Source organism: Salvelinus namaycush, chromosome 8, assembly GCF_016432855.1.
Source record: "Salvelinus namaycush isolate Seneca chromosome 8, SaNama_1.0, whole genome shotgun sequence".
Classification (NCBI taxonomy): domain Eukaryota; kingdom Metazoa; phylum Chordata; class Actinopteri; order Salmoniformes; family Salmonidae; genus Salvelinus; species Salvelinus namaycush.
In genome coordinates, this window is record NC_052314.1 from 14,263,561 (window position 1) to 14,328,263 (window position 64,703).

A 64,703-nucleotide genomic window follows, 5' to 3' on the forward strand; every position below is an offset into this window, starting at 1 on the left:
GGTGAGCAAAAATCCCAGAACCACACGGGGGGACCTAGTGAATGACCTGCAGAGAGCTGGGACCAAAGTAACAAAGCCTACCATCAGTAACACACTACGCCGCCAGGGACTCAAATCCTGCAGTGCCAGACGTGTCCCCCTGCTTAAGCCAGTACATGTCCAGGCCCGTCTGAAGTTTGCTAGAGAGCATTTGGATGATCCAGAAGAAGATTGGGAGAATGTCATATGGTCAGATGAAACCAAAATAGAACTTTTTGGTAAAAACTCAACTCGTCGTGTTTGGAGGACAAAGAATGCTGAGTTGCATCCAAAGAACACCATACCTACTGTGAAGCATGGGGGTGGAAACATCATGCTTTGGGGCTGTTTTTCTGCAAAGGGACCAGGACGACTGATCCGTGTAAAGGACAGAATGAATGGGGCCATGTATCGTGAGATTTTGAATGAAAACTTCCTTCCATCAGCAAGGGCATTGAAGATGAAACGTGGCTGGGTCTTTCAGCATGACAATGATCCCAAACACACCGCCCGGGCAACGAAGGAGTGGCTTCGTAAGAAGCATTTCAAGGTCCGGGAGTGGCCTAGCCAGTCTCCAGATCTCAACCCCATAGAAAATCTTTGGAGGGAGTTGAAAGTCCGTGTTGCCCAGCAACAGCCCCAAAACATCACTACTCTAGAGGAGATCTGCATGGAGGAATGGGCCAAAATACCAGCAACAGTGTGTGAAAACCTTGTGAAGACTTACAGAAAACGTTTGACCTCTGTCATTGCCAACAAAGGGTATATAACAAAGTATTGAGAAACTTTTGTTATTGACCAAATACTTATTTTCCACCATAATTTGCAAATAAATTCATTACAAATCCTACAATGTGATTTTCTGGATTTTTTTTCTCATTTTGTCTGTCATAGTTGAAGTGTACCTATGATGAAAATTACAGGCCTCTCTCATCTTTTTAAGTGGGAGAACTTGCACAATTGGTGGCTGACTAAATACTTTTTTGCCCCACTGTATGTGTGTGTGTCAGATATCACCTATCCCTAACTGCCATTGGTAATAGAACAGTGACTGTGTGTGTACAGTATGTGTTCACAGAAACATTGAGGCAGCACATGGAGACACACAAGCATTTCGCTACACCCGCAATAACATCTGCTAAACATGTGTATGTGACAAATAAAATGTGATGATGTGTTGAAGTCCAGACTGACACACAGGCTTGATACTGATGTCTCTGAATGGAGAGAGAACTGGCACTCGGAATAACATTTTTAATACGCAACTTTTACTTGTATTGTCTTTTTTAATTATTGAATTAAACGGTATCAGTCGATATGGAGGAAGAAACCCTGTATATTCTGTACCAGGATCAGAGAACTACTGTTGTATTCAGGACACTACACAGGAAGGTATGGTGTGTGGTCAAGCTCATCACTAAGCTCAGTGACGGGCCTACCCCAAGTGATGAAGGTAGGCAACAACATTTGCGCCACACTGATCCTCAACACGTGGGCCCCACAGGGGTGCGTGCTCAGCCCCCTCCTGTACTCCCTATTCACCCATGACTGCGTGGCCACGCACGTCTCCAACTCAATCATCAAGTTTGCTGACGACACAACAGTGGTAGGCCTGATTATCAACAACGACGAGACAGCCTACAGGGAGGAGGTGGGCACACTGGCGGAGTGGTGCCAGGAAAATAACCTCTCTCTCAATGTCAACAAAATGAAGGAGCTGATCGTGGACTACAGGAGACAGCACACCCCCATCCACATCGAGCTTCAATTTCCTGCAGCGCCTCAGGAGGCTGAAGAAATCCAGCTTGGCCCCTAGGACCCTAACAAATGTCTACAGATGCACCCTTGAGAGCATCCTGTCAGGCTGTATCACCGCCTGGTACGGCAATTGCAGGTCGCAACCGCAGGGTTCTCCAGAGTGTGGTGCGTTCAGCCCAATGCATCACCGGAGGCACACTGCCTGCCCTCCAGGACATCTACAGCACCCGATTTCACAGGAAGGCCAAAAAGATCATCAAGGACATCATCCACCCGAGCTACTGCCGGTTCACCCTGCTACCATCCAGAAGGCGGAGACAGTACAGGTGCATCAAAGCTGGAACCAAGAGACTGAGAAACAGCTTCTATCTTCAGGTCATCAGACTGTTAAACAGTCACCACTACGGTTTCACCCACTTGATATGTATATACTGTATTCTAGTCATGGCTCATCCTATATAACCTTTTAATGATTTTTATGGATTTTCACAGGACCAATAAACTTTTGTTTGATTTTATGACCACTCTGACATGTTTGCCAAGGTATCCCCATTACCATCAGAACACTGCTTCTATGTTATCATGTAAAGGGTAATTTATTCTACATTGACATGTTACTACATTTGAAAATGATCAAAACACTTAGTTTAGAATATCTTGTTATTGTTACTCATTGTGTATTTAATTCTCCTGTTATTATTTTTCTATTATTTCTTTCTCTCTGTATTGTTGGGAAGGGTCCATAAGTAAGAATTTCACTGTTAGTCTACACCTGTTGCAAGCTCATACACTCGCTCGCACACTCGCTCGCTCTCACACTCGCTCGCTCTCACACTCGCTCGCTCTCACACTCGCTCGCTCTCACACTCGCTCGCTCTCACAGGTCTAGGATGTCCTTTCTGCATGTTAGCCCATGTCTTTCAGAGGGATTGAAGCTCTAGGTGGAGCTGTGGCGAGAAAAAGGAGGATAGGAAAAAAAGAGGATGAGAGGTCCTGTCTCCTGGCTGTAAGAGAGAGAGAGTAGAGGGTCTCACTAGCAGTGATATTTTGGGAGCCAGTATTTTAGTGGCCTACTTCTCTCAATGTCTGGTGGTACTGAGGAAAGGAGAGAGAGCGACAGAGACAGAGAGACAGTGAGAGACAGTGTGAGACAGAGAGAGAGAAGGCAGATTATGACAGAGAGAGAGCGACAGAGAGAGAGAGCGATAGAGAGAGCTAGGTAGAGACAGAGAGAGAGAAGGCAGATCATGGCAGAGAGAGAGAGACACAGAGAGAGCGACAGAGAGAGAGAGCGATAGAGAGAGCTAGGTAGAGACAGAGAAGGCAGATCATGGCAGAGAAAGAGACACAGAGAGAGACAGAGAGAGCGACAGAGAGAGAGCGATAGAGAGAGCTAGGCAGAGACAGAGAGAGACAGAGAAGGCAGATAAGGACACATAGAGACAGAGGGGGAGAAGGAGGGATGGAGAGGAAAAGGGTCCAAATCCCAAGTAGACACACAACCAAAGCCTGCCTGCTTGCAAGTACACACGCGCACTACACGCACACTACACACTACACGCACTACACACACACGCACTACACACACACACACACTACACACACACACACCTCCAGTGTGTGTCTTTGTGTGTGTGTCCAACAACACACAAGAGGCTTTGTCCAACAACACACAAACAACAACAACTTGTCCTTTTAAAGAGAACTTGAGAAGATCTGGCTCCCTATAATTGACTTCATTCCCTAAGCCCTACAAGCCTATCTGTGATTGACCCTATGTGCCCTACTACTACCTGACGCCTGGTGTGTGTTAGCAGGAGTAGGCAGATTGATTGATAGACTGATGGCCCCAGGTCTGGCCTAGAGCGGGCCGAGTTCAGTCATCCTTACAGAACTCCATATAGACGTGCCTCCTTAGGATCCATGTACTTCTAACATACAATATGACATTATACACACAGGTCAAAACATGCCTTTCACATTTGTGCGCGCACATGCACACACCCACACACTTCCTGGTTGTTGAACACTGTTGAGTGCACCTTGTTTCCCCAGAGATAGGACAAGTAAGCAGCTGGCACTCTATCTGCTTACTGTGACTCATTACACTAGAGAACATACTGCGTACGCACAGCCAGCCAGCCAGCCAGCCAGTGGGACGGGGGCAGTATGCAGCTTCATTAGATAATTAAGTGGTATGTGTTTAATTGATGGATGAAGACTGATGACCTTTGCCCTCTCCCACCCTTCACTCTGACCTCTTGTCAGGCAGCTGCAGCTTCATTAAACCACAGCCATTATATCTGGCACATTATTAGGGGCTCTGCTCAGGATTGTCTCGAACGGAGGGCTCTGCTCAGACACAAAATGGCTGAAACTCAATGCCATTAACACATGCACTTTCAGATATCCACTTCACCTTCACAGTTTCACCCATAGACATGTCACATGTAATGGCTTGATATAAGACACAGCAGCTATGACCTACTAAGATTTCACTAGGTATCATGGTTCTCATGCACACTATGCACAACAACAACAACAACAGCAGCAGCAGCAGCATTCAATTCATATGTTTGTTTTGGTCTACACAAAGCCTCTATTCACCAACAACAGCAGAACTGGATCAAACTGGATGGTGTCATAGAGCCCTCTGGTGTTCACTGAGAGAACTGCACTTTGCCTGCACCTCAAATTGAACACAATATTATTTTGACCAAATATAAACCATTGAAACAGCAAACCAAGGCATTGGGGAGAAATAAAACAGTCATGGGGTAGGGAAACAGACTAATTCTGACAAGACTCTGTTTAATACTTTCATAATGTATTAGTAAAGCATGATTAAACATCACTGCTAAAAGCTGCATGGTGCACAGTACACAACAATGAGAGATATGTGTTACAACTAACAGTAATACCTTGAGCTTAAGGAAGAATGCAAGCTTTCCATTTGTCATATTCATATAACCAGCTGTGACCAATGTACCTTTATTAAATACTAACACAATGAAATGATGCGAAACTGGCTTTCCAGAGGGTGGTGCCCAACGCATCACTGGGGGCACACTGCCTGCCCTCCACCTACAGCACCTGATGTCACAGGCATGGCAAAAAGATCATTAAGGACATCAACCACCTGAGCCACAGCCTTTTCACCTCACTATCATTTCAGAAAGTTAGGTCAGTACAGGTGCATCAAAGCTGGGACCGAGAGACTGAAAAACAGCTTCTATCTCAAGGCCATCAGACTGTTAAACAGCCATCACTAGCCGTCCTCCACCCAGTACCCTGCCCTGAACTTAGTCACTAGCTGGCTACCACAAGGTTACTCAACCATGCACCTTAGAGGCTGCTGCCCTATGTACATAAACATGGAATCACTGGTCACTTTAATAATGGAACACTGGTCATTTGAATAATGTTTACATACTATTTTACTCATTTCATATGTATATACTGAATTCTATTGTGTTCTAGTCAATTCCACTCCGACATTGCTCGTCCTAATACTTATATATTTCTTAATTCCATTATTTTACTTTTAGATTTGTGTGTATTGTTAGACATTACTGCACTGTTGGAGCTTGGAACACAAGCATTTCGCTACACCCGAAAATAACATCTGCTAAATATGTGTAAGGGACCAATAAAAAACGTATTTGATTTGAGGTAAGAAAAGTGTGACAAAGAAATGTTCTGATAATCAATGAAAGCAAATGTATTATTCTTATTTGACTCAGATGTTACACTGGATAGCTAGTAACTGCTGTCTACAGTCTTCCCTGTCTCATCCTGGATGGAAGGGTGTTTGGGACAGCTCATCTCACCATGTGAGGGTGTGTGTGTGTGTGTTCAGGCTCAGCCAGCACCCCTGATTGGATAGAGATTAGTGTGTTTACAATGGTATCTCAGGTGACAGGATAGAGAAAGTGTTTACAGTCTGAACTGTCTGTGTGGTTGTACACACACACACACACACACACACACACACACACACACACACACACACACACACACACACACACACACACACACACACACACACACACACACACAGAGTCCCTTACCGGGGCAATTATGGTTAAGTGCCTTGCTCGAGGGCACACTCAGGGATTCAAACCAGCAACCTTTTGATTACTGGCCCAACACTCTAACCGCTAGGCTACCTGCCACCCCAGGCCACTCACACACCCACACATTTTAGCACATCGGCTGGGGCAGATAGATAACGAGACAAATAAATCTCCTCCCCCCGCCTGGTGAGGGTCCAATCTCACAGTAACGGTTAGAGTTCCTGTCACTACAATTAGCCTAAGTAATATCAATACTAACTACACTGAACCAAAATATAAACGCAACATGTAAAGTGTTGTTCCCATGTTTCATGAGCTGAAATAACAAATTCCAGAAATATTCCATACGCACAAAAAGCGTATTTCTCTCAAATTCTGTGCACAAATGTGTGTATATTCCTGTTAGTGAGCATTTCTCCTTTGCCAAGATAATCCATCCACCTGACAGGTGTGGCATATCAAGAAGCTGATTAAACAGCTTTATCATTACACAGGTGCACCTTGTGCTGGGGACAATAAAAGGCCACTTTTAAAATGTACAGATTGTGACACAACACAATGCCACAGACATCTCAAGTTTAAAGGGAGTGTGGAATTGGCACGCTGACTGCAGAAATATCTGTTGAATTGAATGTTAATTTCTCTACCATAAATTGCCTCCAACGAATGTCGTTTTAGAGAATAAAGCAGTACGTCCAACTGGCCTCACAACCACAAACCACTTGTAACCACGCAAGCCCAGGACCTCCACATCCGGCTTCTTCACATGTGGGGTCGTCTGAGGGGAGGTGGGGGGTGCTGAGGAGTATTTATGTCTGTAATAAAGCCCTTTTGTAGGGAAAAACTAATTCTGATTGGCTGGGCCTGGCTCCTCAGTGGGTTGGCCTGGCTGCCAAGTGGGTGGGCCTATGCCTAGCCAGGCCCACCCACTGAGGAACCAGGCCCACCCATGGCTGCAGCCCTGCCCAGTCAAGTGAAATCCATAGATTAGGGTGTAATGAATTTATTCAATGGACTGATTTCATTATATGAACTATAACTCAGTAAAATCATTTAAATTGTTGCATGTTGCATTTATATTTGTGTACAGTATAATTGCTATATCATTGATAATACATAATGATTGTCTAATGTGATTATTGTGTGTCATTTCCTTATTTTTCTGGATTATATTTGTTTATTATTTACTTTTACTTTTTTATTACTAGGTATACTGCACTGTTGGAGCTAGAAACACAAGCTTTTCGCTGCACCTGCAATAACAACTGCAAATCTGTGTACGCAACCAATAAACTTTGATTTGATTTGACAAATAGAGGAGAGAGAGACACACCCACCAATTGTATTATTGGCAGGTAGGCTTAGAGCTGCTGGATAATCCTGAACCCAACAAGAACAGACACGTGCACGTGAACACACACACACTTTAGTGGATGGGAGAGTTTACACTAACCCATTGACTAGGTCAGATACATACGGTCATATAGGCAAACACATAGCACAACACTGCCATCTCGATGCCTGTGTAACGGATGTGAAATGGCTAGCTAGTTAGCGGGTACGCGCTACTAGCGTTTCAATCAGTTACGTCACTTGCTCTGAAACCTAGAAGTAGTGTTGCCCCTTGCTCTGCAAGGCCCGCGTCTTTTGTGGAGCGATGGGTAACGACGCTTCGTGGGTGACTGTTGTTGATGTGTGCAGAGGGTTCCTGGTTCGCGCCCGTGTCGGGGCGAGGGGACGGTTTAAAGTTATACTGTTACATTGATGCTGTTGACCCGGTTCACTGGTTGCTGCGGAAAAGGAGGAGGTTGAAAGGGGGGTGAGTGTAACGGATGTGAAATGGCTAGCTAGTTAGCGGGTACGCGCTACTAGCGTTTCAATCAGTTACGTCACTTGCTCTGAAACCTAGAAGTAGTGTTGCACCTTGCTCTGCAAGGGCCGTGGCCTTTGTGGAGCGATGGGTAACGATGCTTCGTGGGCGACCGTTGTTGATGTGTGCAGAGGGTCCCTGGTTCGCGCCCGTGTCGGGGCGAGGGGACGGTTTAAAGTTATACTGTTACACCTGGGCAGTTGGCAGACGCCTTGGTTGTGATCACACAATATATGAGGCACAACATCTCTTGTTATTTCTCTCACACACAAGCCTTAGGCTTACTCTATTTGCAGCTCTTCTCAGAATATCAGAAACTCTCATGATCAGATATGGGGCCAGAGAGGAGGATGAATAGAAAAGATGGTCAACTACATGAACACAATAACACCTCTTTTCTCTCTCTCCGCTTCACCTTTAACCACCAGCAGAGGGCAGGAGAGAGCTGTTTCTTTGAGTCTTCACCATCACTGGCATCCTCTGTGAGTGAATGTGAACACAGATTTACATGCCCTAATGCCTCCATCTTCCCTCGATGGCCTGGCTGCCTGGCCCTGGCTGGAACTGGACTGCAGCTCAGATATGTTATGAGAAGCAAACTGATTGAATGTAGGTTAACCCTCCAGTACAACATCTTATTTACCCATGTATGATGAACCTTGCATCTCATCACTCCAGTAGTTTTACAGGACCAGAAGCCTGTCTGATCTTACTAAGCAGCAACTATACTACATCAAAACATTTTTCAAAATCCACCACCAAATCCTGAGGAGAACATGGTGCCAGTGCCAGTCCTAATCATTAGGCCTTAATGTGGATTAAATGGATAGGCTAGCCGCTGGTTCTACCAAATATGGGTCATCCTTGTTTTGTGGATTTGGCAGTAATCTGTGGATCCTTATAATCAGCAGCCAAAATGGGTTAGTCTACTTACCCACAGTTAACCATCATTAATACCAAGTATAAATATATATAAGCTGAAGAACCCCTGTTAAAATGCTCAAAATAATCATGTCTAAATCAACTCAACATCACTTCAAGCCCAGTGTAGACGAAGGGGATCCTCTTCTGGACTCTACCCATAGCCCTACCTAAAACACTCCTGGTGCTTATTCCACTGGTGGTGCACTTCCACAATCCACATTCAATTAGCCTCCATTCAATCAGTACTACTCCTTCACTGTGTCCTACCTGAGGAGAACCTTCAGGTAGAGCATATCACACACTGGGACCTTATCATCAATATGATGTTGCCTTATCAAACACAAATAAACCATTCTCCCTGTGAGAGATATCTTAGCTATTCTGTCCACTGCATATACCAAAACAGAGGATTCCCCCATATTAGTAGATTGCTTTCATATAGCCTACCCAATCGTTATACAGTCATCAGTGTGAGCTAAACGGTAATAACACCTGATCTAGATATCATGACACAGCCTGCATTGGCCTATGGTTTAGCTGGTTTTATATTACAACTGTAATATTTGACAGAGGCACCTCAGAACGTCTTATTGTCTTGAAAGTGTCTGTTGACAACCAGAGTAGGCTGCTTAATATAATCTCATGTTACCATAACAAGCCCAGAAGTGAGTGGGTGTGTGAGGATTATGGGCTTGGCTTGAATTCAACACAAAAAGCCTTTAGATGGCGCTGCAGTGGATAGCTATTTTATTTGTTTTTGGACATCAGAACAGCGATCACTAACCTTGATTTTGATAATACTTTCTATTTCAACGAGTTGGCAGCTCTGGACGTTCTGCTTACTCCGGGCCAGGCCCCAATCCCCAAGACTCAAAATTATAAGCGACGGCTCACAAGAGGCATATGAGCCAGCATCCTGACAAGACTACGTTGGCGAGCCAATAATCCGCCTCTACCCTCCGTTCTATTGACGAACGTACAGTCACTAGAGAACAAACTGGACAAGCTCCGTTCGAGACCATCCTATCAACGGGACCTGAAGAACTGTAATATTCGATGTTTCTCGGAGTCGTGGCTGAACAAGGACATGGATAATACACATCTAGCTGGTTTTTCCATGCATCGTCTAAACCGGACAGCAGGACGGCAGCCTCGGTTAAGACGAAGCGGGGAGGAATGTGTTAAAAACAGCTGGTGCACGATCTCTAATGTTAAGGAAGTCTTGAGTTTTTGCTTGCTTAAATTAGAATACCTCATGATAAGCTGCAGACCATACTATTTACCAAGAGAGTTTTTATATATATTTTTTGTAGCTGTCTATTTACCACCACAAACCGATGCTGGCACTAAGACCACACCCCACGAGCTGTATAGGGCCATAAGCAAACAAGAAAATGCTCATCCTTCTTGTGGCCTGTGATTTTAACACAAGGAAACTGAAATAAGTTTTACCAAATTTTTACCAGCATGTCACCTGTGCAACTATAGCCAACAAAACTCTGAGCTAAAGGCAAGAGCTGCTGCTATCAAGAGAAGGGTCACTAATATGGATGCTTATAAGAAATCCCGCTACAACCTCCAAAAACAGGCAAAGCATCAATACAGGACTAAGATCGAATCCTACTACGCCGGCTCTGATGCTCGTTAGATGTGGCATGGCTTGCAAACTATCACGGATTAAAATGGAAATCCAGAAGCGAGCTGGCAAGTGATGCGAGCCTGCCAGACGAGCTAAATGCTTTATATTCTGGCTTCGAGACAAGCAACACTGAACCATGCATGAGGGCACTAGCTGTTCCGGACGACTGTGTGAGTAAGACCTTTAAATTGGTTAACATTCACAAGGCCGCAGGGATAGACGGATTACCAGGACGCATACTCAGAGCATGCGCTGTCCAGCTGGCAAGTGTCTTCACTGACATTTTCAGCCTCTCTCTGACCCAGTCTGTAATACCTACATGCTTCAAACAGACCACCAAAGTCCCTGTGCCCAAGAACACAGAGAAAACCAAGATCGCCCCGTAGCACTCACATCTGTAGCCATGAAATGCTTTGAAAGGCTGGTCATGGCTCAATCAACAACATCATCCCAGACACCCTGGATCCACTCCAATTCGCATACCACACCAACAGATCCACAGATGACGCAATCTCTATTGCACTCCACACTGCCCTCTCCCACCTATGTGGGAATGCTGTTCATTGACTACAGCTCAGTGTTCAAAACCATAGTGCCCTCCAAGCTCATCACTAAGCTCAGGACCCTGGGACTGAACACTTCCCTCTGCAACTCGGTCCTGGACTTCCTGATAGGCCGCCCCCAGGTGATGTGGGTAGGCAACAAGACATCCTCCATGCTGACCCTCAACACGGGGGCCCCTCAGGGGTGCGTTCACCCATGATCAATAAGTTTGCTGACGATAAGACGGTGGTAGGCCTGATCACTGACGATGATGAGACAGCCTATAAGGAGGAGGTCAGTGACCTCGGAGTGTGGTGCTAGAACAACAACCTCTACCTCACTGTCAGTAAGACAAAGGAGCTGATTGTGGACTACAGGAAACGGAGGGACGAGCATGCCCCCATCCACATCGACGGGGCTGTAGTGGAGTGGGTCGAGAGCTTCAAGTTCCTTGGTGTCCACATCAATAAGGAATTATCATGGTCCACACTAGAGGTCGACAGATTAATTAGGGCCAATTTCAAGTTTTCATAACAATCGGTAATCTGCATTTTTGGATGCCTGCGTGGCAGGCTGACCACCTGTTACGCGAGTGCAGCAAGAAGCCAAGGTAAGTTGCTAGCTAGCATTAAACTTATCTTATAAAAAACAATCAATCTTAACATAATCACTAGTTAACTACACATGGTTGATGATATTACTAGTTTAACTAGTTTGTCCTGCGTTGCATATAATCAATGCGGTGCCTGTTAATTTATCATTGAATCACAGTCTACTTCGCCAAATGGGTGATGATTTAACAAAAGCGCATTTGCGAAAAAAGCACTATCATTGCACCAATGTATCTAACTATAAACATCAATGCCTTTCTTAAAATCAACACACAAGTATTATTATTTTTTTAAACCTGCATATTTAGAAATTCATGTTAGCAGGCAATATTAACTAGGGAAATTGTGTCACTTCTCTTGTGTTCCAGTGCAAGCAGAGTCAGTGTATATGCAGCAGTTTGGGTCGCTTGGCTCGTTGCGAACTGTGTGAAGACCATTTCTTCCTAACAAAGACCGTAATTAATTTGCCAGAATTTTACATAATTATGACATAACATTGAAGGTTGTGCAATGTAACAGCAATATTTAGACTTAAGGTTGCCACCCATTTGATATAATATGGAACGGTTCTGTATTTCACTGAAAGAATAAACGTTTTGTTTTGGAAATGATAGTTTCCGGATTTGACCATATTAAATGACCTAAGGCTCGTATTACTGTGTGTTTATTATATTATAATTAAGTCTATGATTTGATATTTGATAGAGCAGTCTAACTGAGCGGTGGTAGGCAGCAACAGGCTTGTAAGCATTCATTCAAACAGCACTTTCCTGCATTTTCCAGCAGCTTGCAATGCTTGAAGCACAGCGCTGTTTATGACTTCAACTCCCGAGATTAGGCTGGCAATATTATAGTGCCTATAAGAACATCCAATAGTCAAAGGTATATGAAATACAAATGGTTTAGAGAGAAATAGTCCTATAATTCCTATAATAACTACAACCTAAAACTTCTTAACTGGGAATATTGAAGACTCATGTTAAAAGGAACCACCAGCTTTCACATGTTCTGAGCAAGGAACTTAAACATTAGCTTTTTTACATGGCACATACTGCACTTTTACTTTCTTCTCCAACACTGTTTGCATTATTTAAACCAAATTTGAGACTAAATTGATTTTATTTATGTATTATATTAAGTTAAAATAAAAGTGTTCATTCAGTATTGTTGTAATTGTCATTATTACAAATATATATATATATATATATATAAAAATCGGCCGATTAATCGGTATCGGATTTCTTTGGTCCTCCAATAATCGGTATCGGCGTTGAAAAATCATAATCGATTTGCCATTGGCCCTCAGATCCTCAAAAAGTTATACAGCTGTACCATTGAAAGCATCTTGACTGGCTGCCTCACTAGTTGGTAAGTCAACCGCTTGGGTTCTGACCACAAGGCGGTATAGAGGGTAGTGCATACTGCCTAGTACATCACATGGGCCAACTACTCTGCTGAGCTGTGGATATCAGATCCATTCAACCAGGCCACAGTATCGATGAAGCAGCATTGGCTGAGCAGATCTGTCCAACAGGGACCGAATGTTACGTTCCCCAGTTTCTGTGTTGTATTTGAGTGTGTGTGTTTCAGAAGATGGCTAATGGATGATTAGAGAGCTGACCCCGCCCCCTCGTCAAGATGCAGCTGTATCCAATTAGACTCCTGAAGCTATACAAAAGCCAGTGTTCTGTTCAGGAGGAGAGAAGATTGAATATTTTGGAGAGATTAGAGAGAGAGATTTTTTCTGGAGAATTTGATTGTGATAAAGTGTTGGTTGTTTCTCAAAGAGATTTGGTATGTACTATGTAAGTTGTTGCTGAGGGAGCTGATTGGTTATGTCTGTTATGTGTTATAGGACGCACTGTTTTGATTATTGAAATTGTTTGTTGTTCTGTTTCATTTGTTCCCAGGGAGGAAGGAGAAGGCACTTTGGGAGTGCTTAGGCAAGAGGCCCGCGGGCATACATATACCCGTAGTATATTCAATGTCTAGGCACACTAGGTAAGACCTGGGCGGACCACCCCCTGTATTTTGGTTAGGGCACCAGGTGGTGCTAAGATAGGTAAGTAGTGGGTAGGCAGGTTAGATAGGAGAGGGGGAAGCTTTGATATTTACTTTCTTTGCTTTGGTTCCGTCCAGCCCCTTTTCCCCATATTACCGTTTAAGGAAATAAATCCTAGTAAACGGTAAATTCTGACTTTTGTCATCCTTACTCGCACCTACAGTCCATACCTCTTTCACTTCACGGGGAGTTGAGTTGTAGCAGGGTGTTGCGTTCCCTCTTCTTAGAGGCGTGCGTAACACCGAACTCCTGAGCTTCCCCCTCTTGCTCACCCACACTCGAATCCACTTCCCTTTGACACACTCTCAGTCCATACATCTCTGACCAGGGACATATACTGATAAGGCCTATATGGCACAGCTTTCATCACTAGCAATGTGAATTGACAATCTACACAAACAAACCGTAAACAAGTGCATATAAGCTTCAGGTCACTGATGTCCAGTCAGCAGAACCAACCAACAAGGTCTGGTCCGCTGTATTGGCTCTTCACCATCACTAAGTGATCCTCTCTGGGTATCAATTAAATGAATGAATTAACCTAAGTCAGCGGTTGTGCTGAGGTCTGCTCAGACAACGTTGAAGCCTGTACCTAGTCCTCTGACTTCCATAGAAGAACCACCACAACGTAGTCAGGTACCATGGTCCTCTGTAGCTCAGTTAGTAGAGCATCGCCCTAGCAATGGCAGGATAGTGGGTTCGATTTCTGGGACCACCTGTACGTAAAATGTATGAGAGTAGGTTGCTTTGGATAAAAGCATCTGCTAAATGGCATATTATATTATATTATTATTATATATACCTATTTATAACTTTGACTTAACTCCAAGAGTGGGAGTTGTAAGCTGCAGCAATATTATTCAGCTACCGCAGAAAAAACATTTGTCTGAATTCCAGAGAACATTACGCTACCTGGCTGCCTCACTCCATTGCACCACACACAGTCCTGTTCGCTAGCCTGCTCCCATCTTCCATCAGCTGGCGAAACACAAGACAAAAATCAATGCTGTTGATGTAGCAACATCAATCAGACTGCATTGGGATCATACAGGGATCTACATTACAGCAGTACACAGGGAGGGAGCAGAATTATACGACACACACTGTTAGCACTGAGGCTGGGATATTTATAGGAGTTAGGAGTTAAGATACAGTATCACTAACAACACAAACGCTGTGATACACAGAATTATGGCAATGTCATTGAAGCTCTGGCGCATGGGTACTCAAGCACTATTTAAGAAGGTCCGGTCACACACAGTTTATACAGTGCATTTGGAAAGTATGCAGACACTGACTTTTTCCACATTTTCTTACGTTACAGCCTTATTCTAAAATTGATTAAATAGTTGTTTTTTCTCTCTCATCAATTTACACACAATACCCCATAATGACAAAGCAAAAACAGGTTTTTAGAAATGTTTGCAAATGTATAAAAAGTAAAAAACTGAAAGATAACATTTACATAAGTATTCAGACCCTTTACTCAGTACTTTGTTGAAGCACTTTTGGTAGCGATTACAGTATCGAAGTCTTCTTGGGTATGACGCTACAAGCTTGGCACACCTCTATTTGGGGAGTCTCCCATTCTTCTCTGCAGATCCTCTCAAGCTCTGTCAGGTTGGATGGGAAGTGTCGCTGCACAGCTATTTTCAGGTCTCTCCAGAGATGTTCGTTCTGGATCAAGTCCGGGCTCTGGCTGGGCCACTCAAGGACATTCAATGGCCCTAGGACCATGCCTCAGGACTACCTGGCATGATGACTCCTTGCTGTCCCCAGTCCACCTGGCCGTGCTGCTGCTCCAGTTTCAACTGTTCTGCCTGCGGCTATGGAACCCTGACCTGTTCACTGGACGTGCTACCTGTCCCAGACCTGCTGTTTTCAACTCTCTAGAGACAGCAGGAGCGGTAGAGATACTCTTAATGATCGGCTATGAAAAGCCAACTGCTATTTACTCCTGAGGTGCTGACTTGCTGCACCCTCGACAACTACTGTGATTATTATTATTTGACCATGCTGGTCATTTATGAACATTTGAACATCTTGGCCATGTTCTGTTATAATCTCCACCCGGCACAGCCAGAAGAGGACTGGCCACCCCTCATAGCCTGGTTCCTCTCTAGGTTTCTTCCTAGGTTCTGGCCTTTCTAGGGAGTTTTTCCTAGGCACCGTGCTTCTACACCTGCATTGCTTGCTGTTTGGGGTTTTAGGCTGGGTTTCTGTACAGCACTTTGATATATCAGCTGATGTAAGAAGGGCTATATAAATACATTTGATTTGATTCAGCGACTTGTCCCGAAGCCACTCCTGTATTGTCTTGGCTGTGTCATTGTTATGTTGGAAGGTGAACCTTCGCCCCAGTCTGAGGTCCTGAGCACTCTAGAGCAGGTTTTCATTAAGGATCTCTCTGTACTTTGCTCTGTTCATCTTTTCCTCGATCCTGACTAGTCTCCCAGTCCCTGCCGCTGAAAAACATCCCGACAGCATGATTCTGCCACCACTATGCCAGGTTTCCTCCAGACATGACGCATGGCATTCAGGCCAAAGAGTTCATTCTTGGTTTCATCAGACCAGAGAATCTTGTTTCTCATGGTCTGAGAGTCCTTTAGGTTCCTTTTGGCAAACACCAAGTGGGCTGTCATGTGCCTTTTACTGAGGAGTGGATTTCGACTGGCCACTCTACCATAAAGGCCTGATTGGTGGAGAGCTGCAGAGATGGTTGTCCTTCTGGAAGGTTCTCCCATCTCCACAGAAGAACTCTGGAGCTCTGTCAGAGTGACCGTTGGCCCTTCTCCCCCGATTGCTTAGTTTGGCCGGGCGGCCAGCTCTAGGAAGAGTCTTGGTGGTTCCAAACTTCTTCCATTTAAGAATTTTGGAGACCACTGTGTTCTTGGAGACCTTCCATGCTGCAGAAATGTTTTGGTACCCATTTTAATCAATTTTAGAAAAAGGCTGTAACCTAACAAAATGTCTGAATACTTTCCGAATGCACTGTGAGTGGCAAAGGTTTGGATGAATATTGTAATTTAAGCGGCATAGTAACAAACCGCCAACACGCAACCCATGCAACCCCAAACTGTTCACACCCCTCTTATTGCCAGAAAGAAAATGTTGCTGCAATTCTACACATTTTGCCATAGGGTGTTGAGAACATTTAGCAGTTTTTAAAGCAAATTTCCTGCATTTCTACCCATTTTGCCATGTCTTATGGGTGTTCATATGATATTGGAGTGACTCAACAAAAAGACAAAATGGGGGACCCCTGGTGGACGAGGCCCCTGGGCACATAATCTGGTTATAATAACTATGATTTTTTAAGTAGGGACCTGCGGTCCATATTGACCCCGTTTTGGGTCCGGATCCGGACCGCTGTCCGCCAGTTGAGTATGGCTTCTCTAGTGGTTCTGAGTTTAATGCTAGCAGAAATCATAAACTCAGAATTGAGATGACAGAGTCATCTCGAACCATATCTTTAGAGTTAGGGGAGGTTTAGCCATCATTCATCTCAGTGTGTTAACCTACAAATCTATCTGAAAATGCATATAAAGTGCAAAAACTAACTACAAACAGGTATAATCATCATGTAATAATTCTGGCAGCATTGAAGCTGGACATGGAAAGGTTGATCCATGACTCATTCAGGCAGTCGCCCAGGCAGTCATGCCAGGATAAGTGTGAGCATGCAGCCTCCTGTATGCCTGTGTGAATGAGTTGGTGATAGGATCACATTACTAGTTACTAACCGACTGTAAACCACTGAATAAATAAGCAACAGTTGGATGAAAAGTGCATGTTCTGATAGAAAGTGAACCTCTGGCCAGGATGATGAACAGATCCCTCTATCCCTCCGCCCCCACACACAGTCAATACCTTGTTCATAACATAGACCATAAAATAAATCAAAGACGAAAGATTCTATCAAGTCATAAGTTATGTCTTGTAGAAATAACTGGCTGCCAAGGCCTAAAAAACTGCCCCCAGAAACCATTTAAAGGGCAGTGAGCAAACTTAATCTGTCAAGAGGCAGCATGAATGAGACAGATGGAAGAGAATATGAGGCACTCAGGCCCAATTCAGACTGTCTGCAGAATATACTCTATTTCAGAACCATCCCACCTACATAACCTAACACAAATGTACACATGGACATGAAGACTCTCTCTCACACACACACTCTGCACCACACCCAGCAGCACTCTTCCTGTGTGTGTGTGTGTGTGTGTGTGTGTGTGTGTGTGTGTGTGTGTTCTGTTCTGTTCTGTTCTGTTTCGCTGTAGCTGAGGATCAGTGAAAGGAGCCTCTGTTCTTCCCAGCTTTGTTGTGATCTTCCTTTCTCAGGCCCTGTGTTGTTCTGATGGCAGGGTGTGGCCAGGTCAGATGGCAGCCAAATAGGCAGGGGGGGGTCGACGGGTGGGCGTAACCCTCCAGGGGCTGGGGGGTGCAAACAGAAGAGAGTTCTCTCCATATGAATGGCGAGGAGGCTGTGATGTGGGTCAATGGTACGACTGCTTTGCTTTGGCCCCCTCTGGTTTCAGATAGGTCTATATGAGCCTCCTGTCTGTAGCAATAGACAGACATGTAGACATAGTCCTCCTGAGGGGCCTACCCATACACAAAACAACATACACACGTGGGCACACATGATAAGCTTATACGCTCATGCGCACGTGCACAAACATGCACACACACAGAAAATGTATGGACAGGAAGGACAACTTGTTGCCTGAGTATTGCTATGATGTCACCTGAGAACATGTCATGCGTTTGTTTGTTGTGGTTTCCACTCCGGCTCAAAGTGTGTCTCTACAGAGAGATTGTTCCAAGCAGCAGCCAAGCTTTAACAAAACACACAGTTATGACATTTAAAGGTGGCAAAGGCCAAGATAGAGTGTGATACAGGTAAATTTTGTAAGGTCTCTTTCAGAGCAATGTCAATACTCATGAAGTCACACATGATGTCAATAGACCCAATTTCAATCAACTGAAATTGATAGATACATTGTAATAGATCTAGTAAAACTAGGGATGCACCGATATGACATTTTTGGCCGATACCGATATCCGATATTTCCCTTGCGCCCCCCCCCCCCAAAAATGAATACCGATAACCGATATTTAAAATTTTAGCTGCCTTTTAAGCATTCTAGTACAGTTAAATAGTTGAAACACACACACACACACACACACACACACACCAAACAGTTATTTTGCTGGCATTTAAGTCCCCATTACCAGTAAAACATGATCAAAACCTATTTCTTTCACTTACTTGCTGTGCTGTTTTGTTGTTCATTTGTTCAGTCGTTTCATTCTCAACCAGGATTTCATCATACATGTCAAGCAGTGAAGTTTCAGCTCTGTCTGTCCGTGGCCCCTCTTCGTCGGTGCGCACTGTCACTGTGTCTGTTTCCATCTTGTCCAACTCTGTCTGTAACATTTCACGTAAACCCTGTTTCTTGTCTGCATCGAAGTAGCGGGCCTTGTACCTAGCATCGAGTATGGTGGCCACACCGTAAAGCAGCTCAGAGAATGCCACCAAATCGCTTGTTCACAGCCTCTTGTAGAGTACTTTTGCAAGTTTTAACCCCACGGTCTGTCGGCAGTTTTGTTGAGCAGGCATTTCAATGCCATGACAGAGGGTATCACGTCTGCTGCAGTTGCAGTTGATGAGCTTATTTCTCAAGTTAGTTGTTTGAATGGCGTTAGGAGTGTGTTCATGTTTCAAACATGTTCCCAAATGCCATTGAAATGGCAGCAGCGGTATGAGAACCAGCACATTCTTGAACATGCAATACGGCTATCCTCAGTACGAAATCCTTATCAACCCACTGTGCTGTCAGACTCAACATGCTCATGGGGCTGACATCGCTGGTCCAAATGTCAGTCGTGAAGCTAATAGCAGTAACACCCATAGCAAGCAGCTCATGGATGTGCATTCCAACAATACTGTGTAACTCCGGTAGGGCAACATCTGAAAAATAGCGCCTACTTGATACAGTGTACTGGGGCTCGAGGTGCTCGTCCAGTCGGCGAAAGCCAACATCATCCACGACAGAGAACGGTTGATTGTCAAGGGCAATGAATTCCATTATCTTGGCGTTAATGGATTTTTCCTTTGAGTTGTCTCGCTGAAATGTTCTTACTCTTTCAAATGACTGCTGGACTTGAACTTGTTTAGTTGCTGGAAGTGTGCCCTTAGTATTTTTCTGCTTTTGTTCTAAGTAGTCTCTGAACATCTGGGGGTGATGCACTTTCAAATGAGTAATTATGTTTGTGGTATTGAAAGATTTCACCCTCTCCCCTCCTCGGGAAATAATAGCAGTACAAATGTTTCATATGGCCTTTTGGTTATCTTCCTTTGAAACTTCAAAATAGGTCCACACAGCAGACATTGTGGTCTAGGTTAGGAATGCTGTGTTGCACGTGTAACGCAGTATTTGTCGTGGCGTCATTACCTCATCTACCTACGTTACATAACTATGACATCGGTTTTGCACATCGGCGTTAAACTAGACATCGGGCTGATGCCGATGTTGGCATGTTTAGCTAATATCGGCTGATTCCGATATGCTTACCGATATATCGTGCATCGCTAATTATAACAGCATGATAACAAGATACATTAACATCATTCAATTAATGGCAAGAAGAAGAAGAAAAAAAACAGTGCTTCAATACATTTCTATTTGACATGTTTGTGAGTGACGTGCGGAATCATTTGGTGAATGTTTCCTGAAGCAACAGCGATTCCAACCCTTTCCACCTTGGTATGGATTCACCTAATTGTGGCCAGTGACTACACCGATGACTTTGGTTCAATAGCATTGTGCCATGAAGTCTGCTCCCCTCTCTCCAGACCAATTCGTATGCACTTAACAGGGCCAATGTGCCGCTGTGCGCATACCAACTACTGCACTTCGTCACAAACGGCTCACGCACCATGCAATAGACAGCACTCACACACCCAAACCAAAATTTGCACCAGATCATTCTCACTCTAGTAGAAGTCCTTCGTCTACACAAACACTCACACTCTGTTAGGCTACATCACCAACAGCCATCTAGCAGCCACAGACCCCAGTGTGATTCACATATAGTGCCTTTAAACCGACGAAAGTAGCTAGTTTATTCATTTGGGATGCTTATCTGTCTCTGTGCTGTCATTACTGCAATGAGGCCGAGGAAGCCTGTCACATCAGTCAGATCTCTTTTACAACCCCCAACCAAGGCTCAGGGTTTCAGTCTCAGTTGCAGCTGAAGTAACCTAGTACAGAAAAAAAAATACTGGGTTGTTTTGTTCACCCAATGCAGGCATTGGGTCACTTAGTTGGGTTGTTTTATTTAAAAAGAGCAAGGTTGGGTTGTTGATGGTGGGTTATTGGTGCTGGGTTATTGAGATATGACCAGATCCTATAGCTGTACATCAAATCAGCAATCTGTTCTAGCTCAGTCCCCAAAAAGGAGTGGTTCTGACCCCTGCGCACACACGTGCTCAAATGGCGAACACTTGTGCATAAACGCTGCGCAAATGGAGCCTGTCATTACAGCCATAAACAGTGATGCATTTATTTTCAAAACACAAGATACCGAAATAAACTGTGTTTTACACCTGCATTTTGATCTGAAAGTCATTCATGTTAGCAGTCAATATCAACTAGGGATAGCGTGTCACATTGTCACTTCTCAGGAGTCCAGAGCAAGCAGGATCATATGGCCTACCTGTATGCAGCAGAGGTTGCAGGATCGGATAGAAAGCATGATCTGGGGCCTCCCGGGTGGCGCAGTGGTCTAGGGCACTGCATCGCAGTGCTAACTGCGCCACCAGAGTCTCTGGGTTCGCGCCCAGGCTCTGTCGCAGCCGGCCGCGACCGGGAGGTCCGTGGGGCGACGCACAATTGGGCTAGCGTCGTCCGGGTTAGGGAGGGTTTGGCCGGTAGGGATATCCTTGTCTCATCGCGCTCCAGCGACTCCTGTGGCGGGCCGGGCGCAGTGCGCGCTAACCAAGGGGGCCAGGTGCACTGTGTTTCCTCCGACACATTGGTGCGGCTGACTTCCGGGTTGGAGGCGCGCTGTGTTAAAGAAGCAGTGCGGCTTGGTTGGGTTGTGCTTCGGAGGACGCATGGCTTTCGACCTTCGTCTCTCCCGAGCCCGTACGGGAGTTGTAGCGATGAGACAAGATAGTAATTACTGGATACCACGAAAATTGGGGAGAAAAGGGGATAAAATTTTTAAAAAAGAAAGAAAAAAAAAAGCATGATCTCTCACATTTTTCTTCCTCACAAATATCATATTTAATTTGCCTGAAAGATACATCTTCATCTCATAAGTATTGAAGGTAGTGTGATGTTACAGCTATCTTTAGACATATAGCCAGTACCCACCACTGAGGTATATAATTGTAACCCACACAAACTAGGCCTAGCTGAAATATGTAAATGATCAATGAAAACACCAGGTAGCCTATTGTTGCAACCTGGTCTCAGAGCATTTCGTATTAATCTGTATGTAAAACCAAAACACTCCATTTAGTATGATATGTTAAGAATTACAATTCGTATTATTATGTTATGAATTGCAACACGTACAATAGGTTACGAATTTTCAAAATGTACAATATGTTGCGAATTTGCTAAATGTATGATATGTTACGAATTCTAGCTAGGTGGCTAGGTTAGCTAGGCTAGGTCTTAGGGTTAGAGTTAAGGTTAAGTTAAGGAGTTAAGTTAAAGGGTTATGGGTAGGGTTAGGGGATGGGTTAGCTAAAAGGATAAGGTTAAGGCAAAAACGAAAGTAGGGTGGTAGTCGGGGTGGGTGAGCATATAACACGAACATCTAGCAACCCAAAGGTTGTGATTTAGAATCTCAAAATGGACAACTTTAGCACGTCTAGCAACCCAAAGATTGTGAGTTCAACTCTCATTACGGACAACTTTAGCATTTTAGCTAATTAGCAACTTTTCAACTACTTTGCAACTACTTAGCATGTTAGCTAACCCTTCTCTCAACCTTAAGTAACCAACCTGTCTTATTTAACCATACCAAACGTAACATATCATACTAAGTCTAGTCTGGTCTATGACACCAGGCTGATTGTTGTAGCAAAGATGCGTCTGTAGCAGATTGCTAAACTGTACTTTATATGGATAATATCAATTTAGGTAGTCTACTCTATTTTTGACATGCAAAATTGTAGACAATTAAACAAGCGCTTTCCGGTCACTAATCTGTATATGTGCGCCCGCCTTTGCGCATCATTGCTGATGACTGGTAAACAGTCAAGAACTGCAACTTTTTGGTTGAGAAGCACAGATTAGATGTTTTTTTTAAACAAGAATTTGGTGCAATGCAGATCGAATAAGCAAAGGTATAAATATAAAATACAAATGGTAGGCTATTCTGTATGTAGCCTATTAAAATATGTATGAATTGTTTATATTTTTCCCATTGTTTCACACTAGCAACCCCACAAAACCTTCTCCTTGAGGGGGTTTGATTAATCCGTGTAGGCGTGTTTTGCATCAGCTGAAAGTTTATTGCATTCAATTTGGAACCGGGCTGGATCCCAGGCGCCAGGCTCCCAGTTCAAAGCCCACAGCGAAGTCGGCTCTAAACAAAAGTGACGTAAATAATCACTTGTAGTAATTACTAGGATTTTGTGTTTTCCCATGCAAAAGGGATTGCTTTTGATAAAAATGCCTTATCTGCCTTCCCAATGAAAACAAGTTAGAAAATTAAAACATGTATTTTATGGAAAATATGCACCATGCTGCTTTGTTGACAAAATGACAGAGTTGCGCAGATTACTGTTCGATTTGAGAAGGGCACGCCTCCCTTCTCCGCTTTCGCCCGATAGTTTCAAGTCATCAGTCTCAAGTCAAAGTCGAGTCCCGAGTCTTGAAGCTCAGAGTCAAAGTCAAGTGATTTTATTTTCTATCTTGTAGAGTCCAAGTCAGACTCGAGTCAACACCTCTGGTAATAAATCATCTTTATATTCTAAAATAATGTGTAAAATGCTAAACATTTTAAAGAAAATGTTGATTTGTAGTATGTAAATGTAACATGATGAACAAGAATTACATTTACTCTCACAGGTTGTCAATAAGAGCTTTCTTAAAGCCACACCCCTGATAAGCCACGCCTCCTGAAAAATAACCTAAGGATTACATTCAAAAAGACCCAGCTGCTAGGTCAACCAGCATGAAAGTAAAAACATATCCAACTGATGGTTAAATTAACCCATGTTTGGGTAATCCCTACAACCCAACAACATGTTGGGTTTTCACAGAAAGAGCCAGTCATTGCCGATGTATTAGGCCTACGATATACAACTCCAGCATGCAATTCATATCCTCCTTGGGCAAAAAGCCATTCCAGGCACGAGATATCCATCGACCTATCCATACACAAGGGGGCCCGAGGGACGTTGCCAATGGCAACTTCCGACACCACACAGTTGGAGCGCCCAGACGAGCTGGACCAGAGTTCCCGTACCAGCACCTGCACCACCGCCCTCGCAATATGCCTGCTATGTGTGCGTTTTGCCATACGTGCCAAAAACAGACTTAGTATGTTGCCTTCGCACCAGCTACTCAACCAGCCACTGCCAACAATGACAATTTAGCTGGCTGACGTTCTATGGAAAGCTTGATAATCGCTGTCACGACCTGACACAAGAAACATAACAAATGAGCACAGCACCACCAAATACCACTTCCACTCCATTCCGAACACCGCCCTGCTTACCTCCTTCCGTGGGCTGCTTTGTCTTTTTTCCCCTTGGGCCTTCTCTTTCGGGCCTGGATTGCCATCACTAGAAGAGATTAGATTCATGTAGAGGTAGGACCGACGTCCGAGCACCGAGAAGGGACAGAGAGAAAGAACAACACATCAGTCTCGAGCTATAGCTGGCCGGTCCAGGCATCCTTAACCAAAAAGGTTGGAAACCCCCGCACGTGCGTAATTTCACCACCTCTTATCAAAACCAACAAAAGCTGTCCCGTAGTCGGAATATTTGAAAAATAGAAAATATTTCCATACCTTTCCTGGAGCTCATGATGTTTTCCTCCTTCCCTTCAGCAGCAGCGGCAGCTCAACCGCAGCAGCAGAGATCTCACGCTCTCTAGTCTCCAGCCTTCTCTCTGGAGAACGCGCACTCCCTCTGTCGTTAGGAGGAGGAGGCGCGCTCAAGCACTGAAGCTATATGCTACGTGGCCGCGCACAACTGTCACAATTGAGGTTAGCGCGAAAAGGAGCGCTTAAATTGAAAGAACCAAAACCAGAAAGACTGAGTCCCTCCGGTCAACATTAGACTATCCCCATTTTATTAATGTCTCTGATGTCTTGAACATTAAACTATTTCCCCTGCCTGCTTCCCTATTTATCCCCACGTCAAAGCACTATTAGCTCAGTATTAGCTCATCTAGAACCTAAAATAGTTATTCCGCTGTCCCCATAGGAGAACCCTTTGAAGAACCCTTTTTGGTTCCAAGTAGAACCCTTTCCACATAGTGTTCTACATCGAACGAAAGGATTCTAACTGGAACCAAAAAGTGTTCTACCTGGAACCAAAAAGGGTACAGCCGAAGAACCCTTTTGGAACCCTTTTTTCTAAGAGTGTAGGTTAACTGGGGTGTATCATGAGCAAGGGGAACCCTGAATAACACAGAGCCTCCTGCTGAATTATCCACCCTATTTTATATTTTTTTCAAGACATGTTATTGACATGCTGGTTCTGGCAAAGTCTCCTTCTTTTCATCCAATGTTGAAAGCTGTTTAGGATTCTGGGGAATGACTAGGCCTATCTCAAATGGGCCCAGAATAGGCTTAGCTGGTTAGGTCAATGGGTTTCAAAAAGTATCTGCAATTTAGTTATCTGTTGTGTCACCCGATCAATCCATAACTGGTGGGTCATATTATGGCAAACATAATCTGTTATTATCTCACCCTGGATCACATATATAACTTTCTCTGACCCAGAACAACAATTATCCTACAAATAGGCCTATTTCTCAGACATCTGTATTTTTTTTATTTACATTTTAGAAAAGGCCTGCCTGCGATTGGCAAACTGCGATTAGCCTAAATTTTCTTATTATAGGACTAGACTATTAGAAGTATAAAGTATATAAACTATAATCGGCATTGAACACTATGTGGCAGCTGAATCATAAGCTATTCATAAATGAAAGATAGCGTTATATTGAAACACTGTGGCGTTTGGCCAATGTAACCCTAATTCTGATACAAATCGGCGGATTCGATTATGCTGGGCAAACAGTCCCGCAACAGAAACGGGCAAAAGGGATGAGTGACCTTCTCAAAACGAACAGTAATCGGCGCTGCTCGGTTGTGAAAAAGGCAGCATGGTGCATCTTCCAGAAACATACATATCTTTTCCATAAAATATATGTTCAAATTGTCTAACTAGTTTTCATTAGGAAGGCATATAAACGCGTTTTTATCAAAGCAATCATTTGTATTTGCTAACCATCTGCTAACCATGTGTATGTGACAAATATATATATTTTTTTATTTGATTTATTTGAAAACACAGAATCTTACTAATTACTCCACGTGCTAAATTACTTGTTTTGCTATCATATGCTCTCTGTGGGCCCCGACCTCCAGGAGGCCCCTCATTTTAGACAGCTCCATTGGAAATCTCCATACACCCGGACACCGGGCCATGCTAAACGAGCACCACCACCGTTAAAGAAACGGGATATTTTTTTATTGACATGTCCTTCAGCAAATGAGTGTTTGATATGGGCGGGTTTCAAGACATGACTATTTCCGGATTCGAGCACACACACACACACACACACACAGTGTGTAGGAAAACTGGGGTACTTCGCTGTGCGTACTCTACTGAACAAGCAGGTAAATCAAATTTCAAAGTTAAATAACAGTTTATGTCAGTATTTTATTTGGTATTCATGTAACGATGCATAGCTTTTCCATGGCTAAGCATATGTTGGCGCCTTTAGCTAGTCATGTTACGACTTAGGTTATTGTTATGTGCTAATATCTATCGTTAGCTAGCTAGCAACCAAGCTAACGTTACCTAGCCAGTTGACGATGCCATCAGAAAAAAATGAAATTAAACACGTCTCCTAACCATCTGCCATTTAGTTGAAATTCGATAGTTGGATGGAACTGTACCAACAATGTCTTTACATCCTAGTCACAGGGTGAAAAGTTGTTGTTACACTGTTTCAGCAAGGAAAAAGAAACCCTGCTAGCTAGCACAGAGTACTTACTGTCTTTGATTATAGCCAACCAGAATAATTGTCATGTTATGTTTACATTGATACTAACAAGTTATACTGAACAAAAATAAACGCAACATGCAACAATTTCAAATATTTTACTGAGTTACAGTTTATGTAAGGAAATCAGTCAATTAGGCCCTAATCTATGGATTCCACATGACTGGGAATACAGTTATGCATCTGTGGGTCATATATAACGTTACCTGGGGGGAAAAAGGTAGGAACGTGGATCAGAAAACCAGTCAGTAGCTTGTGTGACCACCATTTGCCTCATGCAGCGCCACACATACATGCAATTAACTCGATGGTGTTTTATTTATTGTTTGACAGCCCTAATAAATAGCATTTCAAAGGTTGACCTATATAAGTTTCAATTCTCCTTTTTTCTCCGTCTGCCACAGTTTGGAGGCTGTGGCATATGTTGTATACTGTCTTGTTTACATCCTTATGTCCATAAAACATTATCTTTGGGTTGCTTTGAGGTACCATACACCCCATTACTGACTTCAACCGTCCGAGTACCGGGCATTTGCCAGATACACAACTTTATCTTTAAGTCTTCCTTACGCAGTAAGTCTGCAGGAGGCCTTTTGGTAGGCCTTCATTGTAAATAGGAATTTGTTCTTAGGTGACTTGCCTAGTTAAATAAAGGTTAAATATATGTTTTTTTAAGTCAGTGTTTGCCACAACTCTACCAATATTTCGTGTAAGAGAAGTGTTTAGTAGTGGTCGGGATGTTGACCTATTCATTCACATGTCCTTGTTATCTTCTCTTGACCTTCAGCTCGTGTCCTATGGCGGATGCAGAGCCCATGCTGGTCCCTGCCCCTGGGGGGGAGAAAAGGGCCTGCCCTGCCTTGGAGGATGAGGTGGCCCACAGCACCAAGAGACTCAGAGTCCAGAAGGATGAGAACAACGGAGGAGGACACTCTCACAAGCCAGCCCAGGATGAGGCAGAAGAGCCAGAGGGGGAGGAGACAGAGCCATTGGAAGAGGAGGATGGAGAAGGGGCCGGGTTAGGTTCTGGAGAGGCTTTTGCAGAGATGATGAAGCATGGGCTCACAGAGCTGGATGTGGGGATTCTGAAATTTGTCAGTGAACACAAGGGCTTCTCTGGGATTCTCAAGGAGAGGTTTGTACTGATTCCAGTCAGGCTGTAGTGTGATCTGAACCATGGTGTGATGTATATGTGTTGCTGTGTGCGTTTCACTATGAGAGAGATAATCTAATACTCTTTATTTAGGTACTCTGACTTTGTGGTACATGAGGTCAACAAAGAAGGCAAGACAGTGCGGTTGGATGATCTCTCGGTTCCTGAGGAGGCTGAGGTGAGCTAACAATGTATCAGTAGAACTATCTTTCGTCTTGCAGTTTAGAGTGAAATATAATCATTCCTGAAGTTAAAGCTTGACTTCGTAGCCCTTTACACTCGTACCCATATACGTGTTGGAAATGGAAGATTTGAGCACTAATAAGCACCTAAATTGGAACGTCGTGGCTGTACAGTAACATGCTATACATGACGTCAAAGCTATTCCTCTGCACTTCAGTGGTGTATGTGTTTTGGCTGACAGCTGTTCTGAATTTGAGCACCGCGCACAACAAGAAGTTGACCTCATCCCTCCTGGTAATTGGGTAACTTTAGAAAATGTTTTGTCTAAGTAAGAGAAATGCTGTAAATTTAAGAGGACTCAATCTATTTTGAAAGATGAGACGTTAAGGATTATAGTAAATACGGCCTTGACAAGCAAGCCAAACCCCGGTGAGTCCCAGTGTGCACTTCACATCTCACTTCAAAATTCATGTCATATACAGTGTCAATATTTATGATTTTTATGTTTGATTTTAACTTACAAGATGAAGTGTCGTCATACCCTGGGTAGTTCTGAACACAATGAGCATATGTTATATTGTGAAGAAAGCACGCGCACCTGAATGCACTCATGACTTCCTCCTAGCCGCACCAAATTGCCTTGTGTAAGATCATATTTTATAACTTAGCTAGTCATGTTGGCAAGAGAACAAGCTTTGAAATCATGGACACCTGACTCAGATTACAATTTATAATGGGCCGTTTTTGGATTGCGTAAACAACAACAGTAGTTGTGATTTCAGGGATGGAGGGTTGTGTTCCAAACAAAACTACAAGTGTTCCTCAGCAGCATCACAGCTAAGAGAGCTCCAAAAAGTACCTTATAGTTGAAGACTCTTCTTCGAGTCATATAAGTGCGTTGAAATTGCTTAGGGACAACTGTGCACACTTTGGAGAGATGTGTGTGGCCACCTGGAGACACCAGTTAGTCCTGCTTCCCCAACTGTGGATTCCATCTTTAAACTGTGATGTTGGGTTTGTCTTGTGCTAGGAAGCCAGTGTGGCAGAGCAGCCAGGGTCTGAGGTTTTCACAGAGGAGCAGAAACACGAACTTGAGCAGCTGCAGCTCTTCAAGAACAAAGAGGGCAACGTGTCCATAGAGGTGAATACGCTGACTTTCTCCAAACCCATTAATTAAGTCTGAGAATTTAGTAGTAGTTTGTTATCCACCTTGACCAGTGGGTTTATATAACGTTGAATAGTTCACCTGTCTTGAAAGGTGACCAGTTGCTTCTGGTTGAACACAGGTGGCGGATGACACCAAAGAGAAACGGACCCTGGTCCACAAAGCTGTCAAGACCCTGTACCCTGGACTGGAGACCAAGACAGAGGAGCGGGAGGGAAAGAAGTTCATCGTGGCCTACCACGCAGCCGGGCAGAAAGCACTCACAGGTAGAGAGGAGAGAATGGGAGATGGGTGTAATGGACCTATTCTGGGTTTGTATCTGTTTTATTTTCACAGGGTGAAATCTCTAACGTCTGTCATAGAACAGAATCAAGTCGCTCTTAAGTTTGTGTCTCTTGCTTCAATAAAGAGTTTACATTTCAGAATGGGGCAAGTTATTATTGAATGGTTGGAAAGGGTTGTACTGCATGCCCTTGTTCAGCTTGGCCTCTTGGCTCTCACTGCATGTGGTTCTGTCTGAGTCGAGTAGCTACTGCCTAGTTAAATAAAATAAAAAATACTGGGTTGGCTAGCGTATGGGATAAAATGCAGGCTGCATGAATGAACAGGTGCATGTGAAATGTCAACACAACAAACCTGCATGAAGATCCAGACCAGGCCCGTGGCCTGTGAGAGAGCACATGGATCTTGACTTCATCCAGGTTTCTGTGAACTTTTAGGCCCAACAAATCAGTAGAATCTCCTTGACTGGCCTATTTTGAGATCAGTTAAGACATTGACATTATTCACATCAATAATTTCCTGTGAATTCAGTAGCTTGTGCAAAAAGAGCACAGCACGGTTGTCATCAAATAATTGCTTTGTCATGCCCGTGGCACACGACTTGCTGCACAGAAACGGTTTGACACAACAGCACTCCAAACCTGCATGCTGATTTGCCACCCCTGTCGGTCTGTCTGCCTAACGGTCCATGAACTTCTTTTAGTAACAGTCTTTTATCGTTTATATTCTATTCCTTTTGCTCTTCTCTGTGGACAGAGGTCAAAATCGCTGCAGGTAAGAATTCCTTGTCCACACTGCTCAGAAAAAGAGTGAGGTACATGCAATTTAAAGGTTTCAGGAGACTCCAGTCCGTAAATGTTGGTAGCATCACATCTGATTAAATATCAGCTCCTTATCTGTCATGGCATCATCAGTCTTGCACGATTGTCTGTATGGTAAATAAATAGGCATGACTATTTTCAGGGTGTGATGAACTGTTATCTTATTGTTCAGGCTAAGGGAACAGATCCTCAGTTGGTTAGTTTATACTTTAGAGCAATGGGGAATGAGTGTTCAAGTGCAGTTTTAATTATTCTGACATTTTGCGACATGCAGGATGCTCCCGGCATAATTTGTTAGAGAAGTGGTTAATGCTGTATGTGTTGGGGCCTGTAACGAAGCTGCTTCCACCCAAAAAGATAAGAGCCAGATAGTAGTTTCAATAACTTATCAAAGGCCTGAACACTGATGAGGATGTATTCTCTGGTGACAGAATGTGTTAGATATCTGATTCTCTGCCTGTGTCTCCACGACTTACTCCTTCTGTGTCCCTGGACAGCCCCCAGGAAACACTCCTGGCCTAAGAGCCGTGGGGCCTTCTGCCACTTTGTCCTTTACAAAGAGAACAAGGACACCATGGAGGCCATCAACGTGCTGTCCAAGTTCCTCAGGTAGAACACTTGTTTTTTTTCATAGCATTTCTCACAGGATGTGTAAGAAAAACGTCTGCTAAACTGTACAACTCCTGACATTGTGCGTTTGCTTTTCTTTAGGATGAGGCCTAATGTGTTCTCCTACATGGGGACCAAGGACAAGAGAGCCATCACTGTGCAGGAGATTGCAGTTCTCAAGTGAGTGTGGTGGCCTGCCACTCATCAAACTGCCAAACATGTAATTATGTTCTTATTCGTTAAAAGTCCAACGCAGCCGTTTCTGGGTAACAATGAAGTACATTAAGAGCTCTACATAGTCTATGCAATGGAACTGCAACAGATCCAACGGAGGTTTGTTTACGTAGCTCTACGTAGTTGTACATACTTTTGTGATGCAGGATTTTTGGAGCCCGGCACAAACGGAGCTCTGTAGCTCTATTTGCGTAGACTATGAAATCACTGTGGAGAGCCTTTACTGTGATTGTTTTCAATTCAAAAGTTGTTTAGATATTTATATATGTTTTTACAAAAATTGCTTCTTAGCAAAGAGCAATTTCTCAAGCAAGAATTTTACTAGGACTGTCTGGGAGTGGTCTGAGTGAGGAGCCTAAGTGGAGGGATATTTAACCTGAAATCGATCTTATTGGTCTATGAACTTACACTGCCTGGTGATTGTCGCCAGGCATGCCAAAACTCCACCCATGCAAAACAAGCAGAAATTTCAGGCACTCTTTTCAAACACCTCTTACACTAAAAAAGCATTATCATAATTTTCACAGTATTATTCTAGCCTCCTCGTGTGGAATTGTATATAGAACATGGGAAAATCCTGTTTTTGACTGCACTGGGCCTTTATGTTGCCTGTGACTTCAGGGTCATAGTAGAAAAACTGTCTCACCTCAACAAGTGCCTCAATAACTTCAAGCTGGGAAACTTCTGCTACAAGAAACACCCTCTGAAACTGGGGGAACTACAGGGAAATCATTTCACTGTGGTCATCAGGTCAGTGGATACTAGCTGCGTGTGATGTCTGTCTTTGATATAACATTCTTTGTAACTCAAACTACTCTCCAATCCCCATTTATTCAAATAGCAACAACTTTTAATCTGCTCTGTGTTGCTATTTGTTACTGGCTGGTTGTCTCCCACAGGAACATCACCGGAACAGATGACCAGGTCCAGCAGGCCATGACCTCCCTCAGAGAGACGGGCTTTATCAACTACTACGGCATGCAGCGCTTTGGCACCACTGCCGTGCCCACACACCAGGTTGGCAAGTAAGGACAGACACACACACACGCGTACACCAGTGGCTGGTGGCACCTTAATTGGGGAGGACGGGCTCATAGTAATGGCTGGTATGAAATATGTGGAATGGTTTCAAACACAATACCATTCACTCCATTCCAGCCATTATTATGAGCTGTCCTCCCTTCAGCAGCCTCCTGTGACATACATAGAGTATAGGGTCAGCAGTCAAGAACATGACTACTCTGTGCATAGTGTAACTGGCCCACAGGTATGGGGTAGGCAGGGGATAGGTGATTTGACTGTTGTTGTGTCTGGACCAGAGCCATCCTGCAAGACAACTGGAATGAAGTGATAGATCTGATCCTGAAGCCTCGCCCTGGAGGTAAACAGCCACTCTCCTTCCTTTGACTCGGTTTTGAATGCTTTTCATGTAATGTCAGCTACCAGATGGCCAAAGCATCATTGCAAGATCATGTGTTCGACTTAATTTACCGTGACCTTTCTCTCTGCAGCGGAGAAAGGTTACCTGGTGAAGTGTCGTGAGGAGTGGGCCCAGTCCCAGGACCCAGAGGCAGCGCTTAAGAAGCTACCTGTGAAACGCTGTGTGGAGGGACAGCTGCTCCGAGGCCTCTCCATGTACGGCAAGAAGAACATCATCACTGCATTTTCCATGGTGAGCTGAGCCAGCTTTTACAAACTAGCTGGCAAATGCACTGTTATGACTAATCAGGAAGTAATGGGTGACTTGCACACACTTTCCAAACATCATGTACATGATTTATTTATCCCTGTGTGTTTCCAATGGATTGTATGTTATTAAATGTTGTAAAAGGTGAGAAACAAACTTGGCCACACGGGTCCACTGTTGATTTGTTTGATTAATTCGGTCTGTTTTCGTCAGGTTTACTTACGGTGGGTTATCTCCCTGTGTTGGCCCTCATCTTTTAGATCCCTCGTAACAACCGGCTGATGTACATCCACAGCTACCAGAGCTTTATGTGGAACACCATGGTCAGCAGACGCATTGAGGCCTTCGGGCTGTGGAGGGAGACCTCGTGCTCAGAGGAGGTGGGTCCTATCTGTCTTGTGCGCCTTCGTGTGGGTATATTTGGGGACAACTGAGTTTTAAATCCTTTGTTAAATCTTCTGTAGAGGACGAGCACACAGCCCAGAGTGCCTGTCTCACAGATGGCTCTAAAGTGTGATAATCCATGTCGAACAGAGGGCTTCAGACCACCTGCTAGGCTGGACTGAGTTAGTGTTTATTCTATGTAGGGGCTCAAACCAACTAATGTACACATCCTATTCGCCCTCTATCTCCAGGCACTGCGTTCGTGCTGTCTGCAGCTGAGGCAGAGACCCACTCTATTCAGGACGTGGTGATGCCCCTACCAGGGTTTGATGTCATCTACCCCACTCACCACGGTAAGAGAGCCCTGCATCCTGCCATCCTCCATGTCAGGGCACAGTCCCCACACAACTGCTGTTCTGATGCCTGTTGTCTGTGGGGTTAGAAGCAGGGGAGAAGAAGATTTTCAATCCCTCGACTGCTATATCTCTGGAGTATACTATTCTATTTAGATATGTGGGTGAGGTGTGTGTTTCAGATGTGATTTTGTCCTTTCCTCCTGTTCTGTAACAGTGGGTAAGGGCTACAGGGAGATGCTGAGTGCAGATACCCTGTGTCTTATGTTGTCAATGTCCAGGTTGAGGGACTACTCTCTGGCCGGGGCCTACCGACGCATCCTCATCAAACCCAGTGACGTCAGCTGGTCTGTAACACTCACTATCACCTCGGTATCAAGTAATATAACAATTTTCTGTCATAGCTAACTAGTAAAGAGCTATCTAATAGTATTATGCAAAATGTTGTTACACATTCCAAAGACATAAAAAAGAAGCTGAGGATTGCTTTATTTAAAAAAAGAAAATTGCATGAGTGTGATATGCAGTACCAGTCAAAAGTTTGTACACACCTACTCATTCAAGGGTTTCTTTATTTTTATTATTTTCTACATTGTAGAATAATGGTGAAGTCATCAAAACTATGGAACAACACATATGGAATCATGTAGTAACCAAAAAAAGTGTTAATCGAATCAAAATATATTTGAGATTCTTCAAAGTAGCCACCCTTTGCCTTGATGACAGCTTTGCACACACTTGGCATTCTCTCAACCTGCTTTACCTGGAATGCTTTTCCAACAGTCTTGAAGGAGTTCCCACATATGCTGAGTGCTTGTTGGCTGCTTTTTCTTCACTTTGCGGTCCAACTCATCCCAAACCATCTCAATTGGATTGAGGATGTGTGATTGTGGAGGCCAGGTCATCTGAACTCTGAAGCATTTATTTGGGCTGCAATCTCTAATGACCTTATCCTCTGCAGCAGAGGTAACTCGGTCTTCCTTTCCTGTGGCGGTCCTCATTCAGAGCCAGTTTCATCATAGCACTTGATGGTTTTTGCGACTGCACTTGAAGAAACTTTCTTGACATTTTCCAGATTGTTTGACCTTCATGTCTTAAAATAATGAACTGTTTCTCTTTACTTATTTGAGCTGTTCTGATTGGCTCAACTGATTCCACAAATGAACAAGGCACACCTGTTAATTGAAATGCATTCCAGGTGACTACCTCATGAAGCTGGTTGAGAGGGAAGAATCTCAAATGTTAAATATATTTTGATTTGTTTAACACTTTTTTGCTTACTACATGATTCCGTATGTGTTATTTCATAGTTTTGATGTCTTGACCTGTATTCTCAATGTAGAAAACAGTCAAAATAAAGAAAAACCCTGGAATGAGTAGGTGTCAACTTTTGACTGGTACTATGTGTTTTATTTATTTATTTATAAGGGCGACAGGTAGCTTGGTGGTATCAGGGGAATTAAATAATTCCTTTATGTACTCATTAATTAAAATCACTGTCTATTTCTAAGTATTTGTAAGATACTTATTAACATAAAATAGACAGGGTACAGTCTTATTAATATTAGATAATAGTATTTATTCTCGGAGCACGCTCCCATTTAACCATAAACAACAGTTTATATACAGAATATGACGTCATTGGTTACAGAATAAAGCTCCTCCTCTTAACCAAGATAAAACAGGTTCGAAAGTTCATTCCAACTCAACAGCTTACACACATGACACACAATATCAGTTATTCTCCTGAAGGCTCACTATAATTTATTACCACTTTAGCAGACAACTCAAGATAATGGAAGACCTAAAAAGTTAATCACTGCCTTATCTAAACATCTCAGGGCTAAGTTGGGTCAGTTCAACCATAGTTCAACGATTCTTTATGTTTACTTTATAACCCACAGCACAAACCTCTCTAACTAAGTTGGAATGGTGTTTATTATGTTTTAATTCCTCCTTGTTCATACTACATAATCCCTTCCTTATGAATTAACCTTATTAATCAGATATAATAAGACAGTGTAGAGTTCAATTAGTTATAGTTTTATCTAAATGTAGATGTTGTTTTAGTCATTATTCATAAAATTCCTAACAGGTGGTTAGAGCGTTGGGACAGTAACTGAAAGGTTGCTAGTTTGAATACCCGAGCCAACAAGGTGACAGAGTTTTCAATGTGCCCTTGAGCAAGGAACTTAACCTTAATTGCTCCTGGGTCGCCACTGATAATGGCTGACCCTGGTCGTGACCCCCGCTCACCGCGGGTGTCTCGGGGAGTTGGGATATGCAAAAAACACATGTCCAGCTCACATGTATATAATACACACTTGTACATGTGTGATACTGGACAAATATAAGCACCCACCTAATAATTATTGAGGCTTTTGTTAAATGCACTTTAAATAAATGTTTTGATAATATGTCCTCAATTTCTTCAGCTACGATATTGAGTTGTATTTCTTGTATCGTCTCCTTGTGTAGGGAGGCGATTAACTATGATGACCCTCGTATCTCTCTGGTTCACACTGATGTGGAGAAACTAGAGGACCAACCTCCTCCTGTCTTCAACAAAGGTCTGTTCCAGCTTCATGTTGCTGTACATTGATCACTTGTGTTCCTCCTCAACTTGGCTTGTATGTGTACCCCCACTTTAAGTGGTAGAGAAAAACAAAGAATTCTTGACAGCCCTCTTTCTGGTGAAGTTTCTGCCTCTTTTTTCTTCATCATCCCCTCCTCTCTTCCTCCCACCTCCAGAGGGGAAGTACAGGGCTTTGAGGATGGAGTTCTCTCTGCCTCCCTCCACCTACGCCACCATGGCCATCAGAGAGGTGCTCAAGATGGACACCAGCATCAAGAACCAGACCCAGCTGAACACCACCTGGCTCAACTAACACAACACGGAACAAAATTTAACTGAGCTGTATCCAGCGATGTCAAACGTTGCACATAGAAATTTTATGAATAGTGCTGACACGATTCCCCTATTCGATATGACGATAATATCTGGTCTACACGATACATTTCTATCTGAACTTTCTGTATTGTTACTTTCTCCTCAATAGGCCCTTGAACTGCATATAGGCCTAGACTACAGGGCTGTGTTTACAGGCTGCAGAGCAGTCCACACTGTATGTGCGAGTATCTGTAGACTGTGGGAGTGTGTTTGGTACTTTGCCAAGCCAAAAGTCATTCCTCAAGGTGTGTCATAGTGATGATGGAAATCATCAGAGCCACCCACACAACCAAGAGCAACATCTCTGTTATTAATTTTTTTTATCAGGAGGTTTTAAAGCGTTCCTGCACTGGTGGAGTTGAGAGATATGATTTTGAAATGAGTGACGTGCTGCCTAAGCACTTACAGGCGACGTCTAGGAGTTTCTCAGTAACCCATGGGGGTGTTCTGAGGTAGGGCTGTAACGATAAACCTAAAATGATTGATACGGCCACTTTTGCATGCAGCATTTTGTTGATACCATTCACTACCATAATAGTAGCCTATACTAGAGAAATGAAATGTGCTAATATGGGTAATGGCTACTACAAACTAGTAGTAATACAAAACAGTGGTGCACATTACTGTTCTAATCATAGTGTTCTATGTATTGTTATCGTATCAATTCAGGCAATCTATCGCAATATCTATTCTCTGGAACTCTGGTAGAAAGATTTCCTCTTTAAGGGACACCACCTCGACTCTGTCACTCACTTCCCCAAAGACGAATAAATAAACTTGATGCCCCTGCTACTTCCCACAGTACTACAATGAACTGTCCCTGATTGTACAGAATTGTCGTTTGCTTTTTTTAACTAATATGTTTATTTATTTTTAGAAACGAGCTCTCTTTTTTTATAGTAACTATTCAGCCCTATAGTAACTATTCAGCCCAAGAAGATCAGTCCTATGAATTACAGTTCCATCGTTAAACAGTGGGAGCATCTACTGTCATAAAACTAATGTTGCTTGACTAAAACACTTTTATTCAATAGACATTGACATTTGTGTTGTGCTTTGGGGGCACTTATTTCTGGTTGGTGGCAGTAAAGATGCATCTTGGCAATGACAAATCAGTTTTCTGTTTTGGGTTCCAGTCAGCACTGAGACAATGCCCCGGTTGCTGCTGGTCATGGCAGGTGCTGTGGAGCTTACCGTCTGGCAGGGTGGCTCTTGCCAGCTGGCTGTAGTTATTGTAGTGATTGCCTGCTATCAGTGCCATGGCTCCAATCTGTGTTTGACTGGATCCAGTCACCAGCCAGTTAACCTGGTATACTGAGAAGGATCTCATGCAGTTTTACTTAATTTTCTGTTATGTCATGCTCTGAAAACAAATCTCGGTAACGGAGGACTTCAGATTTGTTTATATATTTGAATCTGTGTTCGGGGATATGGAAGAAAATCACACTAGCACATTATTTTCTAGCAGGACTGGTGTAACCTTGTCAGTGACCACCATATTTAGTTTTTTTACATGGCCTAAGTAAGATATTATACCAACTCATACCACAAGGGAGAGAAGTTTTGACTGTTTTACTATATATTTTTTAAATTACCTCAACATCTGCACGTCACATTTTATTATTCAATTTCATTCTTAACAAAATTCAAAATGTGTAAATGTCCACGTTCCTTGATATGAAAACCAATCTAAACTGACCTGTGGTCAGGTGACACAAATATGTCTGCAATAAATACACGATAAATGTGTTCCTCTAAATCCAATATAAAGTTGTATTCCTCTGCAGTGTGTTTTACAGGTATAGCTATTTACATTCCCTCAACTTTGCTTTAAAGTTGTGTTCCCGTCTTTCTGGCATTGAAGTCCTTACTACTTTGTTGAAAGATGTCTGGAACTGCTTTGATTTATGAGCAGATGACCCGCTACAAACTCCTATGTGAGTCTCCATCCTTATTGTACATTGTTATTCTATGCACACTGCAGTATGGATAAGTCTACTTCTAACAGGTGAGATGAAATGGACTATCTATAATTATCTTTATTGTCCCAATTGAGAAATGTGTAGTGCAGTCAGGGTAAAAACAATATATAAAAAACAAGACTGAAACTGGCAGAGGCTAGCTAAGGTGTCAGCTATCTCGGTCAACTGTAGAACATCTACCACTGTGCCAAGCTGACAATAGAGGCCACTCTCCAGCTGGTGGACAGTGTGATGACTGGGGAAGTGAGGAACGGTATGGCTCTGGTCAGGTGGGTTTGTATTATGAAGGGACAGAATGTGGGGTGAGCTGTTGTAACTTTTCAAGGGATATGTTCTGTGTTGCACTGTGATGTTATGCCTTTCATAGACTCCTGTTATGTCTGCACCCTAACACAAGGCCATTGTGTTCTGGAACTGTTGCTTGTATAAAATAACTTGAGTAAATAATATGATTGTGTTATCACCTCCCACTATATAAGGGACATGGAACCGTTTACTCCTGAGTTCTTCCCTGTGAAATCAGATCTCCCCTGCAGCTGCTTGATTAAAGTTATTATACAATTGAATAGTCTCTGCCTTAATCTTTGGATTACATTTTCCAAAACAATAATAATAATAGGTTAATATAATTTTGGGGGTAAAAAACATACAACAGCATGTACAATGTATTCTCAGAGGATAGCACTTAAAATTCATAATTAAACACTTGTTTCCAAAGTGGTCCTTGATTTATATGAAGAGATTAGCCCTCAGCTGTTAAATTTACAATGCCCCTCGAGGTGTCATGGACTTCATGTATGTCAGTTAACAGTATCTGGTAGTTGGTATTCTCTCCCTCCTCTCTATCAGACCCCCAAGACACCACAGTCTGGCAACGGCTTCTGTGCAGTGCTGCCAACGGCTTCTGTGTTTTTACAACATAAGTCATCGCTGCCCACTATGCCAAGAAACACTACAATGTCAAGAGGTGAGCAGGACCTAGATAGAACCCACTCCTAACGGATTCCAGTGTATGCCTTTGAAAATAGAATTAGAAATAGAATAGGAGAATGTGTGTTTTTTTTCTAAGAGTGCTTTTGTTTTGCCCAGGATGTTGATAGTGGCCTGGGACGTGCATCACGGACAGAGCTTACAGTTCTCTTCCGAGGCGAGTGTCTTTTCTTTATCCTAGACTGGACCTTTTGGCTGCTAATCCATCTTGACTGACACCACTCCTTGTCTCCCATTGTGCTCTACTTCTCCTGGCACCGCTATGAGCACCAAGGCTTCTGGCCCAACCTGAGGGAGAACGACTATGACAGTGTGGGCAAAGACTGGCTTCAACAGCAACGTAACCTGGAACTAGGTCAATGCCATAGAAGTAGAATTCTAGAAGTCATTTCAATTTTTAGAAGCCCTTGTTTCTTCCTCAGTAGCATTATGCCTTCAGTTCTCATTTGATCTCTTGACTGGTTACAGGTGGGGATGGAGAACAGTGATTACCTTTCCGTCTTCTTCCATGTTCTCCTGCCTGTCGCATATGAGGTGAGGCATTCTCCTGCATCTGCAGCACTCACAAAACATGATCAATCTCTATGATCAATCCACTCACAAGCCATACTGGGACTGTCTCAAACACACAGGTACTATATGACATTCGGGCTGTGACGGACATTTTGGATGACGGTAATTGGCCAGCAAAATGACTGCGGTCTCTAATATCCGTTCTAATAGCAAAAAATAAATATTTCGTTTTTTTACGCACATCTTCTCTTTTCCTCTTCTCCTGACTACATGTTCTTCCACAGAAATAGAATGAATAGACCAGGTGTTTGCATTTCAAGTCAATGATGGCTTAATGGGTGGACTGGCGATCATTGCGAGTGTACCCATAGGCAGTGGCGGAACTAGAGTTCATTAACATACTATGAATAGTCAGTGTCTCTACCTCAGAACTGCAGCTCAATTTCTCTCTCTCTCGCTCTCTCTTTCTTTCTTTCCTTCTTTCTTTCTCGCTCTCAATTCAATTCAATTTGCTTTATTGGCATGATGTAACAAAGTACATATTGCCAAAGCTTATTTTGGATATTTACAATATAAAATAAAAATGAAAATCACAATTGTCAATGGGACAACAGTAACAACAATAACCAAGTGTCAAAATAACCATACATTCAACAATACATTCAACATCTCTCTCTCTCACACACACAGGGAGCACCTAAGTGCCAAATGATCCTAGGTAGATATAAAACAGCATAATTCTGCGGTTCTGGTGAGGACTGGCAAAATGTTTCACAAACTCATCCATGTTGAGGGAGCGTGCCCTCCTTGACTCAACACTGAGAACTCTGAGGTGACTTAACCTGTCATCAACCATTGTTGTCCTAAGGTGGGTTTTAATCAGATTTAAAGCTGAGAAGCTTCTCTCGCAAGAAGCACTGCTGACTGGTGTAACAACAGAAATCTTAGAAAGTCAAAAATGCTCATGGAAGACCTCTTTATAAGGTTTCTCGAAACACAACAAAGTCAAGGAGAGTAGACGGTCTGTCCCTTCCACTTTTCTCTCTCCTATCAAGAAGCCGCTTGGTTTGATGAACCTCTTGTTTGAGGTCCTCTAAATCTGACTCAAAGTTCTGAGCAAAGGCAAACAGAGGCTCCTCATTCAAGAATGTTGTATTCTTTGAGTTGAGAGACTGGACCCCTTGCATTATCTCGCAATTCTTCTTTGAAAAACGCCTCTGTAGCTCAGCTGTGAGACTGTCAAGCACCTGATAATAGATAGATCTTTGGAAGCTCTCAACATCACTTTGGTCACTATTTTTCTGTCCTACAGTGCTCATCATCAATGAGTCGTGAAATCTTAAGCTTGTTTGTACACTTATTTTGCAGTGCTCTGCAATCTCTTCAACCTCTTTCCATAGTTCTCCAAAGTAGCCCTCACTTCTGTAGTTCTGTCTGTAAGGCCACCAACTAGATGCTAGGTCAAGAGAGCTTGATTGGAGCATGTCAGAAAGACAATTGGCATCACCAAGCACTTTACAAAAAGTAATCAAAAGCCCTATGAAATGTAAATCTATCTGAGAAAGAAGGCCCCTTGCCTCCACTGATCTATCACCACTATTTTCAAGTGTGATATCCTGTAGCACTCTCAGAACTGCTGAAAGCCTGTCCCTCAGATTATGGCATGCCATGTATCTGCATGCCCACCTTACATCTGTAAGTCTCTGTAGTTCCCTGGACTGCTGCTGTGGATACAGCTCTTTCTGAACCGCAAGCCACTTGAGATGAACGTACGAGCCAGATACAAAGTTATAAAGCTTCTGCAGTAAAGCAAAACAGTTAACTGCCTCAGGCACTGATTTTACAGCATCGACAAGAACCAAATTCAAACAAAGTGCATTACAGTACACATAAAATGCAAATCTTGCACTGTTTTTAATCCGTGCAGACACACCAGAATGCTTTACGCTCATGACGGATGCACCGTCATAGCCTTGTCCCACATGATTATGTCTGTAGTCCAGACCATGTTTTTCAAAGCAATCAATTATCATTTTTTATGAGACCTGCTGCATCTAAGCTTTCAGCTGAACAAAAGTGTAAAAAGCTTTCGTGGATGTAATAGTGAACACATTTGTTATTTTTTCTTTAAATCTTTGGTTTCATCTGCAATTACACTACACTAAAAACTTCACTTTCTTTTGCTTCTCTTGTTATTTCACTTTGAACCATCTCAGCTAAGCCCTCAAGGACTTCGTTCTGGATTTGGTGGCTTGTGTACTTAACATTGCCACATGCATTCATCCTTTTCTCTATGAGAGGGTCATGCTTTCCTATTTCTTCTAAGATTGTCAAAAAATGACCCTTGTTGTGAGAGTCATCAGTCTCTCGATGACCTCTCTGCGCTATATTTTGAGTGGTAGTTAATAGGAGCACATCTGCAATTGCTTTAATGTAAGTACAGGTTTTCCTCCACTTTATTTTTCCGTTCCTCATTTATGACATCTAACATTGATGAGTTCCTGTCAATAGGACTTTTATGCTGATTCCAAGCATACATAGCATTGATATGATGCTCTGCCTTTGATTGGAGCTTAAACCCAGAATCTTTAAACAGAGCCTTTTTCCTCTTACAAAAACCTGAGTGAGATGTGAAGGCAGATTCAGGTGTATTGGGCAGAGAAAAATGCCTACAGGCGAAACAACAAGTCGAATCTTGACTGACAGAATATTCAAGCCATGAATTGTCATTATACCAGGAGCTGTTGAAAGCCCTTTTCCTAGTACCATGCTGAGTTCTGGGAAATGTTTTCAAACACAGCTGTATAGGACCCTCTTCTCTGGATCTTGAAATGTCTGAAGTACACTTTAAACAATGTGTCATATCTCTATGGAAATGTATAATTAAGGGATCCCCAAGATTAGATACTAATAGCTGCTAACTAAAATGTGTAGTTTAAAGTATAGGCCTGCCATTGGTTCCTTTTGGAACATCATATCTAGTGCTTGATGCAGTTGTGAGGGGCTCGATGACATCTCCTGGCAGCTCTGGCTCACTGTCTTGCTCAGAGGTCTCTGTGTCATCCCTTGATACATCTATTACAATAAAATAACACAAGAACCATTCATGCCACAGCCACCAAAACAAGAACACACATGAATCAACAACCAATATTTTAAAGTGAGGCTTAATCTGACAAAATCATCTATTACAAGCTGAAGCTAAATGTATGTTCTGAACTGGGCATGTGACTGACTGCCTGGTAGATGCTCTGACCTGGTGGTGGTAGACTGGGTCCTTGTGAAGTCTGACCACACTGACTCTGACTAGCTTCAGGTAGGGAGCTGCTCTGGGGTCCGGTGGTGATGCAAGGGCTGGGGTCTGTTTGTACCTGATCTGCCTGTTTGTGCTTCTTTAAAAAGAAGTCAGATATCTCTCCCTTTCTTTTCATGTTTAATTGACCCTATGCAAAAATAAGACAGTCTATGGATACATCTAAGCATCCAATTACCCACATTTTAGTCCAATCTCAATCTTAATTACAAATCCTAATATTATCATAACTGTACCTTAAAATCAACTACCAGCCTAAGTTGCTAGTTAGAGCATGGCTAGCCCTACTCTGCAGTAAGTAACTTAGCTAGCTATAATTTCTTACACCTTTACGATAGCAAACAGGCTATCTGCAAATTGTGGTAATCTTTTGAGCAACGTTAACAGATTGATAATAATAATTGTTCGTTTTGAGTTCAAGTACGAACATCTAACTGAGTTAATGGATTTCAAATTGCTGAAGGTTAACTTGCTGAACACTGACAGCTGTAGCCTACTAGTTACCCCACATTAGCTAAACATTCGTTTACTGTAACTTACAACACTGCACTGTATATGAGTGTATTACTAGCACAGATGTAAACATAATGTTAGGCTAAATTGGGAACCGATCTCTCATCTGATTAACTGTCTTTTAATGGAGCCAAAGGTCTAAAGTTAACTTACACAGCGACTCAACTTTCGTTAAAGTTGTTCAGGAAACCTAAACCCGATGTTAAACCTTAAAACTTACTTCAAATATGATGCTGTCATTTATGAACATTTTGAAAATCTTGGCTCTCTCTAATTTTCTCCTTCTCTCTTTCTTTCTCTCGGAGGACCTGAGCCCTAGGACCATACGTCGGGACTACCGGGCGTGGTGACTCCTTGCTGTCCCCAGTCCGCCTGGCCTTGCTGCTATTCCAGTTTCAACTGTTCTGCCTGCGGTTATGGAACCGCCACCTGTCCCAGACCTGTTGTTTTTCAACTCTTAATGATCGGCTATGAAAAGCCAACTGAAAATTATTCATGATTATTATTTGACCATGCTTGTCACTTATGAACATTTTTGAACATCTTGGCATAGTTCTGTTATAATCTCCACCCGGCACAGCCAGAAGAGGACTGGCCACCCCTCATAGCCTGGTTCCTCTCTAGGTTTCTTCCTAGGTTTTGGCCTTTCTAGGGAGTTTTTCCTAGCCACCGTGCTTCTACACCTGCATTACTAGCTGTTTGGGGTTTTAGGCTGGGTTTCTGTACAGCACTTCGAGATATTAGCTGATGTACGAAGGGCTATATAAAATAAACTTGATTGATTGATTGATGCTTTCGCCAATTGAGAAAAAAGCTTGTGCAGCTGTGGAAATCTTCTCTCTTCTTCTTCTGTATGTTCTTCTTATTCTTCTGTATCTCGCAACCAACGTTAATATCCTCTCTTCCTCGTCCTCTATTTGAAAACGTCTAAATAAATGCTTCTTTCAACAAGGTGAAATCAGAATGAGAATGAATAAAATTTTGGGGTGGCTCCCGAGGTGGCCAATCAGATGTCAAGGGTGTCCAGTGCCACCCCGGAAACCCGTCTGGCTCCGCCCCTGCCCATAGGAGCAAAGCTAGGTTGAAGAAGACAAAGGTTAAGACAACGAGATTCTAATATCCCATAAATCTTTGCAACAATTGGACCACAGTAGTCCCAAATTTGTGACGACGTTGTCTTAACCTGTATATGTGCTGTGATTTGTTGGTTCAACTCAACTGAAATTACAAAAAATACATTCCATTGCATGAGCCACATCAGTTAATATCATTTGAATGAACATTCTACATGACCAATCATGTAAATTATTGCATCACAATACCAGACAGCCATTGCGAGTGTACCCATGAGTTTACCAGTCAAAGGTTCCAAGACCATACTATTCAGCATTTGCTACAACACCTTGCTTGCAACAAAGTATTATCAAGTTGTTAAGAGCTCATGTTAAGGCAGAAACGGACTCAACTGCATGAATGCCCAGCCTTCCCGTCTTCAGTCAACTGCCCCCCCCCCCCCCAATTATAACTTTTTTATAATGGTTATTTTCTTTTTATCCATAACTGTCTGTTATACAGTAATTGTGCCAGCCCTATATGGAATCACCCTCCGATCACTCTGATCTCATCACTCCATTTACAACATATCAACCTGCTTTGCCCAACTGGAACTATTCATCTTTTCTTTCTTCACTCCCTCCTTCTTTCCCTCCCTTCACTTCCTTCTCTCTTCCAGTTGGCCCACCCATGTCTGAGCCTAGTACTAAACAGTGTAAGCTGGCAGAGAAGGAAGAGGAGGTGCAGGCTGATGAGGGTCAGAAAGAAGAGGGGGATGGCCAGAAAAATTAGAAAGAGGTGGTGGTGGTGTGTATGTCACCAGTTTATGGCAACAATTACGAGTATAGGATGAGTCAACAAGGTTATTCGAGTTAACAGACTATGAACCTCTAAGTGAGATTTTCACTGGACAGTTACTTTACTTTATGATCATATTTCCTGTTCAAGTAACTTTGTATGTGTCACGCCCTGGCCATAGAGAGGCTTTTATTCTCTATTTTGGTTAGGCCAGGGTGTGACTAGGGTGGGCATTCTAGTTTCTTTATTTCTATGTTTTCTATTTCTTTGTGTTTGGTCGGGTGTGGTTCTCAATCAGAGGCAGCTGTCTATCGTTGTCTCTGATTGAGAACCATACTTAGTTATCCCTTTTTTCCACCTGTCTTTGTGGGAAGTTGACTTTTGTTTAGGGCACATAGCCTTTAGCTTCACGGTTTGTTTTTGTAGTGTTTGTTGTTTTGTTCGGCGTCTTTTTCCAAATAAAGAGAAAATGTACGCTCACCACGCTGCACCTTGGTCCTCTTCTGTTAACGGCCGTGACATTCTGCTTTTCTTGATAATATGATAATTGATTGTATGAAACATTTGACATTTTTGGTGAAGCTGTCTTATTTTATAACCAAGGTTAACTTTTTCGAAGAGCCAGAGAATGAGGAAGCTGTCATGTATCGCTGCAGTGTCAACGCTGTCTTTGCAAAGATGAAGGAACAAGCGGGGATATATAGCTGTTGATAGCAGTGTTGTGAAGATGACAGTGCTTCATTACGCTAATTCTAAGTAGCTTGCATCATACTACAAATGGCATGAATTGTTATTTGTTGCAGATTACACAGTATGTTTGCCAATGTTTCTTTAGTACTAATACATTTTCTGTAGCCTCTGTTTGCTTGTGATAAATGTGCCACATTGTTTATTCCTCATGCTCCAGGAAGACCAGAGGTTATTGTGTGTGTATTTATGTATTATGGAACCAAACTATGGGGCTTTTATTCTCAGCACCACAAGGAGTAGAGAAATACAGCATCGTGGTCTCTTTGGTTTGGTCTCTGTGGTGTTGTTTTAGCTAACCTGTAACTGTGATGTTAACTGTCTGTCAGATTCATAATGGTCTGGCACTGGTGCCTGACATCACTGTGATGATGCTGTGTGCCATGCAGCATGCTGGGATGTTTCTCACCAAACGGTACACAACGTTTATGACCTTTGACCTTGAGTCCTTTCTCAATACTGGACATGCATAAGCCAGCAGGGATATTGGTGGCAAATACTCATTTGGTGTGTGATAACTCTTCACAGGTTATTGGTGGTGTTCCTGGGGGATGGGCAGATCCCAGCATATATCACAGAGAACGGGTGAGAATGTTTGTACAGTACGTTGAGTAATAAACACCCTCCTTAACAATAAACAGCTCCTTCACCTCTCTCCTTTAGGAAAGCACTAATGGTGCAGATCAGCAGTAAGGAGCCAGAGGATCAGAAATCCAAATATCATGTTTCTGTTTGTCTAAAAAATGTACAGTAAATTATCCTGAGAAGTAGTTTTACAGTACTTCGAATATATGATTCTCTTGTTGCTGGATCTGCTCATCAGTATGACGCTGGGCTGGTGCTGCTAGCACGGGAGCCGAGCTGCAGGTTCGGGGAGGCAGCCTGGGCACAGATCAACAGCCTGCTCCAGGGACTGGCACAGGGCCACACACTGGCACTCCTACAGGTGAGAGGGACACTCAGAAAGGGCACTGAGAAAAAAAACATGAGAAGGCAGATTATGACAGTGGCCCTCAAGTCTTAACACTCTGTAGTCATATCTCAGGAGGGGGATGTAGGGGCCATGGCAGCCTCTCCACTGAGGGATCCTGCCCCCTCTCTGGGGCCCCTGGGTACCCCTCTCCCTGAGGACGTGGAGGCCATGGAGAGACTGAGACAGAGGCTGCAGACACACTGGGGACTACTGCAGACCGCAGGTGAACAGATGATCACACCCTCTAGGGGAACCTGTTCAGTGACTCCAATGGGTAATAGAAATTTAGAAAACTGAAATAGTCCTTATTATTGACACCTCAAGAAGAGACTGATCACTGATTGTTAATGTATTTTTGTCATTTTAAAGTTGCTCTGGGGAAAGAGGCAGAGAAAAAAGGACAGAATGAGAACCAGTAGTGAAGTAATCCAGGAACTGAAGTGATCTCCACACCAGTTGGGCTTGTAACTAGAGGAGAAGATCCATCTCCCAGCCTTCCACGATCCAACCATCTGTTGGCCATTTGACTATCTCTTCATTGAAAATGTCTGGAACTTGCAGCAATGTGTAATCTCCATATATGGTTATCATGGTTACTGTCTGTTTTCATCCATCCATGTGTGATGTAAGTTCAGAGAACTTCCTGGCTGCACAACTGAACTTCCTGGTTGCACAACTTGCACAACACACTCATGGGGTCATTAAGTATTTATACAGAGGATGCTGTTGGTCAGAAAGTATATAGCCTACTGATAGAGCTGTGATGTCTGTAGAAGTTATAGAAATGTGCCTAAAGCAACACCTATTTTCTATGACCGACTAGAGCAAGGAGCAAAGAAAGTAGACTGGCTAGTGGTGTTCCTCATGATGTAATAAACATATATACATCTAATTCTCTATCACAAGAATGCAAGGTTATTAAGATAAGGAATACGATATTTACTTTCTCTTTTGTTTTGAATAACCTTTGGTCTGCCCTAGTTGTGCAGTTCTACTTTTTATTTTTATTTTACCAAGCTATATTGAAGCCCCTTTCCTAACTCTGTCTAGCATGGACAGCTGCAAGGTTTGGCTCCTGTCTTTTTTTGTGTATGTGTCCCTCCCAGCCTAGCCATGCCATTCTAAGGCTCTGTAAAAGCAGGAGATGGAGGCTAGTCTCAAGACAACACTCTGATGAATGCTGAAAAAAAATACAATTGGTTTTCAGACCCATGTTGCCCAAAAAGTCAACTCAAGTTTGCCAAAAATAACCTGGAAGCAACTAGAGGATCATCAAGACTCCTCAGACCTAAACCCAATTGAGACGTTGTGGCAGGACCTGAAACAAGAAGTTCATGCTCAAAAACCCACAAATGTCACTGAGTAAAGCAGTTCTGCATGGAAGAGTGGGCCAACATTCATCCACATTGATGTTAGAGCTTGGTGAACAACTACAGGATGTGTTTGGTTGCAGTCACTGCGGCTAAAGGTAGCACAACCAGTTGTCTGTAAGGAGGAAATAACTTTTCACACAGGAGCATTGGGTGTTGCATAATTTGTTCATTAAAACAAATAAGTATACCTTTTTTTGTTATTTGTTCACTCAGTGTTCCCTTGATCTAATATTAGGTTTTGGTTGAAGATCTGATAACTGTAAAAATAAAAATGCACAAATAGAGAAAATCAGAAGGGGGCAAATATTTTTTCATGGCACTGTGGATTAAGAGGAATACATTTACTGCAGGATTAATTGTTCAATGCATCAGAACAGATTAAGAGCTGAAGCAATGTTTATAGCAGAAGGATGAAGTTGTACACCACATAGTACTATGATAAACATGTCTAACCTAGAATGATAGCCAGTTACTGTAGGTTTCGTATAAAGCCTACCTCTGATTATCATGTCAACAAAAAACTGGAACATCACATTGCTGTCTGAGTTTGTTCAGCAATAGACTGTTCTCTTATACAGTATAATAGTTTGATCATATTGTGTTTCCATGCATCTTCCTATGCAATACTGATGTTGCTAGATTGGGTACACAAACACAACATGGTACCTGTCAGTGCAGTAGTTAGGAGAATCCACGCTCTCCTTCAAGTCCTGTCCACTGCTGGCCAGTGTTGTCCCTGTAGAGTACTAGGGGTAGTTAGATGGTGTTCTGCTACTATGGCTGGAGTCCTCGTCTTGTCCTGCAACCCCCTCCCCCACCATCCCCCTCCACACCACTCACACACCCTCCTGCTCTTCCTTAACTGGACCGCGGGGTGGGTGGGTTGTGACAGAAATAAACACGTGATGACGCCTCTCCCACTGCCCTCAGCCACACCGGTGGCACATCACACACACTCTCTACCTTTCTACCTTCACTACCTGCTACTCAGCTCTGGGATCCTAGGGGTCATTTCTGAAGACATGGCAGGTCTCCAGAAATGAAGAGGAAGAAACAAGGTAGTTATATTTGAAATGCAGGGATTGGTTGGGAGGTTTGCTTGTGGCGGGCTTTGAGGAACTCTGATTTATGAACGCTTGCATGGTACCATATGTACATTTTTGGTAGGCCTACTGTGTTGTGAGTTCTGCTTGTGTGTTGCTGTTTAGGAACCTGTTAATGTCTGTGTTGTGATATGAGAAATGTATGCTGGATTTTGTCTCCAGTGTTTCAGGAGTAACTGGGGACTTTTCCAGATTTAGCGTTGGTTATGATCTATTGACACATATTACATCTCTACGGCAGGATTATTGGGCTATATTATTGTTTGGGAGGGCTTTGCCTTAACTGTCGCAAAATCCTTAACACTATATTTCACTCATTGAATTGTAGCACAGGGTCATGTGAAGAAAGATGTACTGGACAGAGGGAGGAAATATTAGCCTGATTGATGTCTCTGTTCAGCTATTACATTCCACTCCGTGCCACTCCTGTCATTTGCTGAAGACGGGTGTGGCAAGGATTGGAATGTTAGCTAAAAAGACTGGTTCCCAGACTAAATAGCACAATTATGATGAAACGCAGGACTGTAATTGTGAAGGAAATGCTGATCTGGTGTGCGATGCGGACAGCAGAGGAGGCATACTGTACTCTGATGGCTATGGTTTGTGGTTGAGCTCTACACCAAGGCATATCAGATAGGACATCTGTAGAGAATACAGAGGACTCCCACTCTCTCCAACATCAACAACATTCCTTTTCTGCATACCTATAAATGTACTGTCTGTTGCCATTTGGTGCGCTGGAAGATAAAAGGAATGTAGCCATTAGGGTTAGCCTAAATGTTGACCCTAGCCATCAAATCCCAGAGGTATAGTCAGTGTGTGTTGTCAGTGGAAGGGAATCAAAGCTCAGCACAGCAACAGAGTGACGTGGCTTCATCTTGTTAGTTGTTTACATCCTAATCTCAGAAACAGGTATGTACAGTGCATTCGGAAAGTATTCAGACCCCTTGACTTTTTCCACATTTTGTGACATTTCAGCCTTATTCTAAAATAGATTTTTTTTTAATCCCTCATAAATCTACACACAATAATCATTGAATTTCAAAATAAAAACAACAAAATCAAAAGTTGTTTTTTTTGTGCAATTTATAAAAAATAATAATATATAAAACTGAAATATCACATTTACATAAGTATTAAGACCCTTTACTCAGTACTTTATTGAAGCACCTTTGGCAGCGATAACAGCCTTGATTATTCTTGGCTATGACGCTACAAGCTTGGCACACCTGTATTTGGGGAGTTTCTCCCTTTCTTCTCTGCAGATCCTCTGTCAAGTTGAATGGGGAGCGTCGCTGCACAGCTATTTTCAGGTCTCTAGCTCTAGCTCGGCCACATGGATATTCAGCGACTTGTCCCGAAGCCACTCCTGCATTGTCCTTCCTGTGTGCTTAGGGTCGTTGTCCTGTTGGAAGGTGAACCTTCACCCCAGTCTGAGGCCCTGAGCGCTCTGGAGCAGGTTTTCATCAAGGATCTCTCTGTATTTTGCTCCGCTCATCTTTCCCTCGATCCTGACTCATCTTTCCCTCGATCCTGCCGCCATGTTTCACCGTAGGGATAGTGCCAGGTTTCCTCCAGACCTGACACTTGGCATTCAGTCCAAAGAGTTAAATATTGGCTTCATCAGACCAGAGAATCTTGTTTCTCATGGTCTGAGAGTCCTTTAGGTGCCTTTGGCCACCACCAACAGGGCTGTCGTGCCTTTTACTGAGGAGTGGCTTCCGTCTGGCCACTCTACCATAAAGGCCTGATTGGTGGAGTACTGCAGAGATGGTTGTCCTTCTGTAAGGTTCTCCCATCTCCACAGAGGAACTCTGGAGCTCTGTCAGAGTGACCATCGGGTTCTTGGTCACTGACCAAGGCCCTTCTCTCCCGATTGCTCAGTTTGGCCGGGAAGCCAGCTCTAGGAAGAGTCTTGGTGGTTCCAAACTTCTTCCATTTAAGAATGATCGAGGCCACTGTGTTCTTGGGGACCTTCAATGCCGCAGAAATGGTTTGGTACCCTTCTCCCGATCTGTGCCTCGACACAATCCTGTCTCGGAGCTCTACGGACAATTCCTTTGACCTCATGGCTTGGTTTTTGCTTTGACATGGACTGTCAACTATGGGCCCTTATTTAGACAGGTGTGTATTTCTGTTTTTTATTTTTAATACATTTGCAAACATTTCTAAAAACCTATTTTTGCTTTGTCATTATGGGGTATTGTGTCTAGATTGATGCGGGAAAAATGCATTTAATCCATTTTAGAATAAGGCTGTAATGTAACAAAAAGTGAAAAATGTCACGGGGTCTGAAAACTTTCCGAATGCGTTGTACAATATGCCTCTGTTGCTGGGTAACAGCAACTCAAACTGTTGGTTGACTGTTGATGACACCTCGGTGACGATTGTACTTGTCTTTGCCTCTTTCTGACTGGGGTGATTCCCAGTGACTGGGGGTTACAACTGGGGGTTACGGAAGCTCATTAAGGGTGACTTCTGGGGGACTAACTGTGACTGTGAGTGACTTTTGGTGGATGAGGAAATGAAAGAGCAACGTGCAGAGGACAATACCCTGTGTCTTAGTTCCACTCATCGTCTGAATCATTCTTCCGATCCAAGATGAGTGTACACTAGTATAGTAGTACACAGGAGAAGTGTACTCTGTGTGTGTGGGATGTTTGTGTAGAGTGTAGCACTCTTCAAATGTGGAAGATGATATGTACTACTTCTATCTGTATCAGTTGTAGCCCTCTGGCTACGTTGAGTGTATTCTTCCAATGTCTTTCTTAGAAGAGAATGCTGAGAGGAACATGCTGAACCCAACTTCCAGAGAATCCTACATTGAAAGATCTTCAGAGGGTAGGTGACTTATCCACATCTCCCAGTAGTGTGTATCCCTTTATTTTGAGAACCAACACTGATGCTAAAGGATGTTGTTGTGTCCAGGTGTTAATAGACTGGATCAACAATGAGCTGGAGGAGGACAGGATCATCTTCAAAGACTTGGAGGAGGATTGCTATGATGGACAGGTGCTCTAGAAGTTATTTGGTAAGGAATAATTCGTTTGGACTCTGTGTAGTGTCTGTGGCTGAGCTTGGTGTTTTTCTGATGAACTATATAAGATTTTGACGCTATCAACATCACTGTTTTCATAGTTTCTTTGATTCTGATAAATGGTGTAGCTGTTTAGGGTGTTTATAAAGCATTTGCTGTGAGTATGTGTCTTTATATTTATTATGATTCTCTGAGCGACTGCTTTATAAGTCCCTGTGTGTCTCTTCTCTGCTGGTGACAGAGAAGCTGTCGGGTTGGAAGCTAATGTGGCTGAGGTGACCCAGTCAGAGAGAGGACAGAAGTAGATGCTCCAAACTGTACTGGAGTCTGTCAACCAGCTGCTCAGGCCTCACGGCTGATCCATTGAGTAGAGCGTTGACTGTGAGTTGTATTTTACAGTCTAAGACCAAACATTGATAGGTGCCATTCAATTGTCAGTCCGAGTGGCTAACACAACATTTAACACACGTAATAATATATTCTGTATTGTGATCAGTTATCTTTGATATCATGCTAACAAAGTATTTCATATAAATCCTAATTGTACCATTGAAGTGTAAATGTATCTCTAGAAAGCACTGCATTAAACAACATTTTACCTTAGTAGTCCCAATTTAAACCTGGTGAATGCTGACAGCTCCCTCTGCTGGTCCCCTCCTCCATCCGCAGCTATCCATACTAAGAACCTGGTGGCCATGCACTGTCCCCCATCAGATTGCCTAAACACAAGTCTGTACAAGTGGTGGTGGTCAAGGTAAGGAGACACAACACATATCTATTATCTGTTGCACATCATGATTGTAAATGAGAACTTGTTTTCAACTGGCCTACCTGGTTAAATAAAGGTGAAATAAAATAAAAAATGATGATGACTCATTGGGAGAATCTCAATTGCATTCATCCTCACATCCTCTCTCCTCGCTTGGGAGGGACCTCTGGCTTTCTCATCCAATGGGTTTTGAGGAGACGTGGAGAGAGGACGCAATTCAGATTCTTCCACTGACCTGTATAGATTGTTTAGTGTCATGTCATGTGACCAAGGACCTGACGAGCACTACAGAGTAAGTACTATTGTTCACTTTTTGTTAGGTTTCCTTTTTGGGGGGAGGGGGGGATCCTTATTGTATACGTAGGTATAACAATAAGATTTCTGTTTTCTATCATTTTTTCTAGAATGATGATAGGTAGATTTGGTGAGTAGATGTTGGTTGAACATTGAGGCCTGTTGTAAAATGTGATTAATGCAGAGTTTTTTTTTTACTGTATCTCAGAAAGGGATGCATTTGACACACTCCTGGATCACACACCTGACAAGCTCAATGTTATGAAGGAGGTCAAATATTTGGAGACATTTAAACGTGCGTTCCTTTACACTTTAGGGGTTGGCGGCTTAAGTTGAGCCATAGGGGTAAGATCAGCCAACCTTGTTTCTAGGAAACCACACACAAAATTAATCATTTGACCAGGAAGCGGTCATCATTTCATGGAGTCTGTGAAGGAAGAAACCACATGGAAAAAGTGGTAACCAAGTTAGTTCCAAAAAACGGATTAAACTTTCTAGCTCTCCCTGTAGATTTTGCAGTGACCTAGTGTCCCCATGAGTGACAGAACACTGAGCCAATCACGGCTCAACTACAGAAGATTACCAACCCCTACGCTCTGTACTTTCCGCTGGGCTGCTGAGCTAGGCTGAAACACCTGCATTTTGAAGCTGCCTCACTCAAGAAAGCAAAAAATAGACCGTGTTTGTATGCAGCTTTGTTAACTCAATACATTTTTTTTTTTTACATTGTTTGCAAACTGATATGTGACACGTATTAGTGCTAAAATAACAAGCAAGTAAATATTACTATAATATTTTTTTTGCTAAACAGGTGGGGCTCTGCCCCACTGGCCCTGAATGATGGGTCGTCACTGCTTCTTCCATATCCTCATGTGTTGACAATATTTGACAACCCCTTGTCTTTGTGTCCAGTTTGCTGATGGTGTGTATCTGGTTCTGCTGATGTGACTGCTGGAGGACTACTTTGTCCCCCTCTACAACTTCTTCATCACACCGGAGAACTTTGAGCAGAAGGTAGGTTGGACTTTTAGAAGTGGTGTCTCTGTGAGAGGTGGACCTGTAGAAGTGGTGTTTCTCTGTAAGAGGTGGACTTGCAGAAGTGGTGTTTCTCTGTAAGAGGTGGACTTGTAGAAGTGGTGTTTCTCTGTGAGAGGTGGACTTGTAGAAGTGGTGTTTTTCTGTGAGAGGTGGACTTGTAGAAGTGGTGTTTTTCTGTGAGAGGTGGACTTGTAGAAGTGGTGTTTTTCTGTGAGAGGTGGACTTGTAGAAGTGGTGTTTCTCTGTAAGAGGTGGACTTGTAGAAGTTGGGTTTTTCTGTAAGAGGTGGACTTGTAGAAGTGGTGTTTCTCTGTAAGAGGTGGACTTGTAGAAGTGGTGTTTCTCTGTAAGAGGTGGACTTGTAGAAGTGGTGTTTCTCTGTAAGAGGTGGACTTGTAGAAGTGGTGTTTCTCTGTAAGAGGTGGACTTGTAGAAGTGGTGTTTCTCTGTAAGAGGTGGACTTGTAGAAGTGGTGTTTCTCTGTGAGAGGTGGACTTGTAGAAGTGGTGTTTCTCTGTAAGAAGTGGACTTGTAGAAGTGGTGTTTCTCTGTAAGAGGTGGACTTGTAGAAGTGGTGTTTCTCTGTGAGAGGTGGACTTGTAGAAGTGGTGTTTCTCTGTGAGAGGTGGACTTGTAGAAGTGGTGTTTCTCTGTAAGAGGTGGACTTGTAGAAGTGGTGTTTTTCTGTAAGAGGTGGACTTGTAGAAGTGGTGTTTCTCTGTGAGAGGTGGACTTGTAGAAGTGGTGTTTCTCTGTGAGAGGTGGACTTGTAGAAGTGGTGTTTCTCTGTAAGAGGTGGACTTGTAGAAGTGGTGTTTTTCTGTAAGAGGTGGACTTGTAGAAGTGGTGTTTCTCTGTAAGAGGTGGACTTATAGAGTGGTGTTTCTTTGGTCGACTGCTAGCAGGTTCATCTTGTTCATTCTCTCCCCTGGTTCCCCTCAGGTCCACAATGTGGCGTTTGCCTTTGAGCTGATGCATGACGGCAGCCTGAAGAAACCCAAAGCCAAACCAGACGGTACAGTACTAACACAATATATTACATCAGTGTTTCCCAAACTAGGGGTTGCGACCCCATATGTTTTTGCCTGATTTATAAATGGGGTTGTGAGAGAAAATGTGCAGTGATGATGTTCTTTTCTACACAGAATATCATACAACATTATTGCCTGATGATCTTCTGAACATCCCAATAACTTTCTGATGCATTTCAGTCATTTCAAACCATACTTCCTTCAGATTGAAATAATGTCAAAAGTAATGTCAGACTGATTTGTAATAGACTGTCATAGCCCAAATTAAAAAAGCAAACATTGGCTGTAAATTACAAAAAAAAGTTTGGGAACCCCTGCATTAGATGAACAGGGAGGGCGGTAACACATGGGGAATGCAGGCAGTGAACTTTCAGTAGAAGAGGGAAGCTTGCTGAAGGTAGACTGTCATCGGAATGCTCATGATGCTTGAGTATATTTAATGCCTTAGATGTCCGGTAGGTGGAGCTCTTTTCTCACTTTAGATACTTGAACATTGATGTACGTCTAAGCCAGCATGTGACCCAAACACACCCAACCTCACCCCGCCAGCTTTTGTTTTCCTGAATATAAAGTCTCACACGATGAATTGTCGAAACAAAAGTGTTTATATTTTTATGTTTGTATACCAATATTACCCAGAATCAGTCAAGCAGGATGAGCTTTTCTTTGTGTTTGTGATTTTCCCTCTCAGAGAGAAGTTTGTTATTTTTGTTTTTATAAATAATTCTTTACTTCTTTTGTGTGCATTGTTTGGTTATAGACATTGTGAACCTTAACTTGAAGTCCACCTTGAGGGTGTTGTACAACATTTTCACCAAATACAAGAACTCTGAGTGACGTCTGCCTGCCAGACACAGTCACACGCAGTCACACACACAGCTACAGTGTGAGGAGAATGAAGGCACTGTGCTTGTGCCCACTTTAAGCCTAAACAATGATTGAACCCACGGGAAATAGACAAAATTCACCCCTCGTATCAGTGCCGTGGGACTTACAGATACCCCCGAGGACTGGCCTGAAGAGACAGATTGTTTGTATTTAATCTCCCCCAATGTCAGTATTTAATTCCTCCTTTATGCTAACCACAACCCATACTCCAGCACACTTATGTTTTAATACTCAGTCAACACTGGAGAATGTATTATGCAATTGGAAAACATGGACAGCAAATTCTCCAGCGTTAAAAACAAAACAAAAATATCACTGAGAGTGTTAAATCAACACTGAAAGTGTTGAGTCTGTGGACCAATCTAGACAGTGGAACAGTGTTAAATTAACACTCTGTTTTGTGTAAAACCTTTTTCAAATATTTCCCAGAGTTACTTGTATTTCGAGTAAATTTGAGTTACCAGCCATGACTGTATTTGTTAGTGACAGAGACATGGTTGTTGCATTCATCCATTTTCAGTCCTATGAACTTAACCAAATAAGATCCTAAGTGAGTATGTATCATAAAAAATAAGCTTTTTAACTAAATAGAATAAGTATTACACAAGGCCTTATTTTGAGGGCCTATTTTTACCCTAATCCATGGGCCAGAAATTCATACAAATCACTTTCAACCAAAACCATCATTATCATATTTCCCAGCATTTTAAAAACTTTACAGGGTACCATTACAGTTGCAAGTGTTTGTACCCCTTTAGGAACAAATCAAACCCTTTTTTGTGTGTAATACAATGGCCTGAAACTCACGAAGTGTGTTAATTTAAAACTGTTCCAATGTCTATATGGGTCCACAGACTCAACACTTTCAATGTTGATTTAACACTCTGTTCATTTTGTTTGTTTTTTACACTGGAGAATTTGTTGTGTGGGTGTGTATTTTCTGCAAAAAGCCTCTACTGCTTTATAAGAAGATATTTATGTGTAAAATGCTGTATGTTCTATCTCATAAAGCTTTATACAGTATATTATTATTGATGTACTTCTATTGTATCTATCCTGCCAATGACTGGAATGAATTGCAAAAATCACTGAAGCTGGAGACTTATATCTCCCTCTCTAACTTTAAGCATCAGCTGTCAGAGCAGCTTACCGATCACTGTACCTGTACACAGCCCATCTGTGAATAGCACACCCAACTACCTCATCCCCATATTGTTATTTATTATTTTGCTCTTTAGCACCCCAGTATCTCTACTTGTACATCATCATCTCCACATCTATCACTCCAGTGTTAATGCTAAATTGTAATTATTTCGCCACTATGGCCTATTTATTGACTTACCTCCCTAATCTTATTACATTTGCACAGACTGTACATAGATTCTTATTTTGTGTTATTGACTGTACATTTGTTTATCCTGTAACTCTGTGTTGTTTTTGTCGCACTGCTTTGCTTTATCTTGGCCAGGTCGCATTTGTAAATGAGAACTTGTTCTCAACTGGCCTACCTGGTTAAATAAAGGTGACGGGAAAAAAAACAATTTTAAAAGATAAATGAATTGTAACAGTGCTATTTTAGTATTCTCTGACTATATGGACAGGTTCAAGCCATATTTCTTGATGCCGACCCTGTTGCCTTTCACCTTAAGTGCAATATTATTTATTCTCCTTCTGTACCACAGAGCATCATTTTGTTGACCTGCCCTTCAGATGAGAGGGAGAGCTGAATGTACAGGAGTCCACTCATGCATTTTAGACCATGGGTAAATTATTAAGTGGTCAAGTCTGGATCGCCAGGAGACAGGCTGTTCAATGGAAACAACTCGCCTCACTTCTTGTATGTATCTGCCTGGACGTGTCTGTCTATCAAGAAATAAATGTTTGAATTCAGAAAGCTGGTGAATGTGTTTAATTATACTTCACACCAGTGGAGGCTGCTGAGGGGAGGACGGCTCATAATAATGGCTGGAACGGAGCGAATGGAATGGCATCAAACATATGGGAACCATGTATATGAAACCATTGCACTGATTCCACTCCAGTCATTACCACAAGCCCGTCCTCCCCAATTAAGGTGCCACCAACCTCCTGTGCTTCACACATGTACGGTAGCTTTCTTTGTCTTCAGAAGTGAATCAGAAGTGTGGCGGAGATTGGAACTCACAACACAAGCCTTCTGGTTTTGGTTTAGCCAAAGGAATGATGGGGTTTATTTTAGGACTGTGTCTTTATTTTCTTGTCTATGGTAACCATGACTACTTCTCCTTTTCCCTTTTTGCCCTTTCCTCTTCGGGTTGATGAAGTGTGCGTGTTTCCTCTGCTCCTCTGACGTAGAGATGGTGCACATGCAGTGTGTTGTCTCTTCTCTCTCTGTATATGATTGGGGAGTGCTGAAGGACAGACTACAGCCATTATACAGCCACTGGGCACAGACGTCAAGTCAACGTCTATTCCACGTTGTTTCAATGTAATTTCATTGAAATTATGTGTAAACAATGTTGATTCAACCAGTGTGTGCCCAGTGGGATGTTTGTTTTGGCCTCCTGTCGTGTGGTTGCCACTTCTATTAGGTGAAGTGACCTCACTTTCACCTCTAAGCAGTTGTCTCTATCCAAATGCTCTAAACTATAAGTCTGGACCACTTGGCTTCATATACATGGCCTCTCCTCAGAACACACTGTGTGTAACAAAACCAAGGTTTACTTTTGCTTACTTCTTCCCTTCCACATCCTCTCATTTCTCTTTTTACCATTTTCAGTCCTTCATTCTGACCTGTTTCTCACAAATTGTTATTTTTGGTCCTGAATTGTATGAAGATTGTTTGTGCTGCTATCCTGTAACACGTTTCTGGAGAAGTGCTTGTCAGATTGGGTGTATTTTTCTCTGTCGCAATGCTATTTTGATTGATTCAGTGTTGACGTCAGTCAGGAAGCAGAGTACAACAGCGTTATTTCCTTATTCTGTCTGTTTGCTGCTACTCCTCTGAAGGTATGATTATTCAATTTGCCTTTTGTTGTCAACCTCAGACAGAGAAGAGTACATCACAAAGACAGATATGGGACAGTGAAGCTACACTCTAGTCTCAGGAAGACACTTTGACATATTGTTGGTCACATTAAATCCCAGTCAGGTTAGTGTAGAGTCAGAATGCATTCCTCTGAGTTTGTTGTTGTGTGTTGTTTTGGGGCCCAGAATCCCCAAAAATCATTCAGAGGGACATGATGTTATGGGGTTATAGCCATTTTGCTCTATTCATGCTATGTGTGTGTGCCCAGCTAAGGCAGAAGTGCACTCACAGAGAAGGAAGTGATCAAATCAAATACTGAAGTTTGAAGTGGTCCCTTACATGAATTGAATATAATTTAATTTGAACTATTACTGAACTATTATTATAACTATTATTTAAAGCGTAGGCTACACTGATACCAGGTAGAGTCGCTTGATATCTTGCTCAGCAGAGGGGATATGGAGGATTTTCCTGATATGCAGAAGGGGACCCTGAGGATGTTGGATCTTTCTAGGGGAAGTCTATATTCAGCTGTATTCCAGCTCACGTCATCTTTTGGATATATTTTCCCTCCAAAATGGTTGTCAAGTAGTGGGCTTCTCAACTTAAAATGTATGTGTTGAAACAGGTGAGTGGAAAACATTGTTCAGCCAACATCTTTGAAAGATCCCAAACTTGAGAAGTTGAAAGTGATAAGATTGACCCTTGTTTTACATTTCATTTCCCACCACCAGCCAAGTTATTCTCCTCAAATGATCATCCATCATCAAAGCCCAATGATAACATATTATTATACTACTCTACTATACCAATGATAACACATTATTATACTACTCTACCAATGATAAAACATGATTATACTACTATACCAATGATAGCACATTATTATACTACCATACCAATGATAACACATGATTATACTACTATACCAATGATAAAACATGATTATACTACTATACCAATGATAAAACATGATTATACTACTATACCAATGATAAAACATGATTATACTACTATACCAATGATAAAACATGATTATACTACTATACCATTGATAAAACATGATTATACTACTATACCAATGATAAAACATGATTATACTACTATACCAATGATAACACATTATTTTACTACTCTACCAATGATAACACATGATTATACTACTATACCAATGATAAAACATGATTATACTACTCTACTATACCAACGATAACACATTATTATACTACTATACCAATGATAGCACATTATTATACTACTATACCAATGATAACACATTATAATACTACTCTACTATACCAATGATAGCACATTATTATACTACTATACCAATGATAACACATTATAATACTACTCTACTATACCAATGATAAAACATGATTATACTACTATTCGGTAGGACCATGATACCTTTGGGTGATATGGGCAGAAGATAATTGCTACACATAAAATAAAAATGAAAGTATCAGCGAGGATGGTGGACAGATCAGAAAGTCATTGCTAGGGCAAGGCAGTAGTTGTAGATGCAGACCTTCTCCCTAGACCCTCAAAGAGGATTTGAAATAGAAAATATACTTCTGGAATAAATTAAAGTCAAATCAAATTATTGCTGTGTTTATCAATTAGATAAGTATAACACGGTATAGACCTAAATAGCTGTGTTTACACAGGCAGCCCAATTCTGATATTTTTTCCACTAATCGGTCTTTTGACCTATCACATCAGGTCTTTTCACATCAGATCTTTTCCTGAGATGATCTGATTGGTCAAAATCTGCCTCTGTAAACGCAGAAGGTATGGAAAAGAAAAACACCCCTACAAATTCTATGGCCGTCTACACTTGACACTTACATGCGACATCTACTATCAGAATACAAAGATCGCATTAAAAAGACAGGTCTAGATGCAGAAAAGCCGCATAGGTGCACTGTCTTAATAAAACTACATTTTCTGATTTTCTGACAATTTAGGATGTTGCACACCGTTGGCTGAACAAGATGTGCAACATCCTAAATTGTCAGAAAATCAGAAAATGGTGGTGGAAAATGTAGTTTTATTAAGACATTACACAGATTTTTTTAGGCTGCTCACCATTAATGCTAGTTAAGGAGGAAAATTATGCCGTTACAGCCTGAATGGAGGATGCTTTATGTACGAGCCGGTCCACAGGGGACTTGAGTGTATTACTGGGAATGCACATCAATCCTAGATAATAGCGCAGATCTAGCGCCCTCTATCGGCCGCCTGGGCTACATAAATGGTAGCCAGCTAGATAATATTTATTAAAAAATGTTTTTAAAATAGTTTGGTTATAGAATCCGTTTAGCTTTGCTTGCTAGCTTGCTGGCTAGCTACAGAGGTTAGCTGGCATTTGAATATAGCACGGGAAAAGGGAATCCGGACACAATGTGGACATGGTGGACACATTTAAATGTAGGGGTTGATGCATGATGTGTTCGGAATTCCGTGATCAGAACTCCATGATCAGAATACAAAAACCGTATCAACTGTCAAGTCTGACAGGGCCTATCTGGTCCTTGTAATCCCACACCTGCTTTCTGTAAACACCTCAATAACACACGAAACACTCATCATTTAATAGAAATATAAGTGGACATTATCAGACATCATCAGAGTCTGCTCTAAATTGATAAGTAAATGTATACAAAGATTAACTACAGTAGATACTAATGTGCTGATATCTGCACCCAGAACCTAATCTCTACACTGTTTGATTCGGTATATTTCTGTAAAAGTAGGACACGAGACTAATATCACTTTATTCGTCAACTGTACACAAGGTCCAACCGAAATTTGACTTCCGCTTCCAACACCTCCTGAAAACACATACAGGATGATGCAAATTGGGCACCTGTGGAGCAGTTGTGGGGGGTTAAGTGCCTTGCACAATGGCATCTAGGATTTGATACCAGCAACCTTCTTAGTTGCCAGCTTACTTTCTGCCAGGTTTTTCATGTCAGACCCAGGATTCAAACAGGCAACCCTCCAGTATAGCAGGCTACCTGCCAGCTATACTGGTGTAACAGTATAACTTTAAACCGCCCCCTCGCCCCGACACGGGCGCGAACCAGGGACCCTCTGCACACATCAACAACTGACACCCACGAAGCGTCGTTACCCATCGCTCCACAAAAGCCGCGGCCCTTGCAGAGCAAGGTGCAACCCTACTTCTAGGTTTCCGAGCAAGTGACGTAACTGATTGAAATGCTACTAGCGCGTACCCGCTAACTAGCTAGCCATTTCACATCCGTTACACTCACCCCCCTTTCAACCTCCTCCTTTTCCGCAGCAACCAGTGATCCGGGTCAACAGCATCAATGTAACAGTATAACTTTAAACCGTCCCCTCGCCCCGACACGGGCGCGAACCAGGGACCCTCTGCACACATCAACAACGGTCGCCCACGAAGCATCGTTACCCATCGCTCCACAAAGGCCACGGCCCTTGCAGAGCAAGGTGCAACCCTACTTCTAGGTTTCCGAGCAAGTGACGTAACTGATTGAAATGCTACTAGCGCGTACCCGCTAACTAGCTAGCCATTTCACATCCGTTACACTGGTACAAGTACAGAATTATAGCACCCAGTTATGAATATCACTCAATATAACTGACTATTATGGTGAACTCTGGTCTCTGCAGGTGTTGGTTGACTGGATCAACAGCACACTGAAAGAGGAACACATTGTGGTGCAGAGTCTTGAAGAGGATCTTTGATGGTCTTGTCCTCCATCCTCTCCTAAGTGAGACACACACACACACACACACACACACACACACACACACACACACACACACACACACACACACACACACACACACACACACACACACACACACACACATACACAAACACAAACTAACTAACTAACTAACTAACTACTCGGAGTCGCCTCTTCGTTGTTGACGTTGAGACTGGTGTTTTGCGGGAACGATTTAATGAAGCTGCCAGTTGAGGACTTGTGAGGCGTCTATTTCTCAAACTAGACACTAATGTACTTGTCCTCTTGCTCAGTTGTGGTCCCAGGGCCTCCCACTCCTCTTTCTATTCTGGTTAGAGACAGTTTGCGTTGTTCTGTGAAGGGAATAGTACACGGCGTTGTACGAGATCTTCAGTTTCTTGACAATTTCTCGCATGGAATAGCCTTCATTTCTCAGAACAAGAATAGACTGATGAGTTTCAGAAAAAAGTAATTTGTTTCTAGCCATTTTGAGCCTGTAATCGAACCCACAAAATAATGATGCTCCAGATACTCAACTAGTCTAAAGAAGGCCAGTTTTATTGCTTCTTTAATCAGAAAAACAATTTTCAGCTGTGCTAATATAATTGCAAAAGGTTGTCTAATGATCAATTAGCCCTTTAAAATGTTAAACTTGGATTAGCTAACACAACGTGCCATTGGAACACAGGAGTGATGGTTGCTGATAATGGGTCTCTGTACGCTTATGTAGATATTCCATAAAAATCTGCCGTTTCCAGCTACAATAGTCATTTACAACATTAACAATGTCTACACTGTATTTCTGATCAATTTGATGTTATTTAATGGACAAAAAAATTGCTTTTCTTTCAAAAACAAGGACATTTCTAAGTGACCCCAAACTTTTAGGTCAACAGAAATGGAATAAATTCAGAAAAAGAAATTGAGATTCTTACAAATGAAAGGTTGGTC

The 64,703-nt window shown here is 42.6% G+C and overlaps 1 protein-coding gene and 1 pseudogene across 1 annotated transcript; both read left to right on the forward strand.

Moving 5' to 3' along the window:
* The first annotated feature begins 26,302 nt into the window (after positions 1-26,302).
* On the forward strand, positions 26,303-39,132 carry LOC120052424 (pseudouridylate synthase 7 homolog). Its single transcript, XM_038999308.1, is given in 17 exon segments — positions 26,303-26,380; positions 27,557-27,904; positions 28,016-28,100; positions 29,136-29,246; positions 29,392-29,536; positions 30,871-30,982; positions 31,085-31,162; positions 31,838-31,966; positions 32,116-32,241; positions 32,536-32,597; positions 32,728-32,888; positions 33,164-33,251; positions 33,254-33,283; positions 33,539-33,640; positions 33,858-33,987; positions 36,119-36,210; positions 36,392-39,132. Coding segments are annotated over 16 exon segments (1,926 nt in total). The 5' UTR covers positions 26,303-26,380; positions 27,557-27,566; the 3' UTR covers positions 36,529-39,132.
* Positions 39,133-39,866: 734 nt separating this feature from the next.
* Positions 39,867-56,954, forward strand: LOC120052024 (annotated as a pseudogene).
* Positions 56,955-64,703: the final 7,749 nt, after the last annotated feature.